The sequence below is a fragment of the Aptenodytes patagonicus genome, chromosome 3, assembly GCF_965638725.1.
Source record: "Aptenodytes patagonicus chromosome 3, bAptPat1.pri.cur, whole genome shotgun sequence".
Taxonomy (NCBI): Eukaryota; Metazoa; Chordata; class Aves; order Sphenisciformes; family Spheniscidae; genus Aptenodytes; species Aptenodytes patagonicus.
This window is the reverse complement of record NC_134951.1, coordinates 28,035,719-28,092,388: the sequence shown is the minus strand read 5'-3', so window position 1 is coordinate 28,092,388 and position 56,670 is coordinate 28,035,719. Positions and strand designations below refer to the sequence as shown.

Here is a 56,670-nt window from a genome sequence, read left to right as displayed (position 1 = left end):
AATGTATAGCAGATCAAATTAGTTAAAGCTTTGTAATTTCTGCCTGAACACTTAAGTCTATGAGGCGATGCAGTCTGTCAAAACTGGAACACAGTGTGCATATAGAATCACCACAGCAGGTGATTATACCAGAAACAGTGGCTGTTCTGAAGTTAGGGCATAAGTAACTGATAGGAATTTATTTTGGAATTACCTGTAGCTGAGGCTGGATTCAGCAGATATGATACTCCACCTGACCCTGGAGAAAAGCAGGGAGTGCTGTCAGAGATACCAGAAATGAGTCAGTTCCTACAACAAGAAAATTAGAATGCATATTGCAACAACAGAGAGGGAACAAGGAAAACAATAATCATAGCAACATACCAAATTCCTGTTCTGAAGCAGATGGACATGAAAGACAACTCATTTAGCAATTAGACATTCTTTAAATCACAAAGGGGAAAATTACAGAATTGCAAGGAAGAGAAAAGCACCACGTTCAATAGCAAGTGTCAATCCATGAGATGAGATTTTGCATGCATGTGATGTTCATGCCAGGCAGAACAATGAAGTAAAATGTATTTGCACCAGATGCAAAGACAAGATGGGAAATTGAACGTCAGATCAAGAGACGACATGAGTGAATGCACTAGGCTATGAAGACTAGCAAAATAAGAAAGCAGAATGGCCATAAACTAAAGCCATTTTTAGATTACATTATAATACTGCCACTAAGATATTGTAATTTTTAAGCATAAGGCCCACAAAAAGCATTCCAACTAAAATTTTAGGTAATCCACAGAAGCCAGTGATTTCAACTAAAGCATGTGAATTCACAATCTTAGTGAAAAAAACAGGAAAGATCATTTATACAGTCAGCAAGATGCACAAGTTAAATCAAAATTTTATCCAGACCTGAGTCCACCACAGCATCCCAATATTAATGCTGTTATAATATTACCATGATGATTTTGCGTTTGTGGGCTAGCTGCCATGAATTTTACCCCAGGAAATAAATAGGATGTCTAGAACATCACATGCTTTGCAAAGTGTCTGATATGTTAAGAGAAAAAATTAGAGATCAATAAAGTGAATAGAAAGCTAGATTTCACTGCCAAAGCATTAGAGCTCACAGCTTTAATAAAGAGCTACCGAGAAATAAAGTGAAACATCAATTTGCATACACTCAAGCACCCCAAACAGATGATTAAAAAGAGCTCAGGCCCCAAAGCTTTCAGTTGGAGCTATGTTCTTTGTGTGGCAGAGAAAGATATGTTCCTAGCTTTCAATGCTAAACCACTGCCATGGCGACAAAAAAAAGTCTTAATAAGTTTTTCATACTATCCTGTTCAATAGTAAGTCATACAACTACCAGGCTATCCGCTGAGAACGCCGCTTGGGAGCTAACCCAAAAGTGGACAAATATCAGTTTCCTCAAGAAGAGGGACTGAGAGGCCTGGCAGAGATGTTTACTATATGTGATACAAGTGTGTGGACATGAAGTTCATGTGGCAGACCCTTTTCATGCTCACAACCGCATCCGTCTGCTGGAAAGTGACAGGGAAGTAAATAGAAAATGAAAAACGAGAATATTGCAACCGACTGAAGTATCATTCAACTGACACAGAGGAAAAACTGAGATGATTACAAGCTGTTGAGTTAGAGCAGTTCAAGAAATTACCATCCCATCAGCAGAATTTTCATGTCCACTTAGTAAGGTGGTACGGTGGTCTGTGTGTGCATCTCTGTTCTGTGCAATACAGGCAGAAAATACACAGTACCTCCAAAGTGGTCTGACAAAGCCACCCTGAGAGTCTGTACCGAGTAGTGACCTAACCCCATGAGGGCAAGAGTGATGCAAACTACATATTTGTAGTCTGACAAAAAATAGTCCAAGACATTCATCAGTGTTTGAGCTCTGAGGTGAATTCCGGGCTAATCTGTCTGGTTTATAATCTATGCTGTGGACGTGTCTGTTTTATATGAGGTGACCATCAGAGAACCCTGCACAATATGTCATTTCAGACAGCACTTCTACAAAGAGGATGTCTGGACAGGGATGGGAAATTAAACTTTTAAATAAAAAGTGTTAAATGAATGTGACTGAAGCAGCAAAGCTAGAAGAACTACTCTACCTACAACTGACTTCTTATCCAGAGCAGTCTGGAATTCAGAAATATTGAATAAAAATATGAGATCATCAGCCTGTTCTGATATCAAGGGCATTAACAAGACCAGTTTCAAGTAAAGAATTAAAGAGAAACAAAGGACAAAGAAAACCAGTCAAGGATTTCAAAATACTTCCATTTCAAAATGCGTCCATCTTTCTTTCAAAGAGCCAGACCACAGGGGAGAAGCTTTCACTTTTGGATACTGAACGGTGAAAACAGCATAAGCATTTCAAATGATGTTGAATGTAGAGGCAGCCAACTTGAGAATACGTCAGGGCCATCTGGGAACAAAAGCTTGTCTCCAGAAAATGAGCAGCATCCCCAGTGCACTTTTGCACAGGCCACAATTGTCTTCTCATTACAAATGACATGTTAATTTGTAGTGAGTTTATGCTCCACGTCTGGGAGTTTAATCATATTACTTCATCCTGCTGCCACAGTTGATCAAATAGCAAGGCTGAACTGGAAGATAAAATTGTTATTTTTAAGTCTATAGAATGTATTTGAAAAAAGAAAAAGAATTATCAGGCCAATCCAAAGAAATATTCCACAAGGATTATCAGTAGCACCTTGGTATAGAATCATAGAATAGTTTGGGTTGGAAGGGACCTCTAAAGGTCATCTAGTCCAACCCCCCTACTGTGGGCAGGGACATCTTCAACTAGATCAGGTTGCTCAGAGCCCCGTCCAGCCTGACCTTGAATGTTTCCAGGGATGGGGCATCCACCACCTCTCTGGGCAACCTGTTCCAGTGCTTCACCACCCTCATCATAAAAAAAAAATTATATTGTCATCCAAATATGCATGTTTCTTGGTACCTGTGGTGCAGCACCATGAAACGCTGCAGTAATAAAAGGGGGACTGAAGAAGGACGAGAGGCTTGCAAAGGCCAACACCTGCAGTGGCAGAGAGGGAGGAGAGCTCCCATCAGAGCAGTGGGGAGAACCTTTTAGTGTCAAGCTGTGCCCGCAGGGAAAATCATGCACTTGAAGGCAAGGCACAAAGGCAGCCATGGAAGATAGTGAAACGCGTTGTTGGCAGGACAGGTAATTCAGCCCATGTAAAGGGCCACCGACTGCACCTGAGGTCAGTTAAAGGTTGTCATCGCTGAAAGACGACTGATGGGAGCACTGACAAAAGCACCTTCTTCATGTGGCAGTAAAACAGTACAAGAAAGGAGCCTGATCTCGTGACTTCTGTAATACCCTGGATCTGTAATAGCCTACAACCACACGTTCCTGCCACCAGCTACCGTCCTTCGGCAGAGCCTGCCACCTGAACCAAAGACAGCGGCGGGCAACCTCTGCAGCAAGACAGCTGCTTTTCCCCAGGCACTGCTCTGCAGGGTTGCACAGCCTTCTCTGGACCATGAGCCTGAACGCAAGAAGGTTTTTAGGGCTCCAGGGCTTTTTCCAGCCCTTGATCTCTTGTCGTAGATGACTGCTAAAGAACTCCTGACATCCAACTGCAGTTATGGTCTGAAAGACTGCCCTTCCAAATAAGAGCTTGCAGATTATATTGAATTAATTTAACCTGTGGGCTCGCGTAAATTGGTAACACGTAATCTCTTTTAAAAATCCATAATCCTTTTCCTAACAGTGGTCCAACACCAAGTACTTCTAAGGAAAATAGAAGCCTTCCTAATCCTTGCTAGTTAAAAATTGTCATAAATCATGAAATGTGAGACTTAATATATCTTTCTAAATGTATTCTAACATATTTCAGATGTCACACAGGTATAAGTATTAAATAGCATTTCTTCAAATATTATTTCTTTCCTATGTTTTTGATCTCTTTTCAGGCTTGACTAGTGTTCAACCTTTATGACATGCTACAATACTAGTAGTAATGTTATAGCACAAGGGTCTAAAGAAATAAGTGGGGCAAGGCTTGTAGGGAGAGGAAATAGCTTTCATTAGGCCAACTGATACTAATTACATAGTGAATGAAAAATGCATTTCTTTTTGTCTCACTTTTGATTTTGCCAGTTGTTTTCCCTCTGTGCCCCTGGGCTCTTGGGCAGTTAAATAAGGAGAAGCATCCCCTGCTTCCTCTACAACCTTCTGTATTTTAGGTCATTTTTACAGTGCCCTTGCTTATATGTCTCTTTTCTAGAGTGAACAATCCCAGCTTTTATGGATTTCCTGTGCCCTGACCCCTTTCTCTTTCTGGGAAGGACTGGTCTTTTTGCACAGTATCCTAAGTGAAAAATCAGTGATGGTCTGTGAATTGGTAATACCATAGTTTATTGTATGGCTCTTCACTGCAGTCTCTCTGTATTCCAACAGCCTGGTCGCTTTTTGTCTGACACCTTGTGTTTCTGGAACTGCCCATATGGATCACTCAGTCACTTCCATGAGTTAATTGAGAGCAGTTCTGTAAGAGAAATAAATACTTTAAATATTACCCTTCTAAACATGAATTATTTTGTCAGCGTGAAATATAAGTAAGTTCTTCTAAAGGATTAATTCAGATATATTTTTGTAATCTGTGCATTTTTTTCTCCCTGTTTTCTTCACTTCCAGATCATCAACAGATACATTAAACATTGGACCAAAACCAGAACCTTGCTATACCCTGCTGTTTACCTTCTGTATCGATGAGCATTTACAAGGAATAAGAAAACAAAAATAAACCACAGGGCAGGAGAACAACTAGATTACTTTCACTGTTTTTCAAGCACAATGAATTGCACCACATTCCAGCGCCAAACAGAGGCAAACTACTTACATTGTTCCTTCTTAATATAATAATTCCCATTTTTCTTACATGTATTTTTCCAAATCAAAATAATTCAGTGTTGACATCTAAATTTTCACTTTTTATCGAAGAAGAGCAGAACAGTTTGTTCTGGGGAAGGGAAGGGAAGGGAAGGGAAGGGAAGGGAAGGGAAGGGAAGGGAAGGGAGAGGAAAAAGAAAGAAAAAATACTTCAGACCTTATAATTTATAAAGCTGCTACACTTTAGTAATAATTAAAGCTACACAAATAACAATCAGAAATTTAGTATGCCACATCATCCTGTAATTATCGCTCAAAGTTTTTGCTGCTATTTCAGCCTTTGCCTGCAAGTAGCTAAATATGTATGATTCTCTGTAACTTCATTTTTTGTGCGTATTATTATGAAATCATCTGTCTTTCATTAATCTTTAAGGTAATGTTTAATTATTGTTTTATCTCTATCAATATAACATAAAAGAAGAAATATTCCATTTTCTCTAATAAGAACAAAATTAAAAATCAATTTCTAAGCCATCTCATTTGAAAAGTAATTTTAAAAGCAATGAGAGTATCAACTTGAATTATATAATGAATCATTTCATGTTTTAGAGCACACAATAGTCAAGGGTCATTTGTTTAGTAAATTCAACTCGGTTTTCCAATGCAGCTCATATTTTATTTGTCCTGACTTTACTATCTCCATCTTCATTGTAGCACAATATGAAAATATATGAAGACCTGATGTTTCTTACAGCCGTTTGTATTTCTGAGCAGTGGTGTTCCCTTCTCCTCTGGTCTAACATCTCATTTGAACCTGTGATGGGTTAGCTGCCCTCCAAGAACCAGCCTCAGTTCAAATTCCTGAGCGCACTGGTGCTGACTTCCAGGCACCGCTCTGTGGGGTCTTTTTCCATGGGGGATGCTCTGCCATAGCCTTCTTTCTCCCCCACCGCCACAGCCTGAGCCACGAGGTGGGGCAGTGGGGCTCTGACTATGCTGCCAGAGCACTGTACAGCCAAATGCCTCAAGTGCTCTGCAAATATCTGCAAACTTTCGCTTTAGAGGTGATAATATAACATGAGAAATTAAGATCACGGGTATTTTATAAATCGGTAAACTAAGGACATGAAGGCTAAGTCACTTTCCAAGGGCCATGAATATGCAGAGCCAGAAATAACAATAAAATAAATTATGCTTAATAAAGTCTATGAAATAGAATTGCATCAAGTAGATTTTACTTCTCCCACTACTCAGTAGTCTTTAACAAATCCTTAACTGGCATAAATTACAGTGACCTTCCTGAAACCATTGAAGCTTTCCCAGTTTCCAGAAGGAGGAAACTGGCCTGTTCATTTTCTGATTCGCCTTTTCTCTCCTTGACAAAGGAAACAAATCCCAAAAGTTTTTCATGCGTGGGATCCCTGAGGATATGGTATTAAGCTTGGCTGGTACTGAAATTTGGAGTAGGGCAACTGCCTGCTTTACAAGATTTCGGGCAAAAACTGTTGGTTTTAACAAACATACCTTGGTGGGTTTTTTTACTTGAGTCTACTGTTGAGATAGGAAAATGCAGGTAGCCCAACCTCCCTTTCTACACTTCCCTCATGCAATTGGTAAGGTCTCAGAGATGCCAACAATACATGGAATGGCTGAGCACCATTTCATCTGAAATGATGTAGCCGTCCCCTCTTGTTGCTCACCTTTATCATGTGCAGCGTGTGAAATATCTAATGGGTAAGCAGCAACTTGAAGAGCCCTTAGCAGCCGCTGAGCTGTACAATCGAGCCAGAGTCAGATCAGATGTACAAAGAGCCTGCGAGCAGAGTTACATGACAATAAACTTGGTATGAGAGAAGACCGAGCAAAACAAAACAGATGGTAAAGGCATGATTTGCTTGCTGTTAGTGATGCCTCTGTAACATCACAGGCTATCTCTAAGCTATATTTTCCACTGCATTGCCGGCTTGCAAAACTTTTAATGGAACAAGTTTTTCTGGCAGAAGAACACTGATTTTTATCTTTAATGAGCAGCCTCTCTATCATTTCGCTTCAGGAAACAGCTTCCTGGTTGTAAACTGCTTGAGAGTGCTGACAGCCAGTCAACTTCAAAAGCAGCCAGGAGAAACTTTCTTGCTAACTTTGGGAAGGAATTAAAAAATGCTGAAAGGTGCAGATGATGTTGTTATGGAGCAGGAGGACTCTGCTTCCCAACATGGAGAAATGACAAATTGGGATATCAATGACATCAAACTTCCCCAGGTATGTGTCTGTGTCTTAGAAATTTATCCAGTTCTGACCAGTCTTCTCCACTTCGCTGATCTTAAATGCTGTCTCAGTCGTCTATGCCTCATTGACTTTATTCTCTTTGCCACCTTGAGGTATGGGACAGTGTTTTGCTGAAAAGCTAGAAAATATCGAGCAAAATATTGAAGTTTCCGTGCATTTTTCTTAAACATATTATTGAAACATATTATATATGTTTCCTTAAACATATATTGAATGCTGATAGACGAAAAATAGTGATACTGCAGATGCGTTGCCTTTCTAGTCCACTGGTGGATAAGGTGCAGAGAAAGCAGGGGAAAAAATTATCTCCTGCTGTGGCTGCTCAGTTAGAGATGTCCAGGACTTGCTTTTTGCCCTGGATAGTGCTTTATGAGAAGTGAGCACAGCACCCACGACTGCCTTGCAACTCTGGGTGCTCAGCCTCGCTGCAGATCGGGCTCCAGGCAAGCGGGCTGGCTTTCTGCACAGAGGCAACACTCCTTTCACGAGCACCTCGGAAAAGCTTGCTTCATGTGGGCAGAGATTTGCTGAGAGGCAGAATGGTGGGTGATCTTTCCCTTCCTCAGTCCTTTTCTAGTCCTCTTATCTAAAAATCTCATCCATGCTCTCCACTGAAAGCCCACAGCACCCTACGCCCCAATGTCATCTCCCTGTCCCTCACCTTAGCATATTTGTGACAGATTTCTCCTGCTGGGGTCCTTCACCGTCCAGCTCTTTCATCTCCCAACCCTGTCTTCTTACCTGATTCCAGGCTCTTCCCTACTATGTCACTGCTGTTTGCCCAAAGCCTCCATGTCCTAGGCTGCCTCCTCCCCTGCCTTCCACCCCAAGGTCACCTTCACCTGCATTTCAGCCTGGAGGCTTCCTCCACACCCTTCCCTATCCTATCCGATGGCTCCTGGGGGAGCACAGGAGTTTTTCTCTTCTCAGTTGATGTTCTTGCTGCTGTAATGGCCCTTGGTAGTTGGGATCAGCAATTTCAAAGAAATTCCTACTGAGTTTTTGTACCCCTACAATGACCTTTTCCCTCAGTGGGTATGTTAGGTGCTTTACAGCTTACTGCATTTTACTGTGTTAACTGTACCCGCTGAGGTGATGTGTGGTTGGTCCTTTGCCTTTTCTTTGATTGAGTTTTATTTTTATCGTTCCTTACAGTGTTGTCTTTGGGACTTTTTTTCCTTAGTCCATAGCAGCAAAAAAAAAAACCACCTGACCAAGATGTTATTTGTTTTGGACTTCAGAAAAATCACCGTGGAAGTCTTTCATGGCACTTAGGCCAAAATGAACTGAAGTCCAGAACTAAAAACCTACAAATGTGGGCATAGTCTCAGTCTCATTCAGTATTTGCCCTTTTTCCAGCAAGCTGAGCCAGATCAAGCCAAATGATTCAGTGTAACGCTGCTGTGAATAGCCTGAAAGGCAAAGCAGGATCTCTGCCATGAAAGCTAACAGAAGTTAGTCAGGCGGTGACTGCTGCCTGCAAGGAAAGTATCTGCTATTTTACGTCAGGCACCCACCTTTGTCTCCCGGGGAGGTCCCGCACTGAGCTGGACCCATGGGTGAGTGAGAACAACCTCCTTGCCAGGCTTTCCTGATGCTTTGGGGCTCGCGGGGAGCCACAGGGAGCTGTGTTTTTTCTGCCTTTTCTCCACTGCTCCCTCCTGCCAACCAGCATCACCTGCTGGGGTGCTGGAGTCACCCAGGCTGGAGGACACCCAGCAGAGGACCAGGTCTGCTGGGCTCTTGCACAAGCTCTTCTCTTCCCCAGCCTAAAATGTGGCTTGCTTTGGTGTCTCCACAGGACATAAGACAGATAGACTGGTTTCAAGAGTGGCCAGATTCCTACGTAAAACATATCTATAGCTCAGAGGATAAAAATGCTCAGAGGCACCACAGCAGCTGGGCAATGAGAAACACCAACAACCACAACTCTCGCATCTTAAAAAAGTCCTGCCTTGGGGTGGTGGTCTGTGGCAACGACTGCTCAACCTTGGATGGGAGGAAGATCTACCTAAGACCAGCCATATGTGATAAAGCTAGGCAAAAACAACAGCGTGAGTATGAACGTGGCTGTTCATTACATCACAGTTCATAAGTGAACACAACATAAAAGAAATCCAAGTAGAGGATACCCTTTGGATTATCCAACCTTCCCGCTGCATTCCTTATATTCAAAGGCAACTCTTGATTTTGGAACAATGCATTTTACATTTCTTACTGTTGGGGAGAGGAGTTGTTTGCTTGTTTGTTTTCTTTTTTTTAATTTCATTTTTAATCTCTATTTCTGATGGTTAGAGCTTGATTCCCAGCCTTCTCAGGCCCATGAGTGAGGCTACTGAGAAAGCTGTACAGTGCAGGCAGCTTCCTGCTGTGCTGTTCCTGCTGACCCGAGTGTTGGCTTCATTATTGTATGGGCCCAAGAGTAACTCAGGAGGCAAGTCTTGCAGGGAAGAAGTTGCTCATAAACCATGATGCCTGGAAAATAGGCCTCATAGTCATGTCACCAGAGCAAGACAATGCAAATAGAGAATGTGAGCTGCACGCACATTTTTAACGAGACCATTCCAAACAATTGTTGATTGCTCAGTACAGCTAGCACATACTGATTTCTGGATCTTATGAACATTTTGGCTAAAGAAAGGTATTGCTCAAGCACTCACTGAGGTCAGAATGATGTCCTCTAGAAAAATCAGACAAGAACACATATGACATTCCAGACACTGCCAAGTTAAAAACGACTAAAACTGACGATAATAATAAATGATAAAATGATAATAAAGCTATAAGAGAAATATTTTTTGCCAGTTGTATTTAATAATGGAACAGAATAAAGGCAATGATCAGTTTGCTTATATTGATTTTTGCTTGCATTTGAAAGTTTTTTGCATAGTTTTTCTCAGTGTAGTTTCAGAGCCCCAAACCAGAAGTGGCAATCCACCACCAGTGAACCATTGTATCACATGGGATTCATCTGATCGGTGTTGTATAGAAAATATTTCCCACCATCTTTGCTCCAGGGAAATGCTGTCCAAACTGCAGTGGACCCCTGCGGCTCCTTTCCTGCCGAGGCCATGGTGGTTACCCAGTTACCAACTTCTGGAGGCATGAAGGCCAATTCATATTTTTTCAGGTTGGTATAAAATTACCTTACGTTATGCAAATTAAAGACTGCTTTTTAAGATTGATTAAGGACATTTTTTGTTCCAACAAATAAGGGTCATAGAATATGACAAGCTCAAATGACTGTAAGGAGAAAAATTTTCACAATGAGTGGGCAAGGTCCTAGGCAACCTGATCTAACGCTGAAGTTAGTCCTGCCTGAGCAGGAGGTTGAGCTAGACCCCCAAGGGTCCCTTCCAACCTAAATTAGCCTATGCTACTATGGCTTTACAGCATATTATATTTTTCATTTAGGCTGCCATGAAAACCTGTTGATTTTGAAGCACTTTCCCTCAGGTACTTAAGAACCAACGAATCCTCAAAAAGTTAGAAATGCCATGTTATTTCAACCTCTTCTCCAAGGCACCATGCATAAGCATGAGGCTGTCTTAGAACAGGAAATGGTTGTACCCAAGGGACTGTCTGTGGAAAATGCCATCTGTGCATTATATGTAACATATCTGGAAAATAGTGTATGCAAGCATTTAAATAATGGGCACTATTTCTGGAAGCTGTAGTCCTAGTTTAGTACCATAACCACTGAACTGTCTCCTGTTTTCCAGTCTTTCACTTATGTGCAGGTTAAATAAAATTAATTCTCTGTGGAAGGTAATGGAAATTAATGTTCTGATAAACATGTCTAAAGTGTGAGAAGAATGGAAATGACTGCAGGGACACTGTAGCCAGGCTGCAGAAGACCTTGTGGCTTCAACTGGGGCTCTAGTGTGGGGAGTCTTTTGTGCAGATAAACGTGGTGCACTGGTTTTTGATTTCAGAGAATTTCTACCCTATCACACTTCATCTGAGATATGTTTGTTACTTGAGCTCACATTAAATAAGTCTTATTAAATACAAAGTATTAAATCAGGCCATATGTGTGGTTTTGGCCTGTGCTACAAATTCTGCTCCTTTAAGATTAATAACAAGGTTGTTTCTAACTTTAACATATCATAATTCCTTTCTAAAGTCCAAAGGAGCTCATGACCATCCACGTCCAGAAACAAAATCAGAAGCAGAAGCAAGAAGATCAATCCAAAAAGCACAGACAGCTTTTTCTCCATCTTCTCCAAGATTGAAAAGAATCCAGGAGATTGAGGTAACTCTTATTATCAATCAGTGGAATTGTGGGGTCAGTGATCCATGGTTCAAGGCACGGTGGAGGCTATCTGGGCAGGAGCAGGCTTTACATCTCCGCATTCTGCCTCCCTGTGATCAGGCCAAGAAGGAGCAGGGCTGTCCTGAGCATCCTGCTTTGCTCAGCACTGTCATCCACTGCCAGCACCCCCAGTCTGGAGCCTCTTTGGGCCTGGTGGCAGCAGGGGATTACATCTATACTGGTAAACAAAGCAGGGCTGGAGGGCAGGCTGTCACATCACCATACACATGGTCCCTGCCATGATGGATTTGGCCAGTGCTAACTCGTGCTCACAAACAAAATGCCCTGGCACGGATCAGGAGGACAGCATGTGCCAGGGACCATTCCCTGGCAGGATTTTGGACAAGGGTGCATCAGGTTTGGATCCCTTCACTGTACACAGCTGGCTTTGAACCTACCTGTGCCCCTGAGCTGCCCCTGAGCGGGATTCGGCCACCTGCAGACCCTCGAGGGCTGTGAGGGCACCCTCAGGTGCAGGACGCACTGCCCCACCCTTGGAGAGACAGTGGAAGGTCATGTTTTCTCCACATGGACATGTGTCCCGAGGTCCTCCACTGACATGAAGAAGGTGCCGCAGAAAAGCTAAGGCACCCTCCACCTATGCTCGTCCCCACTGGGTTTTGCCAGGGTTGATAAGGGGAAGGTGCATCACCTCTGCGTGGTGTGCCCCGCTTGCTCCCTGGGTCTCCAGGAGGACTTTGAAGGCAGAAAAGTGCTTTGAAGGACTTACAGAAGCACTGACGTTAAAACATCAGCTCTGCTGGGTGTGGAAACACTTGTGAAAGCATCTACAGAGGTCCTGTGGATTGCCATGTGCCTGATGGAAGGAACCAGGTAGAGCAGTGAGGCTGTCTCCAGTGACCTTCCTTGCAAAGGCTGTGTTACACGCAACTGTACACCACCAGTCTTCACATGCAGTTTGTGTTTTGATGTGCTAGAGGTGGTGCATTGTCCGCAGCCTGGTGTTCAGGATAGTAATCAGTGCCCCTTCAGCTACAGACAAAAGGGATAATTGGGCTGGGTGGGGACAGACTTCTTAAATGGACACCATGGAGAAGCAGGGGGATCCAGGAGGCCAAGAAGTAGAGTAAAAGAGTGAACAGAGGAAGTTAAACCCATTCGAATGGAATATGAATTTAGGAGCTGCAGCTATTTCTACTGGAAATACTCAGGAGGACACTAAAAACCAGAGCTCAGGATTGACTCTCATGGAGACACACTGACTTGGGATGGGACAGTCAGAGAGTACAGGACAGACTGCTGGTGGCCTCTTGACACAAGCGCCTGGGAACACAAGCATAAGAAAAAGCAGCTGAGCCACTGTGTAAATCTCTAACAAATACAGAAACTACAATTTTTATATCACTGGTTTAATTCTGTCCCCATGAACACTAAAATGGTCCTCACCTAGGAAATGTTACTGAGCCACGTGGCTTTTTTTTTTGTACCTGAGCCTACTGGTCTTACTGAGGTCAAGGTCCGTCTAGACATGTCTTCGTCTTTCCCTTCCTACAACATCTTCCTGGTGTTTTCACTTTGAATTGTGTGGGAGTAGGAACAGACCAAAGATGTCATAAATATCTAATTGTAGAGCCTGCTCTTCAGCTGGTCTGACTCTGTGCAATGGGAGTGATACCATTTACCCTCAGCTGGCTTTCCAGTTCATGGCTCTCCGGCAGGTTTTTCTTGGGAATAACCCATCATATTTGTGTTCTGCCAAGACCGGCTGTGGTACAACTAACTCAGGAGTCTGATTTGACATGCAGAACCTGTGTTGCTGGATCTGCAAAAAGTCTTCTCAAAAGATTCAATTTTAATGTGCTCAATAAGACCAGGGAGGCGAACTTTAGAAAAATGTGTGAGTCCAAAATAGAGCAAGTGATACATAGGATGTTTTCTCCATGGTGTCAGTGGGTCTTTAGCTGAAGGTGGGCTGGGTCCTACATCAGGTTGTTGGAATTTCTTTTCATGGTGAGTGGAGAACAGCTGAAAGGAGCTTTGCTACTCTGGCAGTCAGCAAAATCACTATAATTAAATGGATGCAAAAGCAGAATTACAAAGAAGAGAGACCTGTAAGTACTCATCAGAAATGATAGCACAGAATAAGTGTTCTGAAAGGAATTAAAGTTTGCAAAATTATAATCCAAAAATTAGGTCAATTAAAGAAGTTGTGAAATATCCAGAACAAAAGACCCAGAAGAGTAATTCTTGTGTGCTGCTCCCTCCCTGAATGAAATTTCTGTTTGTGAGGTAAAAAAATGTAAAGATAGGAAAATTTATCAGTTAGAAATAGAAGTAGAGTCTTGAAAAGCTGAAGCATAATATTATTGTAGTGAAAAGATCACTTCACAATAATCAGTTTAAAAAAATAATACTTAGCTTTTCCAAACTCCATAGAAAAAAAATTAATTCTGTGGTGTCAAATGTATTAGCATAATTTCATTTTCAGGTGCTTCTTCAGTATATGCTGGCAGCGGACCCCGAGGGCTGTGAATGCAAGATCTAACAATTCTTTCAGTGTAAAACATGCTTTGAGCAAAAACTGGTGAAACAAACCCAGACCCGTGATCCAGGAGCCCTGTTTCGTTTGCCCCTAAAGCCCACTGGCACTACCCTACAAGGCTCTGCTACGGCATCTGCTTCGTTACTTGTATTAATTGAATGCATTCGTGAGGGTCTCATACAGGATGGGTTTTATTTCATGCTGCTAGACTACACCTTGTTTTACTAAACCATGCCTTACTTTCCCAAGTCTCTGACAGGTGCAATGCCAACGTGGGAGGCTTTGCCTTTGCTTCTTTCCAAGCCGGACGCTTACATGCTACCTGCTAATTTCGGGGGACATTTAAGCAAAAGCTCCCAGGAACCGACACTGGGCAGCTGCTCTGGGCGGCCGCCATACCCAAGGGCAGCTGGAGAGGACAGGGGCTCCGGAGAGGCGCCGACCTGGAGCAGGAGCCCGGCCCTCGGGAGGACCCACAGTGCTGGGAGGCCTTGCAGCGGCCCTGCTGTCCCCACGGCCAACCCGCCCTGCGCAGCCCCTTCCCCCCAGCACTGCGCCGACCCTGGTACCCAGCACACCCCGCCTGTGACAAAGGGTGGCCATGACCCCTTCAGGCCTAACGCTGGCCCTTTGGGGGATGAATCCTGTGAGGAGAAATCCCCGCTGGCCTACAGCGGCAGCTGCCTCCCTCCGCCGCCCTACCCTGTGCCTCAGGGAGGCCGCTGCCCCACGGCGAGCGGGGCACAACACCAGTGCCAGCTCTTGGCGCCTCTGAGGGGAAGCGAAGGAGACGGGCGTGAGGGAGGGCGACGTCTCAACTACTGCAACGATGACATGTTTTTTAACCTGTACCTGTTACGGTGACCGGGTTTTAATGTCCTCTCTCCCCCCTCCTCTGGCAATGGGCCTAATTTTCCATCCCTTTTGCAACATGGATGTGAAAGTGCTACCACGCCAATTCCCTCTTTAGCTCCTCTTGCAGGCCTCAGGAGGGGCTTTCATACCTGAAGACTTGTCTTTGTTCTTTTTTTTTTTTAACTGTTATATTTTCCCCCACTATTTTATTGATCTAATAAAAGGTATCAGCTCTTCTTACAGAATACCTCACTGCCATTCTGGTTTGGTAGCATTTCAATCCCTCTCTATACTCATTTTTTTCAAGCCTGTGGGACTGTGGAAGGTGCAGATGGATGACCTCAAGGACCACAACTGTCATGTGTGACCTTCTGCACTCTTCCAGCTTCTTCAGGCAGTGATCTAAGTCCCTCCACTGCACCAGCCCTGCGAAGGAATTGTATAGAATCATCACAGAACGGTGTTGCTTGGAGAGGCCCTTCAAAAATCATCTAGTCCAACCCCCCTGCCGTGGGCAGGGACATCCTTCACTAGATAGGTTGCTCAAAGCCCCATCCAACCTTACCTTGAACACTTCCAGGGATGAGGCATCCACAGCTTCTCTGGGCAACCTATTCCAGTGTCTCACCACCCTCATCATAAAAAATTCCTTCATTTAAGTCCAATTTAAACCTACTCTCTTTCAGTGTAAAACCATTGCCCCTTGTCCTATCACTACAGGCCTTGGTAAAAGGTCTTTCTCTGTCTTTCTTATAAGCCCCCTTCACATATTGAAAGGCTGCAATAAGGTATCCCCAAAACCTGCTCTTCTCCAGGCTGAACAACCCCAACTCTCTCAGCCTTTCTTCACAGGAGAGGTGTTCCAGCCCCCGATCATCTTCATGGCCCTCCTCTGGACCCACTCTAGCAGGTCCATGCCTTTCTTCTGCTGGGAACCCCAGAGCTGGACGCAGTACTCCAGGTGGGGTCTCGCCAGAGCAGAGTAGAGGGGGAGAATCACCTCCCTTGACCTGCTGGCCACGCTTCTTTTGATGCAGCCCAGGATTCAATGGACTTTCTGGGCTGCAAGTGCACACTGCCAGCTGACGTCCAATTTTTTCATCCATCAGTATCCCTAAGTCCTTCTCTGCACGGCTGAACCCAGTTTCATATATGTATATATTCAAGGTGCCTTGCTGCTTTTTCCAGCCACTTTTAATTTCTTTCATTGCAGACTGTAATGAATCCTTCAGCATCCTTTCCATACATCACCCCCTTCTCTGACCACTACTGCAAGCTATATTTCAGCAGGAGCTATCAGTTCCCTACATTTGTTTGAAAAAAGTAGGGTGCCAAATATGATTTTTCTTGCATGAATTTAGTGGCCAGCTCAGAGACCTTTGGCAAAGATTCCTTTATCTTTTCCCGTAATTCACATCTGCAAGACTTTCCTGCACGACTAGACTCTACTGCTCTCTGGACCGGGTTTCAGGGGCCACTGGCCCTCACCCCACAGAGGAAGGCACTGACACATGTCCCCGCTGCCACCTCTGCAAGGAAGGGCTGAGGGAGCTGGCTGGAGCCACATTTCATGGCTGGTTCCTTTAACCACCATGAAGGCAGAGAGCCTTGGCTCCACGGGCTGCCCTGCCCTGCCTGCGGAGCAAGCTGTGCCCCAGTGGTCCGAGGCAAAATAAACCTTTTATTGGGATGAGTCTGGGAGGACAGTATTATGAAACAAGTGGCAATAAAAACTTCACAGTACCTCAGACTGTGGTGTGTCTTGTGTCCATCAAACAAGTTCAGTCTTATCATTCATCTTTTTTTTTTTTTTTTGCTTGTTTTCATCTTTTTAGATTCCCTTTTTTTTTAAAAAGACTTTGGAATATATTAGTTACTAGGAAAACCACTCTCATTGCGAAGGGTGGAGTTCAGAGACATTTACAAGACAAGAACAAATTATATTTATAGAGTGTTTCAAAATGTTTATTGCAATTTGTGAAATAGGGGATGTGCAGTGATTTGTTTTATGTGGAAAAAATCTAAATGTAGATCACAAAATGACAGTCCGCTGTTGTATGTGAAGGTCAGTTCACCAAACTTTTATTTAGTCTGTGAGTTACTCCCACGCTAATACCAAACCTTGTGTGTTTTATGATGAGTCTTCGGATCAGTAACTTGGAGAAGGCAATTTTGATGACGGGTAATAACAACCTCCACATCTAAGACAGAAAAAGGGGAATCAATAGGAGCCGTAAGCACTTGTGCTTCAGGAGGTGAGCTGCAGGACGAGGGACAGACAGGTCCCCCAGGGCTGTGTGTCCCATAGCTGAGATTCCTCTGCGACTGCCAAACCGGTCGCACCAGCGAGGGACCGTGCAGGGCATGGACCCTGCCCGCTGCCATTCTGCTCTGTCTCATCTCGCCTCTCCTCTGAATTCCTTACCTCTCTGCTGCACCACTGCCAGCATCGCCTTTCAGCAATGGTACCATACAGATATGTGGCTGGGAGGCTCCTCAGATGTTGATCCCGCACCAAAGTACCATCAGTTCCCTTTACACTCACCAACCCCTTCCTCCATTTTTAAAAACTTTCAGCAAAGGGGATTCGATAACTGATCCCATAACCTGTTCCACAGCTTCATCGTCCCAATCCCAACTGAGCATTTTTTTCCTCATGTCTGATTTTCTTTCCTGGAGATCAACCATTTCTTCAAGTCTTCTGAAGATGGGTAGCATCTAGTTACTGAGTTTCACAGGCTTCCTAAAGGACTATTACTACCAAACCTCCCTAAAAGACAATTACTACCAAACCTGTCTTCCTGCCTGAGAAGCAGGAAGCTTTTTGTTGGTTTGCCTTTAAGTCTGAACCAAAAGGTTTCCAAAATGAAACCTATTCCTGCGAGTGTAGCTCCACTCAGCAGCTACCTGCCATAGCAGGGCCGTGCCTTCTCGCAGCTCCCATGCTTATAATCCTGTGCACCCAGGACTGTCCCGCAGTTTGGGGGGACCCCCAGCCCCCATTCATCGCACCCAGTATGTTTCCGAGAGGAACACATTTCAGGATCGAGGAGGACAGGTTATTCCTTTTTAAAAAGGAGGAAACTGAGACTTCATGATTTTTCTAAGGTTAAACGCAGAAAGGCGTTCCAGACTTACAAGCTGCCAGGGGCAGTTTGACCTTTCCATGTTCTTGCAGTGACTTCTGTGCTGGCAGCAGCTCCCTCCACTTTTGGTACAATCAGCACAGTGGGTCAATATAGTGCCAAATTTATATCCGTTTGGCTCAAAATATGAAGATACCAATCCCAGCTCCAACCTTCGCAACAATGACTTTTTGCAACATATTTGGGATACGTGAAAAGAAATGTATGTATGTCGCTGCTTTAAGCCTCTTTTAACCAGCTTTAAGGTATTGTGCCCAATTGGGCAGTGATAAGAATCAGAGGTGAAAGATGGCACTAGATGCATCATCCTCTGCAATTTTAAGAAAATATACTGAACACTGAGGTTATTCAGGGTAGCTTCATAAAGAAACACCAATTGGTATGTGAGGATCCACCCATAGGTAACTCTGTAACCTTATTCTCTGCTGCAGAAAATGGTTTTCTGCAAGGCACAGCTGCAGTAAAATATTAGGAAGGCAGCAGAGATGCAAGGAGGTCAGGATGTGGATGATTACACAGGCAAAATGTTTTGTTCTGGCTTATCGGTGTTTCAGATGGCTGTAGCTACTGCCAAAGCTTATGCAAATATCCCTACAAGGCATGGATGGTCTACACTCGCTGCTTTCCCAAGATCTTAGCTCTGAAAGCACCGGCCTCAATATTTAAGGCGTAATTCTTTGGGAGTAATCCCTATGCTTGCTCTGAAGCAAATATTTTTATTTATAAGGCCATCAGAGAACCACAGCAATGTTGCTCAGAATGATACATTAGCCAGACTGTATCTTACAGAAACACAGCTTTTATGGGTTTTTTTTTTTACTTATGCAGCATTTAAAGATGAAATCTAGACATATAATCAGAAGGAGCTATCTTAATAATACAAGGCAGCAGCTGGACACCTCAATTTTTTTAGTGTATTTATCCTCAGATTGTCATTGTGAGAAAGGGAAATGCTTCTGTATCAGTCATACCAATGGGGAGATGAGAAGGCAGAACAGGGATTTGACCCACATCTCTCCAGCGGTGGGCACATACCCTGTGTTTCTTCTGGCCTTCCTCTCCCCGGGGCCTCTACCTTTGCATATGAAAAGAATTGCAGGTCAGACTGAGCACAGCCAGATGTTTTCATTTTCAACCCCTTGCACAAAGCCCCTGCCCATTGGCAGACTGAGGCTATAAACTGTTTTATATGAACTGCAAGGTTATGGACCATTTTCTAAAATATGGTCCTAAATGCATTCTCTGTATTTTTAAATGAAACAAGTGTGTCAAACTGCTGGTGGTGGAAAGGACTCCAACTGAGGAAGCTTTAGGGGATACACTCCGAGTAATCATATAAAGCTTTTCTTTCCACGTGGCCTTTGGGAGATTTACTAATCCATGTGTCAGGTACTCCTGGAAATTTTGCTCCGCTTCCCCTCAGTGTAGTCATTTGGGCTTTTTAAGTAATTACAGTCAAGGAGTTAGAATGGGACCATCTAATCTGTTTTACTTTATTGCAAGCAAAATGTAGAAGTGGTCCCTGTGGTGGATCTCAGCAGGGATATGGCCTGTCTGTGCCAGGAACAGGCTTTACATGGCAGGGTAGCGACTGGCGTGGGGACCCAGGGGAGGCAGAGGAGGATGGGAAGGTGGCGCAGTTATTTAAGAAGAAAAAATGAAGGAAGTCTGCTGGTGTCAGAGTAAAAATAGATGCAATCAGTAATCAAAGCAGAGCGTGAATAAGATATTAACATCGCACATCTGAACACCCTAAGCAGTTTGGACCTGGCTCTTGTGCAAGCTATGCAAACTGGTCCTGATTCAATACAGTGCCCCTTCTTGCTGAGGTGCTGCAGTCCCCAGGCACTATGGGGTTTCTGTCTGTCACGAGGTAAACTTCACCAACATTGCTCACCTCCTGGAGCAAGGAGGACTCACCATTGATGCAGGAGAACCGGGTTAGGGAGCACTTAAACAAACCCAACATACATAAGTCCATGGACCCTGATGGGATGCACCCATGAGTGCTGAGGGAGCTGTCAGGTGTCATTGTGAGGCCACTCTTGATAATCTTTGAAAGGTCATGGTGATTGGGAAAGTTTCCTGAAGACTGGAAGAAAGCAATGTCACTCCTGCTTTCAAGGAGAACAAGAAGGAAGACCTGGGGAACTACACGCTGGCCAGCCCCACCTTGAAATCTGTGAAGGTGATGGAGAAAATCCTCCTGGAAACTGTTTGCAAACACATGAAAGACTAAAAAGTGATCGGGAGCAGTCAGCATGGATTTATGAAGGGGAAATTGTGCTTAGCCAACCCGATAGCCTTTTACAATGAGATGAGTGGCTTAGTGGATGAGGGGAAAGCAGTGGATGTTTTTTATTTTGACTTTAGCCAGGCATTCAGCACTGTCTTCCATAATATCCTCACAGACAAGCTGATGAAGTATGGGCTTGCTAAGTAGACAGTGAGGTGGACTGAAACCTCAGCTATTCTGTGATTCTGGGAACATTTAGGATCAGCCGTAGCTGTTCTCATACCAGACAGTTGCAGTCTCCAGATGCTTCTGCTTGAATTAGCTGTGTACCGTGTGGCACATCTGGAAAGTCATCCAAAGGCCTGACATACTAGGAACACCCTGGGGCAGCAGGACACGGCCTTTGTGGCTCTGCAGACAGCAACAGCAGCAATCTGAATGCCACAAGCATCCTTTGCTCTCCTTGTTGGATTATTTGATTTCTGTGAGCAACACAAGATTGCTTGTATGACAAGCAGTTCCTGAGGCACAGTCTCTTCAGAGGACAGGGCAAGCCAGGAAGGTCTTTGGCCAGCTTTTCACTCTGAGCTCATTCCTTCTGTTTCCAGTTAGCAACTGAGGAAGCAAAACTGCTTTGGAGGGCTTATCTCAGACGAGTGTTTTTCATTTCTCAAAACCAGTTACATCAAGATTCAAACTTCACATCATTTGGCAGTTGTGGCGTGGTTTAAGTCTTCTGTTACCAAGGGTTGCCCAATCTATTTGCTCTTCTAAAGACAGATAGTCATAAATAATACAAACCACAGCATGAGACTGTCTTCTTTGCTTGTTGCTTTCTGTGCCTGGTGGAAACTGTTAAGCAAAGGCCAAAGCCATGCAGCAACTGGGCATCCAGCTCCTTTTTGCTTCTAGAGGAGATCAAATGTCTGTGGCACGATCAGGTCCCTCAGCCCTTTGCCCCCAGCAGAATGTCCCCGCCAGGACACGGCAGGAACCAGCTGGTGGGGCCTTCTCCTGCCCCAAACGCCGGGTGAGGAGTGGAGGGGCAATGACATGCTGCTTTCCCCATGTCTGCAGCCTCTCCCCTGGCACCTACGGGCAGCAAGGTGAGCTGGTGGCATCCCAACCTTACACTGGACTTAGGAACCTACAGCAATGAGTAACGGCTGCCACATGAACAGCTGTGACCAACGTAATGTCTGTGGATACTGTAAACGTTGGGTGTCATGAAAAGCTGTTTGCCAAATATCCAGATTTCCTCTGTTCAAGTCACAGCAAAGACAGGAGGAAACCATGATCTTCAGCCCAGCCAGCAATGGCCCTGGGCAGAGCAGGATCCCTGGAGGCAGGGCCCTCCAAGCTGACAGCAAAAGCAGCAACACATTTCAGTGGGGAGAAGGGGTGATTCACATTCATTGCCTCTGGACTTCCCTGATTCCCTGCAGAGAGGAATGAGATTCCCTGTCTGAGAGGCCGGGAATGATAGCACAAGGTGGTACATGTGTAAATGGCGTGACTGAAGACCCACTAACTCTTGCGCTCAGAGGAAAGTCTGGGGGCAGGAGGAGGGCAGGAGAAAAAAGAATGAGTGTCCGGCCTTGGGGTTGGTGAAATATAGGATGAACGAACAGACCCTGGCCGAAGTGAGTTAAAATAAAAAGTAAATTGATGTTGTCTTGCCAGTTTACTCCACTGGAGTCATTGATCCTTATTGGTCTTTGTATGTGCTAAGAAGAAAACTTCAGGCCAGACTGTAATCCTGCCCTGACCTTACCACACTTTTATGCACTAAATCACCCCACCAAGAAGGACTGAACTTCCCAGAGGCCCCACTTACATGCCAAGAGCCACCCCTGGAGAAATGGAAACTCAAAGCTGTTCCTCTTCGTACAGATGGGTTAGGGAAAGCACCAGCCCCATCCAGGCAGGGGGGTGCTGTCTGCATCGGGGGATTGCTTCTCGTTTTCCCTCTCCCACTCGTGCAGCCCGGGGGTGGGTCGGGGGTCCCTTTGCCACAGGGCGCTTGGTGCTTGGAGGCAGTGACCCAGAGGAAAGCCTCAGCAAGCGCAGTAGGTATGGCTGCTCCCTGATGATGGGGGATTCGTGGCAGAGCACAGGATCACCTGCACAGACCATCGTGCCACCGAAATTACTGGGAGTGGTAGATCAGTGCAGTGAAACACACAAAGCTCACCTGAAGAGCATCACCCAGCAGGCTATTGAGCTGCAGGTAACCTGCTCTCCTCTCCTCCTCTTGGCCAACAGGACAACCCACCACTAGGAATGGGCAGAGGAAAGTTTCTCCCTCCAGTTGAAGTGAGGTATGTTCTGGTTTTATTTTTACTTTATAGCTCATTAGTTAATAATAGTTGTACAGCTAATTTAACAGGGGGTTCTGGTGTGACTTGACAAGCTCTAACTTAACTGAAGCATTTGCTGAACATCAAGCATTGCAATGATACTAAAACTCTTGTCATGCACCAGCCTCCTCTCGTGAACTTCCAGAAAATGCTCCCTCAAAGATACTATCTTGTGTACAGCTTAACCCTGCTCTCTCCCAGTGCTTTGAGGACCCCTTCTTTTGGGAGCAGAGGAGATTTGCCTGACTTTGTTAAATTACCATGTTCACTGTTAACTCCTTTACATACAGCACTGCTGCCGAATGTAAGGAAGAAAGGTTTACCTTCAGCTAGATGAAACTATTCTCCATAACCATGATTTGCATGAGAAGCCCGCTCAAAAACGTGTCTGTGGCCTTCCTGGCTGCAGAAGGGAGAGAGTGCTGCTCCACGGCACGCAGCAGCCAGGCTGCAGTGGCTTCGGCTGCTTGGTGAGGCTGCAGACTCTCCATACAGCAGAGATGAGGCGTCTTGCTGTCAACAGGTAGCACTCAGCCTCCCCGCTGGGTTGTCCTTCTGCGTTCCCTGGTCTTGCACGACCCCGTGATAAAGCGTGTGATTTGCTCTTTCCTGTAAAACTAATGCTTTCTCAAAAAGTCCCTCCCAGGCACCAAGGGAGTGCTTCAGTATTTTTAAATGGTCTCTCGGAAGCCCTATTCCAGTAAGAGAAGAAAACCTCATTATGCAGCAAGAAGCTTAAAGTTTTCCTAAGTAGATCCTTTTAACACTGTCAGTGGGTCTCTCTTGGCCACCCACACCCCCTCAGGCAGTGTATGGCTACTCGCCTCCAAGCCTGATCACTCCTTCATCCTGGGAATATGGTGTCCCAAACTCCAGGCAGCCTCCTCCCTCCCTCCTGTCATTGCAGAGTGGATTTACGTTTTTCCACACTTACTCTTGGAGGTTAATTTTACTTAAAAAAACTCGTTCAGAACTTCTACCTACTTGATTAAAACCATGGTCTTACATGGCAGAAATTGTGAAGCTGGGGCTTGGCTTCCTCTGCCACTCTCCCTCGTGAATTCTTTGGGGTCTAATAATGGAACAGTATAAAAAACTATTGAAGTACTATAATTTGTGATGATATAAAACCTGAAAACAGACATCATATGGCAGGCTTTCTCTCCACGGAGATACTAGCAGTGTCTCTTTCCACCCATCGCCTACTTTCATCAAACCCGTCAGAACTTGGTATAATTGAATCTTTGGTCCCTCTGTCAAATTTATTTGGAAACTGGTCAGCGAGTTCAAGTTATTGGTGGAAACTGCTTAATACTTCATTTCGTTAGGGAACTGGCTAAAAATCGACCTGCAGCAGTCATAGGGCTTGGAATCCAGGCAGGCTTTGATGCCAGTTCACTGGAGGGTGAGGACAGCACAGGCATATTTGCTGCTGCAAGGCAGTTGTTATTATCCAGGTAAGCTATATAACATGGTCTTTTTTTGATCAAAATAGTCTCTTTGTCTCCATGATGACTATAACTTTACCAGCAGTTATCCCATCCTAGTCCTGTTGATAAATGCAGATTTACAGCAAGGGAGTAAAAGTCCTGTTTTACCTTATCCTAACCGTGCAGGCTAGCTGCGTGTATTTAGTAGGCACAGACTTGCGGGAACTTGGAACTACACATGATAAGCTCTACCTGCGTAACCACAACGTAACTCTTCCTCTGATTCAGAAACAAAAGTCTTTCTCTCTGTCTGGCTCTTGCCTGTTCAAGGAATCAAGCCTGCTCCCAGGCCTGGGCTTCAGGAAAGCTTCAGAGCAAAATGAGAGAAAGCTTAAGCTCACACACATCTTCGTGCAGGCCAGGATCACTTCTATGTGAAATGTGGGTGGTTTGGGCATAGCTACAGTTAGGATTGCCTGGCCAGGTTCTCCATCATTAACCCCAAATGCCTCATGATGAAGGCATACAGCCAGTGCCAGGGAGAACGGGTCGGCCAGTGTCCTCCCAAGAACAGCCCGGACTCTCGCACAGCAAGAGAGTGAGCCCCACCATTTGGGCTGTCCCCACAACTGCGCGGCTGCTCCGTCCCCAGGGCAAGTAGCGTAGAAGGACGTAGTTGGCGTCACCATGCTTCAGCCCACCCTGCATTTAGCCATACAGACGCTGCCCAAACCAGTAGGCATATTCTACACATTTCTGAAACACAAGAGCTCCTGAAAAACTTGCAGACTCCTACTTTTATCCACACTTTCAACCTTTCATCACTCTAATACCTCGGTATTTTAGTAGTCCTGAAGTACTATAGCAGGGCAAAGAGCACTAAATTGAAGGAGAGCACAGCAACTAGTTCTCTTAGATCTGTTAGAAAACCTTAACTCAGGCTTGACTGTAAAACTAGGGTAACAGTAATCCTTTCTCTGTTCATATGCCGTAAGTTTAAACTTTGTTTAGGTTATAATTGTTCTATAGCAAACCATCTTCCAGGTATGACGAGAAGCAGAAATGCAATTTTAGCATAAGATGATCAGGAATGCTGCTGTGCTGAAGCTCAGTGATCACCAGCTGATCAACAGTGTGCCCCATCGTTATTTTTTTTTATTCTTGTGAACAACAGTAAGCACATGCTGATGATACACTGTATGATTTTGGTCTCATAGAAGACTCTAATTTAGAGTCCTTCAAGAGGAAAGAAGAAAAACTTCATTGACTGTGTTGCACATACCCAAATATTCATCTTATCATCAGATTATTTCTTGTGGTAGTTTTTCAGGTTCTACAGTCTGTGGTGGGTTTTTATGTGAAATGTTTAAAAAGGCACACTTCTTAAAGAGGGAGCAGGTTCCAAACAGAACTGCTGGCAGCTGTTTTGTCGGCTGCTATGAAAGTTAACCCCCCCAATCTTCCCACTTTATTACCACTGGGAAATGCAGCTGACTTTAATATCTGTAAGTTTATTTTTCCCAGACTTTACTTTCCAGATCACCATCTGTCTAGACACTGTCAATTACTAGTATCTGTACGCAAGGTGAGTTTAAGGGTACTCAACCATGTGATTAAATTTCCAGGCAGCACTGAACCAACCCCCTATATTCATGTTTGTCGTTTAAGGCAGATGTCACATTATCCAAAACAAATTAAAGACCTCTTCATTGATTTTTACTGAAACCAAAGTACAGAAGTTGTAGAAGTATCCTGAATTTCAAAGGTCTTCTTGAAGGTTGTATAATATTCCTTGGGTATCCCCCCCACCCCAAAAAAATCAGTGAGGTGTGGGAAGAAGGATTCACCTGAAACAAGTTGTGAGTCAACATTGCTTACTATAAAAAGAAAATGGAAAAGCTTTTGATGAGCAATCAGATTGATGATACCCAGCCCTACATTAATCTGTACAGGGAACGATTTGGCTGTGCTGGAAAAAGAACAATTACATTTAGCTTAAATACAGTTTCCCCTAAGTAGCTCCTAGTGCAGCTGGCCCTTTCTGTACATGCAGGTTGCTGAGCACAGGTCAGCAATCCCCAGCAGGTGCAGAGCCAGCTCTGCGGGTGCTGGTGCAGACGTCAGGTGGCCCAGGACCGAGCATTTTCATTCTGCACATCATGTCAGACACAGTGGCAAAAAGATGAAGCTCTGTCTACGTTTTGATCTCCAGCATTGCTGCTCTTGGAGAAGATGCCACAGCCATTGGGATATATCAGCTAGGAAAAAAACCCCTAAAACCCCTGATACGTATACTTTTAATGAAAGCTGATTGTAACTGATTATTACTTTCATACACGTTTATCAGATTTCCTTTACAATATGAAGAGATTTGTGCCTTTTCCTCTGCACTAAGCCACTGAACCCCATTTGCCATCAGCCCTGAGGTGTCTGCTCCCCCAGTTGTCTTAAAAGCAAAGTCAGCTGTTTGTGTGACCACAGTTTAAGCCAGGAGGCAAGGACACTGGGCTTTAGGGAAAAGAGGAGAAAAACGACCAATATTTTGTACTTTTTTCTTTTCTTCTAATGTGCAACTGAGAGCTGATAAAAATTAACGTCCCTATAAACACATCTTAATTGGCCAACCCAGGTTAATAAGCACTGAAGTGTGAAGTACCAGACCTAAACCCAATTTCTTAGCAGTGTAGGAAGTAGCTTCCTGAACTCCCCTTGCAGTGAGACACCCCTGCAGTATCTTAAAAATATGAGAAAGGATTGCTCCTTTTTGCTTCCCAATGACAGTGGGTGATGCAACGTCAAAGTTTGGGGGAGATCCGCATAGAAGGCAAACACACTTCCAGCTCATGGGTTCACCTCTCTCCTCTGGCTGAGGTACTGCATTCACATCCATGTTTACCAGTTTTATAGGGTTTCTGGGGAGACATTCAGTCTTCCTTATTAAAGCTGTTCTGCAACAAATAGATTCATTATACATACTGCAGGACAGGATGACCAAAACCCCCCAAAAGCATGTCTGCCTGGCCCTGGCTGGGGCCAACCACCTCTCCCTAGCAAGCCTGGACTCTGAACAGAAACGTTCAGAGCAGGGCAGGGACTGAAACGACGACCACTGCTTTGGGAACATATGCTCTCCGAGTGGCAGCGGTTAAGACACTTCTTTTCAGCGCATCATCCTTCGTCATATAAGGATGTTCCCATTTCACATATTGGCTGCTTCAGATCCCATTTGGAGGCCGTCCTCCTGGAGTCTGGGTAGCAAACTCGGGCCTGAAGGCTCCACTCTTGAGATTCTGATACTTAAAATCCCTTTGAAGAACCATCCTTTCTGTTTATTCCCATTCAGTTGTGTTATTGTGGACGTCTTACTAGTGCAGAAACCTAAGAAGCTGGACACCTGGCAGGCTAAACGTAATGCTAAACTATTGCTTACTGCATTTTCTCTATTTTTCCTGGAATGTTCTCAAATTTTAAATAAGCTGTAGGGAAAAATAAATACACTTAGTTTATTAAGTACAAAGGAAAACTTCAAACTGTGGCATGCTACCTAATGGCAGAACAGCAACATTGTGCATTGGTACCAGTAAACACACATCAGGCAGCCGCACCTGGAAGCTTTTGTTTATTACTAAGCTGCAACAACCTGTAGGGGTAGCGCTACATTGGGGGAAAAAAAAATTAAAACAAATGAAAAAAATCAAGCAAGCAAATTCCTTTGCAAAAAAAAGTTTGCCAAGTAAACCAGGCAGAACTTCTGTTTTAGCAACTTTAGCAATCTCTTACCATTATGGAACTGGAATTAATGAAAAGGTATTTACTTTGGGTGTAAATTTAGCATGGAAACATGTAGGGGTCCCAGTGTTTCTACGTATCTTCTCAAGGGAAAATTCATTCATTCAGAAATAAAATGTGTGGAAAAATGTCTACTCATCTTGGCTTTCCACATTAAAGAATAATTTAATTTGGCAGGTTTTACTAGTCTTACTTTTCTTAGCTCTGCATCATATCCAGCTATTTCTCATAGAGCATTCTGAGGCTAAATTAGTAAGTGTGCTACAGACATCTTCAAAAGATGTAGAATACCTGCAGTTGCCAAGGTAGGAAGGCTGTATCAATCCTAATAGATGCAGGAATAGTGTCTTCAGAAGCAGTCATGTTTCATGATTTTTTTCTATTCATGCTCTGAATGTGTTCCATAAAATCACACTATACTGTAATTTTAACACCTGTCTCTTACTGCCTTGAAAGATAGGTACACGTCAGCATGGTGGTCCTGGACCCTTTCAAATGGGCTATGCTACCAGAGCTGAAAGCAGTTTTATCTAAGAGAGAATGCCACTTCTATACATCCCAAAAAGTTCCATTCTATAACAGACTCTAGTTTCTCTTCCAAATCCTTTGTTTCAGCCAACATTATCTAGGACTTGTGGTTTTAAGAACTATTTTAAGGACTCAGGAACTATACTCTGGACAAGACAGAGGTAAGGCAAAGCACCAACTGTTCCTTTTAAGCAAACAATTATGCAAGTCATTTTACTAAGAAAGCTGCTAGTCTTAGCATAAAGGACAAAGCTTGAATCCAAACTGAGTGACTATCAAATGGAAGTCTTTGATTTCTTTACAGGTGCTATCAATACTAAATAACGTAAGTAACATTAATTTCTGAAATCCAAACTGTTTTGCAAATGTATATAAGCTTTTATGTTTTTCTTATCTTGGACAGTAGAAAAGACAAAACTGAAAAGCACCTCAATAGTTCAGCCATTTTAACATCGACAGAAGTTTTCAAATACACTGACACACATTCCAGGGGAATTTTCTTGGATTAAAAAAAAAAAAAAAAATCAAACGGACTCTATTGTTTTCTTTCTTTAAACAAAAAACCTTGTGTAGACACCACCTGTTTTTGAAATTCTGACCAGCTTGGCTCACGGTTACCGAGTGAATCAGGAGCTGAGCTTGGCATTTGGAAAGTGTCTACTGCTGGTCCTTTGCTCAGAGCGCTGAATCACACTGTCTCTACTTCCCTCATCTACAGCCCAGCATTACACACAAAGGTTTAACTGGTGCTAATCTCCAATTAGACTGAATCAAATCAGAGTAACATTTGATCATTTGAGCATCTTCTCTCCACAAAACTGTCCACTCTGCTGTCTTTAATCCAATACATAAAAGAGATCTACAGCTCCAAGAACCATTTTTCTGTCACCTCTTGTAACCCTCCTTCCATTTTTGTAAGTGAACTTGTCTCAACCCATACAATAAAAACTCTTGGGAAAAAGCACTGCACAGGTGTAAGCTTATTCTTTTATTCAAGTTACTAATGTAATTAGTAAAGGACAATTTCCCAGCAGTAAACTAGTTATACCAACTAATGTCTTTATATGCTAATTAAAAGGACAATATAACTAAATTATATTTAGTTATATAACTAAATATATATATATAAATATATATAATATATATAACTAAATTATAAGAACATAGAGCCTCTAGCCTCTAGCCTTGGACTATTGAAAATCACTAGATAGAATGAAGGAAGAGCAACTAGTCACCCATTTCTTTGCTGAAACACGTACTATTTTAATAGCTGCACGTGAACAGACAGTAATAGTATCTGCTGATAAACCATTTCAAAAGACAAAACTAGCTCGACTTTCTTATACCGCTAAATGCAGAGGAACAAGCATATTAATCACAGCTCAGTCTCACAGATAGAAGGCTCACATAATTTTCCTGGTGAAGGAGTATTTCATATAATCTTAAAATAATCATTGCCTGAGACTTCTGTTGAATCAACAACTCAATTTATAACAGGACATTAGCTAGCTTTTCCTTTATGCCCAGAGTATATTTCAAACATGTGGCCAAGGCAAGAAAAAACAAAAGCTCAGAAGCAGCAGGTAAGTCTTGGTATGAAAAGAGCTTTAAATTGAAAGGCTCTTCTACTACATCCAACTTGGTTACTGGACAAAACTATACCTAAACAAATAATCGGTATCATCTTCTGATTCTTGTGACAAAAACTTTTGACATTTCTCAGCAGGCAGAATCAGATCTTTATCTTTCACCCTTAACAAAAGTGTAGGTAACTTACATCTTTCCCTGTTTACAAACTTGGCAATATTTCAAAACATCAAGCTGATATTCTAAGCAATCGTTTTTCCCTTCAGCAATGAGAACACAATACATGCTTTATTAAACATTCTGTTATATGAAGTAATAGTGCAACTGCAGCCTAAGGACATAAACCAAAGAAGGGTTGTGGGCAGGGTCTTATTAGACTAGCTAGAAAAAGCACGAAGTTTCAGATATACGCATCCTTATTCAGAACTCATGTACCTGAAAGCTTCTCTACTTTTCTCAGATAACCTGTAAGTAGTATAATAAAAAGTCATTAAGAGGTTAATTCTACCTGTCAATCTTGCCTAGCATGTAGTTTATGCATGGTGACTCCTAACTAATCATCTTTAACTGTAGAAAATAATGATTTCTTGGCAAAATAAGAAATTGCAAGGGATTGCATGTTCAAAATCATGATTTATTGATGTATTTTTAATCATGTAGCTCCTTGCAAAGATACACTTTATAAATTATGGAACAAGTATAGTTCTTTCCACAGCTTTCACATTTTAGTCCTCAAGTCCAGGTCAGTATTTTGAAACGAGATGTTCAAAGGTAAATTATGCAAAATGGCTTTAAAAAACTACACTAAAAAGCTTCATTTCTTTCAGAATCCAAGATACATATATAATAAGCGGCATTACAGTGTCTGCAGTACACGCCCAAGCGATATATGCAGGAGAAGCAGCGTACAGTACCTGCACCAAACCTCAAGGTACACTTCATGATTAGCAGTACACAGCACCTGAACATCTACAGCAGCCTCAAAATTTATCTTAGTACAACAAATGCTCAAAGGGTTCACAGCATCTGTAGCAAGGTTAGATGAAGGGTTATAACACATTACAATCGCATCCAAGTGAGCCCTGCTTACCTGTGCATTCAGACCTAGCCAGTGCACAAGCAGTACACACCAGCATTTCACCATTGCACTGTGACACTTCCCAAGCAGAGCCACGTACCCTGCAAACTCGTCCTACGGTACAAGAGAACAACTCCCTGACCGTATCCCTCTCCCCTTCATGCCCATCCTGTTGAGAAGGCAGGCTCCACTGAACTTCTATCAAGATCAAATTACATTTATGACCAACTGACATCACTGCATTGTGTGGGGATGTACCTCTGCGGTTAAATTTTATACTTCATGCTTGCTTGCCCTTGGTTGTTTTTTCTTAAGGTTGATGGTGACAAAATGCCAGATCTTAAAGGCAAACAAAATAAGTTTAATTTAAAGAAAACATTTATTTGAAGTTCTTTTAAGTCACACAGTTTAACAGATATAAGACAACTTTCTCCCCTTCACATTTCAAGCCTTCACCAGAGACCACTGTCCCATGGACAGTGAGATTTTCCCATAACAATTCCTTTTGGACAAACCAGTGTCCAGGCAGATGAAGACTCACATTTTAAGCAGACTGATTTATAAAATCTGTTTAAAAACCCAAACAAACCACAAAACAAACAACAAAACTGTGTTATCAAATTCTTGTCACAAAGTAAAGGTGTTTAATATTCATAAGCTTGATCTCAAAACCAAACCCCAGCCATTCGTAATCAAATAGAACATACTGCCTTCAAAAAATTCCCCAGAATTTTAAAATGTTCCAAATATATACACATTTATAACTTAAGTGCTCATTAGCTACAACCTTTTATTCATGCAAGAGTTCTGAAGGGAAAAACTGTTTCTTAGAGCGGCTTTTCTGAAAATGCAGTAAAACTCTTCACTCGTGCAAAGAACAAAGGGGTGTACATTTTGTCAATGTCGAAAGTAGTAACAGCTGTCTCACCAGTCGATCTGCAAAGAGTATTGTAAAAGTTAAATTAGACACAAGTTGCTGTTTAAGTCCCTCAATAATGCAATCATGTTCCACAGTACAGTGTGTGCACCAAACTACAGCGGGAATGTAAGCGTCTTTTGTACTGCCTCGTTCTGAAAGCATTTGAATGTTGGCTGAATCACACTACGTAGAATACACTTCTATTTTAATATCCAAGAAGCCACTTTCCCCTTCCATTCTTATTATCAGCTCCAACACTTGAAACAGCGCAGGATGTCACTCAAGTCACCATATTAATACTGAAGTAAAAAATCCCCTTTCATTTGTTTCACATAGAACCCGGAATTCAGAATACAGAGTGACAGCAAAAATTTGTATGTTCACAAAACTTTAAAAAGAAGAAACCCAAGTATTTCTGAACATCAGTGACAAAAAGCATATGCCCTCCTAGCTGTGTTTTATACTCATCTTTATTCTAGTTTCAAAAGGACACCACCATACTGAGAGGTACAGCAGAACCTGAGCAGTACACAAACTTCATGCTGAAAAGAATGCCTGTGATATTGCCACTTCTTCATAAATTAGGTATGAAAATATTAAGTTTTATAAAAGCAATTGTTCTGTTTATGGAAGTTACCTATACTCCCAACCACCAGTACTTTACTTCCTAGATTTTATATACTTACAGCTCAATAGCTGAGCTATGTCCCTATAAAAACACTGAATACAGAGATTAAGACAACTGGAAGACAAGGCCTGAATCCACCCTAAATGCCAACACCAAACATCTGGACAGCCAACTTGCCAGTAATTTAGTCTCTCAGGTGCAAGAACAGCAGCCATGGCTCTTGCCTGGTTAGTGATCAGAACAGCTGATCACATGCCCATATTTTGCACTGCTGGATTATATCGTTTGTAAGCTATACAGTTCTTACATGACGGGTGCAGACATTTCTAGCTTGCAGATCCACAGAGGAAAAGAAATATACCTTAAAGATTATATGTTTTCCACATCCTGATTCAGTTCTGAAATCATTCAAACACTGTGCATAAATCCTTTAAATGGCTAAAATACTGCAGTTCTACTACTTAGGAAACTTCCCATACCATTACAAAAAGTTACTAAAATCTTGGGATTTCTTAAAGTAAAAGTTCATTACGATATATCAAATTGGGACCAGTTACTGTTTTCAGGACATTTTGTTAAAGCCTCGTTAAGTCTCACGGTCTTTACATCTTCTGTACTTAGTACTGGACATATTAATGTCACCTGTGTTTCGATGGTTAAGTATCCTTCTTTGATCTTATTCCCCATGCACTTACTTGTAAGTTATGTGACAAGAATGATGTATCCAAACAAGTTTGTTGAACCTCTGGCGCCCACTGGAGCACAACTGTAGTCCTACATGAAAACTGTGATCTGTTTCTTGTGCAGGAACACGGCGGAAATACCTGTATTTGTGGTAGTCAATTGGTTTCTGCACAAAAAGAAAAGAAGTTTCACGACCTACAAAGAACACATTGTGCAACTAGTTATCCTGAAGCCTAAGTAACTGTGAGGACAGATTGTTAAACTCTTCACACTTAAAAGCAAGCACTGGTATTCCTTGAAAATACATCAATTTAGATGTTAGTTATGGAAGAAGTTTCCACAGAAAGTAAGAAAAGCGTGGAGAACACCACCCAAACTATGCAAACTCACTGTAAAGTAATGTAACACTTCTAATACGTCACAGGTTTCTCTTTGTTAATCAGACACTTTGCTAATCAGAAAATTTTGTGATGTAAATAAGTTGACCAAATCATTCACAGTTCAATTAATGAATACTGCTTATTTAGTTTTATTTAATGCTGTGGAACATAACTGCACACAGTCAAAACTCATCTCAGAAAATGACCTCTTCATCCTTCCCTCCTGTTTGTTAACAATGTTTGTTATCAAACTACCTAATAGCACCACAAATGGCAATTAAGCCTAAGGGGGAGAACCCTTGCTCAAATGTGAACCAGGTATTTATCTCTCTTAATAAAAAGATTATTACAGATTTGGGGAAAAAATAAGATAAATCACCATGCTTATTTATATTTTATTTTTAAACCATTTAAAAAATGAAATTCATTTTTTAATCCTCTGGTGTATTGCAAATCTTCAGGTGACTTAAAATATTCAGTCTGAGAAAAAACTTACTAAAAAGCCCCTCCTTAAACTATTTTTCCTCTATTCTATTTTGCTACCTACCTCTTCCTTTTTCTTCATTATTACAGCAAATACTTTGGTTTGATTGTCTGTTTCCTGGGAAAGGCGATAATGGCCAAGCAAGATTGCGTCCGTTCTGGAAGGTTAAGAGGAGAGTGTCAAGGACATAAAAATATTCTCTGTCTCAAAAGAGTGATGTACTTATAATACAAATATCAGCAATGAAAAGAAGACTGGCTGCATATCATCATCAAGGAAACTATTTTTTATTTCTATTTAGTAAAGTACCAGGCTCATTAATGATATGAAATGATGAAAACATTTTGGAAGGTTGCTTTTAATTTTCCCAGATAGGACAGTAAAGATCAGTTAGTCAGTTCTACCTAGCCTACTGCTAAATACTTTCAGACTTCTGGTGAATAGCTCAAACCTGTTCTGAAGTTGCAAACGATTTTCTGTGTTTTTAACAAGTTTGTGCAAGCATCAAAAAGAAATCAAGCAATAATTTAGTCATATCCCACTAAAATCTTCACTTTCCTTCAAACAGTGAAGGAAGTGTGAGAAGGCAGTCAGTAACAAAATAGTATCTTTAAAAGGATTCTAAAACCACCAAGCTAATAGCATGTATTCTTTCATCTACTTCCTTTAAAAGTTTAAAAATCACATTACCTGCAAAGGAAATCTAATTACAATATCAGGACCTTAAAATGAAAGACATCTTCGCATAAAGACCAAAATTTTTTGTAGTTCTCAGAAGAGAACTATAAACATCTATAACACAATATAAATAAAATTGTATTTTTACTCGCTTTGCTAAGCCAGGATATAGAATCCAACACGAAAGTAAATAGAAATTGCCATGTAAAAGCAAGATGAAAACTGTAGAGCCAAATATTTTATTTCAGTAACCTTGTATTTTTAGTCCGTAAGCGAGGAACTATAGATTGAGGATCTTCGGGAGTTGTTAGCATCATAACTTGACCATCTGGAAAGAATCTCAAATACCTGCAAAAATATAATTACAGAATACAAACCTAGAAAACATATCCTTTTTCTGTTGTGGGTTTTTTTAAATCACAGGATGTTTCCCAGAAGGATACAGAACTTAGTAAGTAATAGGATTTGAAAACACAGAAAAAAGAGATCAGAAATCAAAAGAGAATTTTGAAGATCAAGTTATGAAGAGTTATGAAAAAGGGCAGAAGTTCAGGAGTTTTGTCACCTTTAATCAAAGCAAGAAGGCTACTCTGGAATCAAAACTGACCTCAAGTAGGCTTCTCCATTCCTAGCATCGATTGAGACAAACGCAACAAAATCTTAATTACAGTATCAGTACAGAATGGACAATGACATATGAACTTTTTCAGGTTCTGGGATCTGATCAATTTTTACAGTACTCAGATACTGTGCTGATGTTTGTGAGACTATAGAAATAGCCATGAGATTCATTGATTTCTAGTAACAGTTTCCAGCCTTGGAAGGGACCGCAGAATGGAACAATAAATGCTGGGAACAGCAAGATGAAGAACAGCAGAAAAACAGTCTGAGGAAACAAATGGCAAGGTATTTACAGCAAGTTGAGGAAGCCCAGCCTCTTGATTATTTACAATTGGTTACAAATAAGTTAAGAGACAATTCTCGCATAATCACTTGTTTTCCCTTTGCCGAAAACAGTTATTATATCAGAAATGCAAAGCAGAACTGATTCAGGGAAAGAAATCTGTGGACGAGTATTACTGTTGTTACTGTTTAAGTTTTATCCACATGAAATGGTGTAACTGAGGATGAAACGTGTTTCTAAGCCCATCTCTAATTACCATAATAAATTCTATTTCTCAAGACCTATTCCCCAAAAATATACATAGCTTTACACACTGTAGTAGTTCCCTTGAGTTTTACAGAATGATTAATGTTTGTGATATCAAGGGCTGGATTTAAAGAACTTAAGAGAGAGAAACATTTCACTCACTCATTGTACTACAGTTCTACCTGTAATATTCCACTTGGTGCCACGCTCTATAGAAACCATCAAGAGATTGTTCTCCTTGACGTATGTATTTTGTCTTGCTGATATATACACCTACAGGAAAGGAGGATATAAGTATACAAACAAAAACTAAGTACATAAAATATTTAAGATGAAAAAACCAATAATCTAAAACTTTTGAGTTTACTTTTGTTACTTAAATACGTGAAAGTTTTTATTTTCATCCCTTGCACTCTTCCCTTCTCTTTACAGATATTCTACAGATTCAAAAGCCCAAATTCAGATTAGGTCTAACAACAATGTCATAAACATCAAACCCACCTGATCACTTCTGTCACGGTTACATGCAGTAAAAAACCCAAAACTGTTTCCAAAAGTACACCTTACCATCAAATCGAGTGCGAGGCCTTTCCAAAAACATGTCCCTCCAAGAAGCATATGGAACAAGTTTATTGCAGCTCCTGCCCCATATTTTCAAACAGACTTGATGCCAGATTTCAGGATCTCTAGTAAAAATGAGAAAAAAGCAAACCCCATAAACTTTTCTGCAAACCTTGTTTAGCTTTTATATATCGAAGTAACATGCTCCATTATTTAGTTTGGATGCAACTGAAAGAAACTTTAGTGAACAACAACAGCTCATAATTTAAAATCATCGACTAATTTACTTAATCTTGGAGCGTTTGAAAGCCACTTCCTCCTCCCAGTGAAATTCAAGAACACAATGCCATTTTCAGCCAAGTACAGAACAACAACATTGCAGCAGCCTGGCACTTCTCTGTGTGGCCATATGAGGATGGCAACACAACAGACATTATTTTGGAGACCTTGCAACTCTGACTTTCAAACGAGGTAGAGCAAGTAAGACTTTCAGCAACATTTTTTATTACAGCGAAGTCATCTACCTAACATACCATTTAGTGGTGTATTCAAAAGCTGATTAGCACTGTGAGGAGCATAACATGAGAAGAAAAAGCAGGACATAGTCCTACATGTACGATTTAGAAGCCTAAAACTAAAAAAAAAAAAAAAAAAAAAAAAAAAGCCACCTTTCCAACACAGGCAATTTTGCTCTATGGATTTATTATCCACCTCTACATACTGTTTACATATGCTTGAGTGTAAAAAAGCTCTTTTTTCTTCCTTAGAGCAGAGAAAAACTTCACTCTACATAACTTATCTACAATACCTGGCACAAATGTAAAATCCTCGACAAACAAGAGATAATTGCTCTAATGATCTTAGGTCCAAGTCACTCGAAACCACCCATCGGAAAATGTACATTAGTACTTCCATAGGCAACACTGCAAAGAGAAAAGAAATCCTTGTTAGATGGTAACCTGTAAATCAACAGGTTATCTGTAATTCCAGGTTTGACCATTACTGAAGTTCTGACTTCCCATAAAAAATCCTACTTTTTCCCATTGTAGCCAGATGCCAGGGAACAAAAAAATTATCTTTAATTAAAAAAGTCACTATACATTAGAAAAAAGTCACGTAACGAAAGAACAAAAATCAAGAGCTGAAAGTGCATTATGGTAAGATGACAGGATAAAACATAGTTTTAGACTACAAATATCCGCAACTGTAAGGTGTTATACCAAAAATTCCACATATACATTGTACATCCACAGTGCCTGCAAAGCAGTCTGGAGAAGAGGAGGCTGAGGGGAGACCTCATCGCGCTCTAAGACTACCTGAAAGGAGGTTGTAGCGAGGTGGGTGTTGGTCTCTTCTCCCAGGAACTAGCGATAGGATGAGAGGAAATGGCCTCAAGTTGTGCCAGGGGAGGTTTAGGATGTGAGGATGTGAGGAAAAACGTCTTTACTGAAAGAGTGGTTAAAGATTGGAAGAGGCTGCCCAGGGAAGTGGTTGAGTCCCCATCCCTGGAGGTATTTAAAAGACGTGTAGATGAGGCACTTAGGGACATGGTTTAGTGGGCGTGGTGGTGTTGGGTCGACGGTTGGACTCGATGATCTTAGAGGTCTCTTCCAACCTTAATGATTCTACGATTCTATGATTCTTCAAACTGACCTAGTGTGTAACATTACCTCAAAGCATACTGCTTTTGCATGACAAGCTAAATAAGCTCAGGTCAGGTTCAGTATTGGATAGGAGGTCCTAAGAATAAACTATGCACTATGAATTGATATGATATCTCTCTATATTTTGTGGTACAGGTCCAGTGATTGAAAATGGTATCACACAGCATTGTTGTGTTGAAAGATGTTTTCTAATGTCATACAAGATAATGACAGAATCCTCATCAAAGCACTAAAAGATCATATGATAATTTTCCTAGCTTTAAAATTTCAGCGAGAAAGCACTGTATAATTCTTTATAATAACTTTCTGCCTATATAATAATAGCCCTATATAATTCTTTATAATAACTTTCTGCCTCCCTAAGTTTTCTCTGTTGTTTCTGTTGGGTATAATCTTATTTACTAATCTTATACCATCAGGAATTACAAGTCATTTATTTTCAACTACTGCTGCTTTACAGAGCCTATGGCTTGAACTGTATATACCACATACAGTGGTATGTACACATACACCACATACACTTAAGACTTGATCATTTCACTCAGTATAAGTGCTTTGAGATCAAATGGAGAAAATAGCTGAGCAGCACAAAGGTACATTAAACAGTAACTAGCTGTAAATACCATGGTAGAGACTGCAATTTAATAGAATTCTGATTTTTAGCGAAAAAACATGCTTCTTAAAAAACTGTGTCGATGCACTCCCACAAATCCAACAAGACTGTTTTCCCTATAAAATCTGATGAAACTTAAGTTTCACATTTCGGAATACTAACATGATAAAAAGTACACACACCTCACTGGGCACCAGTTTCTGTATTCATTTAACACACATCTCGTTTCATGAATCTCACTTAATTCTATGTTTTAATTATTGAGAAGTCATAAATTTGCTATATTGCCTGTATTTGCAACCATTGAATTAATGTTCCAGTATAAACAAAAGTTGTGCAGATTACTGCTACAAGGTACAAAACAGTCTCTGGCAACTTATGAGCTCTTCAGTATGTGAACTCTTAGTGTCTTGGAGAATGCGAGATACAAAGGCTTAAAAATCTCTTACTAGTGCTAACAGGTATACATCTTCCATTCTGATAGTCATCAGTCAGCCAAAGCCTTTGATTATCTACATTATCATCCATGTTTCTAAGTTTCTAGTAAACTAGGGATTGTTAAGACACTTTGCTTCAGATACTGGGCACACTCTGTAGGAAAAATATTACAGTATTTCTGGTGAAGAATGCTATCTTGGTCCTAAGCTTTACTTGTGTAAAAGAAAAAAAAAAACTACCATGAAAAATTGCTCATATACTAGCGAGGGAAAGTAAACATATTCAGTATGTCTGTTACATAGCAGAGGTCTGATCCTGTCCTGTACTAAGGGTTAACCACTATTCTAAGATTATGAACGTCAATAAAATGTAAAATGGAACACAAGAAATCAATTCAGCCAAATCCGCTGCTTCACATTGTTGCAGTTTTCCTTGGGCTGCCGAGGTCTGCGACTATTGTACTACTGTGATGACCCAGGCGGATCCCTTCCAGCCTACTAATTTCTGAAGTGTAGAATGATCATCATGATTTTAACAGTTTTCATTCCGCTATAAAAGAGTCGGTAAACAAGACACTGTAACACAGGACTGGCAGGAAGGCAGAAAATAAAACTAGAAAGATACTAAGATTGCTGCTCAAAAGAGACATCTCCTGAGATCATTTTATAGTAATGTCTACAACATCTTGACTTTACTGGCAAAAAAAAAAGATACTTTCCCAAGTGTACAATGCCACAGTTGTTAAAAAAAAAAAAAAAAGCCTGTTTTCTTTATGTTTTGACTTGAACAGCTTGCTACATTTATTTTATTTTCCTTCCATGAGCAGAACAGAGGAGATCAGGCCAAGATTTCCAAGAGCAACTGATAATTCTGGATGCAAAACACACACGCTTTAGAGGCGTCTGATTATAAGAGAGTTCATAGCTTATATACACTCTCTACAATTTAGATCTCATAAGGAAGTCTCAGGATGACTGTCCTAGAACTGAAGCACTGAAAATCATTAACCTTCAAAAGCCTTTCTAGCTCTGTTATATAGTCTTGCTGAACCTAAAAACATATTTGTTGTAAAAATCTGATACACAATCAGAAAAAAACAGGAAATGCAAAGATGCATATTCTTCACAGAACAATTGTCTCTTATTCGCACTTAAGAACTGCAATAAATATTTGCAAACCAAAACAAAAAACCCCACATTTCACTTTTTCAAACGTTAACTGGAAGGAAAACTGGAATACACTTACTTCAGCAAGTCTGTTCATAGAAGTTGCTACCTTTAAGTATGACTCTGATCCTGAAAAATTCTTAGTAGTAGTACTACGTGGAACAGCTTATGCGATAAAGATAAAATCATGTAGGAGAAAAAGATCTGTTTAGCTAGTTGATGATCTTTTTTCCTTTGCATCTAACTATAAAAGTAAATAGATACTGTGTCCATTTCTTTAAAGGTGGCTTTAGAATGAAGGACACAAATGTTTTAATAGAGTGAACCATCTCTATAAATTCTATAAATTAACTCATACCTGAGATATGGGTCTGGCTGACATCAACCTCAGGCTGACAAAGTTTGACTGAAGATTCCTGAAGAGTTAACTGCTGCTGGAAATCCGACAGGAGATCAGCCATTTTGTCATCCTCTTTGTTATCCTCCACACTAGAAAAGGGGGAATGCCAACACTGTGATATTGGACAAAACATACCAACAGATGTCCTTATCTTGGCACCAATACACTATCTTACCCTCAGTCAGTATAGTCGTTTCCTGTATGTTTTTAAAGCAATCTCATTTCATCATACGATAAAACAACTACAGCATATCAAGTTCATTTAGATTTTGCTGGAATCCAGCTGACAGTAACAACTTTTTTTTTCATTTAATTCCAATTCCAGTTTCTTTTTGGATTTGAGAGTTCACTGTTCACTGTTTTTAGTGAAGTCACTGAAGAATTGCTTGACCCCATGAAAAGACAAATCTCACCTTTTACTTTGTCTAAGACAAGCCGTATGCAGGAAATAAATTATCATTGATGGAAAGCTGTATTTTGTAATCCTTGTCACAATGTAAGATACTGAAAACAATTAAGGATTTTTTTTTTATTCTTGCGTTATTCACTGAAGAGTGATCCTCAGTGGGTTTATTCATAAATAATGAAGGAAAACCTTTATTTAGGAAAACTGCTTTTTACCAATTCTGTAAATAGGCAGACATAAAAAATTTCAGGAGCAAGAATAAGGTAGCAGAACAGAAACAATATGCTTGCTACTCATCAGTAAACTTGAAGGATTACTAAGTGATGAAAGAACATTACCACATTAAAAAAAAAAAATCTACATTTAAGTTTATCTCATAATATGACCCTTTAATAGGTGCCTGCTTGTTTGCACCAAGTATCCACAAACTACACAACTCTCCTTGATCTCATCACAAAACACTTTCTTTCCCCTGACGTAGTATACAAGCTAGCTAAGAGATCTTGAAGCTTAAGATCTAAACAAGCTTAGTAGAACGAGCTGAGAATATAAGCAAGCAACTAGTAGACCTATCAATGGGTTTTAAAGTATTATAGAGAAGACAATTATGTTTGGGCCTGTCATAACTAAGACTATAGTAAGATGTTGCACTGAACATACCTTCCTTTATTTTGATGAATATTATGGCCAGTCCCAGTACCTACAGATCACACTGTAAATTGTTTTTTCAAACATAATTGTGTAATTTGTTTTTTCTCACCAGGATTGTATGAAACACCTACAACAGTAATTCAGAAAACAAAAACACTACAACTAGAATCTCTTGAAAAAACACACTTCTACAAATACTGCTTTTAAACAACAATTAAGAGTACTGGCTGTTTTTCCCTCAGTGTCATGTAGTGCTGGGGACACTGCAGCAACGTTTACAAAACTGAATAAAAAATCACAGAATCACAGAATCATTTAGGTTGGAAAAGACCCTTAAGATCATCAAGTCCAACCGTTAACCTAGCACTGCCAAGTCCACCACTAAACCATGTCCCTAAGCGCCTCATCTACATGTCTTTTAAATACCTCCAGGGATGGGGACTCAACCACTTCCCTGGGCAGCCTGGTCCAACGTTTAACCACTCTTTCAGTAAAGACATTTTTCCTCACATCCAATCTAAACCTCCCCTGGCACAACTTGAGGCCATTTCCTCTTGTCCTATCGCTAGTTCCTGGGAGAAGAGATCGACACCCACCTCGCTACAACCTCCTTTCAGGTAGTTGTAGAGAGCGATAAGGTCTCCCCTCAGCCTCCTTTTCTCCAGGCTAAACAACCCCAGTTCCCTCAGCCGCTCCTCATAAGACTTGTGCTCTAGACCCCTCACCAACTTCGTTGTCCTTCTCTGGACACACTCCAGCACCTCAATGTCCTTCTTGTAGTGAGGGGCCCAAAACTGAACACAGTATTCAAGGTGCGGCCTCACCAGGGCCGAGTACAGGGGCACCATCACTTCCCTACTCCTGCTGGCCACACTAGTTCTGATACAGGCCAGGATGCCATTGGCCTTCTTGGCCGCCTGGGCACACTGCCAGCTCACATTCAGCCAGCTGTCAACCAGCACCCCCAGGTCCTTTTCCACCAGGCAGCTTTCCAGCCACTCTTCCCCAAGCCTGTAGCGCTGCATGGGGTTGTTGTGACCCAAGTGCAGGACCCGGCACTTGGCCTTGTTGAACCTCATAGTTGGCCTCAGCCCATCGATCCAGCCTGTCCAGATCCCTCTGTAGAGGTTTCCTGTGCTCAAGCAGATCAACTCTCCCACCCAACTTGGTGTCAGAGGGGCTTAATGAAGGGAGTAGAGAAAATGATGCTAAAATAAGAAAATAATCCTAAGAAAATCAAGATTTTTACATGACTGTAGTTTATCATCCAGTATTTTTCCTAGTGCATAAATGCACAGCAAAGATTTCATGCTAGCAATGCATTCAGAAACTAAAGTAACAGATGTAAATAAAGCACTTAGCTCATCTTACTCTTTTTTATGTTGAGTCAACTACTGCACTGAAGCTGTACTGCCCTGGGGCAACAAGACTGAGCTCGTAATACCACACGGACATGGTTGTACTTTCCTCTTTTATTCTCAGTTTTAAAAAAATCTTGATTTCTCGTAACTATCAGCAGCATCTATGGCTGCTACCAGTAAGCAGTGAATTGGGAATCTCTGTTTCATAAGCTTGTGTTCACTACGCTATCTGAGCTATAAAAGAAGTTTCGGCCCTAACCTGAATCCTGTCCTCAAACCTAAGTCTTGGGCTCAAGTTAGGCCAACCTTAAGCCGCTACACATCTGTTGTATTGAGGCTAGGGGTATTCTAATGCTTGTAATGATGAAAGACTAGACTACTCAGACTACAGTCTATCAGCTTCTAAATGTACTGCTTTACTTATTGGAAATGGTCCCATTTGGCTGTGTTAGTCAGCACGAGAACAGTAGTATATTCCCTTGCTTAATTACGATGCTTATTCCATGGTACAAAGCTTTTACTAATTGATCTTTTTGCCATCTACAATTTTGTAGATGATCCTAAATGTGTAACTCAAATTTGAAAATCAGAAATCAAAAGTAATAAAGTGACTGATGCTTTTTTCTTTTTTTAAGTAACAACGTAACTATTTGTAATCCTTCCACTTGAATTTAACTAGCTCCAAACAAGCCTGTTACCTTCTTTGAACTACAGTATAGAAAAGTCCTTCTTGGACTAATGAATCCGTAAACTTTCTATGAAGCAGTCTATTCAAATGAAAGTAGACAAGCTTTCCAAATGTTAAGAGACTTACAACTGTGTATCACAGTAGAGCATTCATATGCTTTAGAAAGAAAATTTCAGGTTTCAGTATTCCTATGCACTTAATTAGTAAATTTTCATACTTACCACCTCTTTCCAACTCCATCACCATCTGGGGACCGTGTATAGGTGATCTTAAACTCTATGTCAGGTACAAGCTGCATGGCTAGACGATAGAACTTGATGGCTGAAAATAAAGGTTTAATGTTTAAACATGTCTTATGCCTATACTAGCTTATCAAAGCAAAGATTTTTTTCAGAGAGATGGCTTCAGCTAAAAGCACTAAAAAGGTGGAAAATGTCTTTGCCTAGTAAATCTTATTTAGTCTAAACTGATTAGGTTTAAATTCAATACAGAAGAGAGGCACATTAAGCACCTATTTTCAAACTAAAAACTTCATGTACTCTTTCAGAATAAAGAGCTCTCTCAGATGTGTTTCAGCTTTTACAGATTTACCTTAACTCCTATGAATTCAATTATGAAGTACAAAATTTTACATTAAAACATTACAAAGTCCTGATTTCGTTTGTTGCCCAGCACTTACAAAGCTTTCTCAACAAGCCATAAAGATTTTAGGCATTATATTCATAAGTAACCATCAGGAACATAAAAGAGAATTTGAAAAATGATGCAGGTACCTTAAATCCCTGGTATAGTACAGATAGTCATTCAGACATACACAACATTATAAGGGTGAGAAAGATCAACAAAATATTGTTGTAATTTTAAAACTTCAACAACAGACACAAAACAAGTAAATTTTACTGTGGCAGAACCCTGGGAACTACAGAAGGCACAGAAGCAAGCTACCCAAAACACTGAGGGTGAGGAACCGGACTGGAGAAAAGCAGCCTTTTCAAAAGGCTATGCAGCAAGCACAAGACTACATGGCATGAAGGAAAACCTGACAGATCCAGTTTCTTCTAGCACGCAGACAAAGTACTTCTGCCTTTAACATTCCAAAGATGATACAAACACTGAGTAGAGAAATAGGCCCAGTTCCCTGTGGGAACGAACTGTTATTTAAGCTGCAAAATGTCCTTCTTCTGAGTTAACTCTGTGGATCTTTCTTAATTTAAGTGGATTCATTGTATGTACATTCAGTCTGTTATAATACAGGTATTAAGATCATATATGTATTCATATGTCTCTTTGTATTCCCACATGGCGATACCAAGATCAGAGGGCAACTCTCCCTCAGTTTGGACCCTTAAAAACAAAACCCAAAATAAAACATCGTGACCTATTTCCTTGAGTTCATGTCAGGGCCGGTGACTGACAAGTAGTATCCTTTGGATGACGAGGATGAGGAATACCAGCAGCCAGCTAAACAGAGATCAGTCTCAACTTTAGCATTTAATCTTGCAGCAAGGCCTGTACTGTGCCTAAATATGAACAAGCTGCTGCACATAACCGTCTCTCAAGTGTAAGGTATCAGCAGATTTCAGAAGCAGGCTGAAATGGCACTTGGATTCTGGTGACCGGGGCCAGGTCAGCAGGTAAAAGTGTCGTCTGAAAACAGATGTCCCAACATGAGCTCAGTAATATATCTGTGTCTACTGTAGGACTTGTCTCTAAGGTCTCATATAGATATATGTGTAGAAACAGTTTAGTTTTGTTTCTTTAAGTCTCAAATCAAATTCAACTGAGAAAGAATGGATTCATATCCATCCAATCCAGATGCCTAAAACACCTTTGTGAATGCAACTCTGTTAGATGTTACTATTTCTCTGCTGCTATGTTTAACATACAAGGAGCGCACTCAAGCAGATGAAGCTATAGCTTTCATTTTATATACACAATGCTTAAACAGACTGCTTTCCTCGCATTTTTTTTTTTATTTACTTGGAAACTGTTGGTATGAAAGAACCTTCACAATCTACTGCATGATTTCCTAAATGGTAGATTACATATCAGATTTAGTTCTGACATCTTTTTTTTACCGTGCATTTAATTCTACACCCAACACACAAAATACCTTAGCCCAAAGTAATTTTGTCCCGTAAAAACACATAATAAATTCGAAACTGAACCAACTAATTTTATTACCTACTGGGGACTCATACTTCTCTCAGTTCATTTGAGATCTGGAACAACAACCAGAAATCCCTTGCAAGGGAAGGAAGACTCCCATGGTGGAGAGGAAATTTTGTATTCAACAGGTGGCCGAGTTCAGGAACTTCCAGAGTACTCTCAGTTTTGCATGTCTTGACGTATTTTGCACCTGCACTTTAGTGGCCAAAACTACTGGATGAGCAGGATGGCACATATGTTGTGTGTTCCTTTTTTTTTCATGAAAGAAATAGAAAACTGGTATCTCCACTACTGACCTATAGGACCTGAAGTTAGGACGGGCTTCTTACTCTATATATTCTGAAAACTAAATATGAGGAAGAAAACTTTGAATTTCCATTTTTACTAGTGCTGATAGCAAGAGTGCAAGCAAGCTAAGCATCTTAAATATTTATGGCAAACCTCATAAAATAAGACTACCAGATTTAAACATTCACTTCAGGAATTCTTAAAGGAGCTATCTTGGCATGCTGTGTAAAATAAAAAAACAAAAACAAAAACCAACCAACCAACAAAATATCCCATGGGTTAAGTAGTTCTGTTCAAAGTGGAATGAAAAAAACTGTGAGCACAGGAAATACAGTATATTGCCTTGATTAACTACTATGCTTATTTCATGTTACAGAAGTCATAAAGCAGCATGCTCTATGAGAAGCAATCCAGTGCTTCATTAAATTGCTAGATTTCAAAATACTGTCTTTTTGTCTGAAAGCTAGAAATACTTTCCTTGATCTCCCTTTAGCTTCACCTCAACCTTGAAACTGTGATATGATGGTTCCTTTTACAGCAAGTTATAGAATCATAGAATCATTAAGGTTGGAAAAGACCTCTAAGATCATCGAGTCCAACCGTCAACCCAACACCACCATGCCCACTAAACCATGTCCCTAAGTGCCGCATCTACATGTCTTTCAAATACCTCCAGGGATGGGGACTCAACCACTTCCCTGGGCAGCCTCTTCCAATGATTAACCACTCTTTCAGTAAAGAAGTTTTTCCTCACGTCCAATCTAAACCTCCCCTGGCACAACTTGAGGCCATTTCCTCTTGTCCTATCGCTATTTACTTGGGAGAAGAGACCAACACCCACCTCGCTACAACCTCCTTTCAGGTAGTTGTAGAGAGCGATGAGGTCTCCCCTCAGCCTCCTCTTCTCCAGGCTAAACAACCCCAGTTCCCTCAGCCGCTCCTCATAAGACTTGCTCTCCAGACCCTTCACCAGCCTTGTTGCCCTTCTCTGGACACACTCTAACACCTCAATGTCCTTCTTGTAGTGAGGGGCCCAAAACTGAACACAGTATTCGAGGTGCGGCCTCACCAGGGCCGAGTACAGGGGCACAATCACTTCCCTACTCCTGCTGGCCACACTCTTTCTGATACAGGCCAGGATGCCATTGGCCTTCTTGGCCACCTGGGCACACTGCCGGCTCATGTTCAGCCGGCTGTCAACCAGCACCCCCAGGTCCTTTTCCGACAGGCAGCTTTCCAGCCACTCTTCCCCAAGCCGGTAGCGCTGCATGGGGTTGTTGTGGCCAAAGTGCAGGACTTGGCCTCGTTGAATCTCATACAGTTGGCCTCGGCCCATCGATCCAGCCTGTCCAGGTCCCTCTGCAGAGCCTTCCTACCCTTGAGCAGATCAACACTCCCACCCAACTTGGTGTCGTCTGCAAACTTACTGAGGGTGCACTCGATCCCCTCATCCAGATCATTGATAAAGATATTGAACAAAACCGGCCCCAGTACTGAGCTCTGGGGAACACCGCTCGTGACTGGCCGCCAACTGGATTGAACTCCATTCACCACAACGCTCTGGGCCCGGCCGTCCAGCCAGTTTTTGACCCAGCGCAGAGTACACCTGTCTAAGCCGTGAGCCGCCAGCTTCTCTAGGAGAATGCTGTGGGAAATAAGTGTCAAAGGCCTTACTGAAGTCCAGGTAGACCACATCCACAGCCTTTCCCTCATCCACTAGGCGGGTCACCTGGTCATAGAAGGAGATCAGGTTGGTCAAGCAGGACCTGCCTCTCATGAACTCGTGCTGGCTGGGCCTGATCCCCTGGTTGTCCCGCTCATGCCTTGTGAGTGCCCTCAAGATGAACCGCTCCGTAACCTTCCCCAGCACCGAGGTCAGGCTGACAGGCCTGTAGTTCCCCGGATCCTCCTTTTGTTTGCTTATCCAAATAACTGAGCTCTCAAATTGCTATTAGCCTGCAGTTTAAGTTCACTGGCGTCATGCAGTCTTGCACATAAATCAGAGAGTGTTAAGATTCCTCTGCAATAAGGGTGTTCATTGTAGACTTCCATATTACCTTCGTAAAGAGCCCCATTTTGTTCTTCTTCCACTGCCTTCAGGAAAAGTTCTTTTGCCTGCACAATAAATTACACAGAACACTTCTTAATTTCTCAACAAATACAAGTGCATTGTCACTTGACTTAGAATTATTTTTCATCTTACCTACTGTACCCTATGAAGAGGATGAATAAAATAATTCCATAAACAGAGCGAGAAGACATATTCATGTGCTACAAGCCATATCTGAAATTCCCAATCAACAAACTATCCACATTCCTGCTGCTCACCCCTTACCTACAGTCTTTCAGAAAGCAGACTGGGAAGGCGACACAAAGCCAAGCATAAAAACTAGAAAAATCAGTGTAGGATTATGGAAAGACATTAGTATGGAGACAACAGGTTAATCACCTCTGTTGTTTCTCTAGATTTAATTCAGCATTAGCTGTTAGGATAGTTATACTGCAATACTAACACACACCAAAAAAATCCCAAAATTATACATGTATTTTTTTTACCTTTTCCTCTTTTGCTATCTCCTGTTTCCCTCTGGCATCTACAGACTTTACTCCAGGTCCTCTTGAAGATGCTCTGCATGGCAGAGGTTCCAACCCACTTGAACTCATACCTGGGGCAAGCTCAAACATCCACTGAGCTCTGAACATCTGGAGCTCTGCCTAAAAAATCCCATTAATTCTGATTTAGTATCACATATTCAGAGAGTACATCTTCTGAGGAGAAATTATAAAGTACAAACACAAAAAAGAATTTCAAAATTATGCTTTACACTTCCAAGTCTTAAATGGTTTCAGTGAGTTTAGACAGAGAGAGTTAGCAACTGTTTTATAGTAAATTTAAAAAAAAAGTGCACGAGTACTTGCTCAATCTCATTCATAAGTGCTTTTCTCTGGACTGTTCATGTCAGAAGAAAAACTGATGTTTCAAGAAGTCGTTGTTAGTACTATGGTTGTGACCTAAGACTCCATAGAAAAGAGTTCTTTCTAGACATGATGTTTGTTCTTGTTTATGCAGAGTTACCTTAAGCAAGAAGCCAATTAGCTCTTGAAATTAAAATTTAGAAAACCTAATTTTTTGTACACAGGCATACTAAGCTTTATGACAATCAAGGCTGTCATTTATATAATATACAAATAAGACCTTACACGCCTTTCTCTTTTAAAAAGAAAGGACTATGCTCTGTGAAACAAAACAACTTATAATTCTTGCCATGCATTTTTTTCAGCATCTTTGAAGTTACACTTTACATGTCTCTTGCAATCACCACGACTTCTGGGGAGCAACTACAGAGAACTCTAGTATCGTAAGAGAACACACTTTACTATTAGACTGTTTTTATGAACTTTCTGCTCCAGAAGAGAGTGACAACTTAAACTGGAATTTGATCCATACAGAAACTGCTGTCTGATTTCTACAATTCTTCAAAGAAATTCCAAATCTGCCACAAACTTTCTACACAGATAACTGAAGACTGAATTTGACACTTGGAACACAATGCAAAATTTATCTTTCACTTTTGGAGGGGCAGACAGATTAAGCATTTGTCAGATCAACAAATGTGTGGTAACTAAATAAGCATAAGTAATGCAGTTTAAATCACAGCAGTATGAAGTTTGTAAAAAATCCCTAGCATGAGAGACATACCTGAAGATTTGCTTCACTGGATCTTTCATTGTCATCGGTTCTTACCAAATCAGAGTGACAATCTTCTTCAGCTTCTGCCTAGTAGAGAGCAGTCAGCTGTGATTATAGAGTCTGCGTAAGTCCCTACAGCACATTCACAACGCACAACTGTCATGGACACACATTAAAAAAAATTTAAGCATACTCCCCTTTTCCCCATCCTACCTACCTACCCCACATATCCATCTTAATTGATGATAAAAATTAATCTTGAAATTACTGGTATTGTTTGCACTTCCCTATTAACCCAATGAAGTTGGGTTTTGCATTTCAGTCACATCAATCCAACACAGATTAGTTATGTATCACTTGAAGGCTTACATGCATCAGTACACTGCCACAATACCTGAATAAATACACTCAGTGTCTAAATCAAAGCATAGAACCAAAGCTTCAGTATTAAATAGTAGTGTGCTTTACACAAGAAAATAAAATTTTATCACTATCTTCTCATTGTAGAGATAGCCAGCAGTTCTGATTTGTTTAATATTTACAAAAGCACAAAAAGACTAGAGCTTTGAGTAACAATACTTTATGAAAATTATGGGACAATACAGGCCATCTCAAAAACTACATGTGAAACTAAACAAGAAATGTATTGTAAAAGAAAATAAAAAGCTAGCATGAGAGCTTGACAGCTGGTTTTATTTACAGTACTGCTGTGAGACAGGTTAAATAAACAAGACCTTAAATAAGACCTTTAACTAAATTTAACAGGGCTCTACATAGGAGTTAGACAGCTAGTTTAAGAGCAAAACTTTAAAAGAAGCAAATAAATTCTCATCGTGAAATATACTGAGATTTATGGAATCTACACTAAAAGAAAGAAAAACTAATTCTGAGCATTAGTGACAAGCCACTGCAATGACAACTGCAGCAGGATGCCAGCAAGGAAAAAAAAAAACAACCTCAACAAAGACTAAGACACTTGTTTAAAGTTCTTTCTGCAGCTGAAGCATCCTAGTTTTTCTACCATTCTGTGCTGAAATTCACATCCACAGTTCTGTAAGTACATAATGCAAAGTGCGATTATAAGAAGGTAAACCTGGCATTAAGATTACCACAACTACTTACAGAAGTTTCATTTCCCACTCCTTCCTATTGTAGATAGTGCTCAAAGACTTCAAGTGACATTCTGTCAGTGAGATTCTGCCAAGTTCTTGTAAAGAAATCTCTACCTCCTGCACAATCAAAGTGCAGAAATCAAAGCATTCTTGTATTCAGAAAATTTATAAAATTTTTACAGCATCTGGAAGTTCATGATCAAACTACAGAATACTGGCAAACCTGATGGGAAGGCAATGTTTAATCTCTTTGTCTTGGTGACAAGCACCTCCCTGGCGTTCAGCTGTAGCACTTGTCTCCGGTTCCCCAAACGACCACAAACTTACTGGCTTGTCATCTGTAAACGTGTTTTCACTGATGTCTCAGTCAATTTATCTTTTACAATTGATAACGCAAACAGTGTTGGTTGGTTAAAGTAAACAGATATTGCATCTGTTTCTACACTCTGATTTTAAAGCTGTACATTTTTAATTTCTCAATGGAGAAAACAGGAAAGCCAGAACGCTCCAAAGCACTAGCAGCATTAAATCTGAGCAAGGAGTAAATAACTTAGAAATGTCATGGGTTTTGATTCCAGAATCTGATTGCAGGCAGTTAACGTCCTACGAGTTACAGCAGTCCTATCACGTTATTTTAGCACCCAGGGATTACGTCTACGCTGGCCAAACAGAGATAGCCTAGGAACAAACTAGCACTGCAATGGATGTCTGTAAGAGCATTATTATGGCACTGGGCTGACACAAATAAGGCCTACCTCTGCCTGTGCAGAGTGCAAGGCTTCTGGTTTGCAGCTGAATTATGTCCAGTCAGCTCTCAGTCTGGGCAGAATAAGCCCGGTTTTATCTGCAAAATGCAGAAACTAGGAATTTCTGAACTAAATTAACACACTATCTTCTTGTGCATAAAGGCACGCCCATTAAAACCTTTAACTCACGAAGTCTGTAAATAAACTAATTTAAGAGTAAGAGTTAAAATTATTTAGAAGGTTGTGAAGCTGGCTGAAGTTTATCTCATGCTCAAAAACTTTTTGTTTCAGTAATCTGTTCAAGAGTCTTGATTTTCCTCCCCTCGTCTCTGTCCAACTGCCCTATTTCTCCTTCATCTCTCGGTCACCGTCAGTCGTGGTTCTGGACCAACTGCTTCCAAAATGTCATTCAATGCTCTTTAAAACTTAAATGTGCTCTCAATCCAGAAAAAAATACACCATACTATGAGAACCAAGTCCACAGCCTAAAAGCTGTCAAAAAACATCATGAAGTTGATTATAACCACAGTTTTGACTTTCGTCATTACCTCCTCTATACTGAGTGCATGTGTGATCTGAAGTCTCTCGCATCAAAGGTTTGTCTTCTGGCAGCAGTGACAGTATAAGTGACCATCCCTCTAAATTTACCAGTAAAGCAATTCATTCACATTGCTACTGCATGGCTAACTGGACTGGAAAACTGATCTCTATTAACAACCTTTCCACTATTCATTTGATCTGCTGAAACCCTATGGTTTTGCTAGAACAAATGAGTAAACACAGGTATTGCTGAAACAAGGATATCTTCACTAGCAGACAGCTGATGAGACCACACCTAAAGCAGGTTGTAACTTGTAAAAATTGGCTCCATGCCCCGATTCTGACAATACTTAAACTGTAGTTATAGTTTCTGAAGTTCACAGAACATTGTACTGTAGCCGCTACTTAGTGGATAAATCTAGCCTGTTCATCTTTAAGCTGTTGGCCTTCCTCCTGCTACAACTCAGCTGTCATACGGAACAGCGACTTTATCCTGCTTGAAAGTGAGACACCCTTAGTGTGTACTGATCAGCTCAAATAATTTTCCATGAGAAAAGTGGTAGCCAGTCAAGCCACCAAAAGGTCAACATGTCAAAAGTAAACACCTGAATTAGACTGCGACCTGTAAACAGAAGTCAGCTGAGTAGATTTGATTCCGATTTGTTTGCAAAGCTTTAAAATCATTTGCTAAATGCAGAACTAGTTTATTTGCTCAGCTTAGTTTTAATTGTTTTGCAATCAATAATTGCACGCTGATTTCGTCAGAGCATAACAATCACTTACTAAACCATCTGTAATGTCAATTCCTTTAATAGTTCAGATCTTTGTTTCAGCAAAATAAAGCCAAGATCAGAAACAGTTCAAAGCTGACTGTCACCAGTTGAACAGGGCTACATGTGAACTGTACAGAACTTCGGGAGAAGCAAGCACAACATAGCGAAACAGTGACCAACAGCTAACGTTCTTCTTGGTTTTGTAAGAAAATGAGGAAGTCGCTCAATTATTCTGTCAATGTGGTAGAAGCTACACTGTGTTCAAAAATAAGAGTTTTAATCACGGTGGTAAGGTGTTTTAAGAGCTCCTGAATGATATAAATGGTTTAACATTGAATGATCAAGTTCTCATCATGGATACTTGAATCCATATTGAGGTGCAGTCAGAAAAGCAATACTGAACCAAACAATAGTCCTGATATATTAAATCACAAACTCAAATAAGTAGAGTGCCTAGCCCGCGGAGTCGTTTAAACTACCGAGTGACTTTATGCCATCTGTTTTCTGAGGGAAAAAAGACAAAGGTAGGACACGCTCATCTGTAATGACACAGTTATTTGTTCAGGTGTTTCTACGGATAGCTAGACCGGTCCTGAATCAAGCAGCCCCGCTTAGCAGCCCAAAATCCTCTGCGGAAAGCGGCCGCGTCTCCTTGCGGCGCAGTTACGCGGGGTGGGATCACGGCCAGGATCGCGGCACGCTTCCCACAGGCATCACCCGCTGCCCGGCGGCCGCGGGCAGGCGGACAGGGCAGGGCCGTTTGGCAGCAGTACGGCTCGGGGGGCCGCTCCTCCCGCCCCCCGGGCACGCACCCTTGCCGCTGCCACCGCCCCCCCGGCCCCCCCGCCCCGGGCGGGGGGGGCGGGGCCGCGCCGCCCTCCGCCCGCACCTGCCATGGCAGCCGGGCCCCCCCCCGCCACCGCCTCCCCGCGGGGCGCCCGGTGCCTCGCCCCCACCCGCACCCCGCCCCGCCTGAGGCCGCACTGTAGCGGGGAGCAGGGCACGGCCGGCCCGGGCCTGCTCACCATGCTGCCAACGCTCGGGCGGCGTTGTCCCGTCCCGGGGGTCTCTGCCCCCCCTGCTCGGTCCGTGCGTCCTCCCCGCGGGGGGAAATTAGCAGAGTTCTCGGTCGGAGAAGCGCACCACGCAGCGGGAGTAACTGCGGGCCCTGCGTACGGCAGCCATCTTCCCGGCGAGTGAGGGGCAGGCGGGCCGGGAGCAGCGGAGACACACGACCAGACAAACCCGCAAGGTCAGAGCGCCGCCTGACGCACGGGCCGCTCTGAGGCGCGGGCGCCGGCCGCGCGGACTACCCGTCCCAGCGCGCACCGCAGCCCCGCAGCGGCTCTCTCGCCTGCGGCATTGCGGCGCGCTGCCTGCTGGGAAACGTAGTCCCCGGGCTACACTCCCGTGAGCTGCGGCCGCGCCGTCTGGGAAGCGGCGCTTTCCCAGGCCAATCCCGCCCGGCGGCGGAGCAGAGGCTGCTGGGAAGTGTAGTCCCCTCCCCCCGGGCGGCGATCCCGGCAGACGGCGCCAACGCCCCGGGGCACCGCGCGGGGTCGCTGCTCCGCCCGGCCTTCGCCGCCGCTGCGCTTGAGGCCCGGCCCAGCACGCTGCCGCCGCCGCTCCGGTGCGGGAGCTGAGGGAAGGCGGCGATGTCCGGGGCCTCCGGGGCGGCCCGCCGCCCCCTCGGCGCGGCCCCTCAGCCGGGTGTCGGCAGGAGCAGGGCTCAGTGTGGGAGCCGCCATTTCCACTGTGGCTGCGGTCAAACCGGGGCCCTCGTTACCGATAAATTAAATACCGGGTAACAAAGGAGCGGTTAGTACTGCGGCTATATAGATAATAACGTTGCTGAGGTCATGTGAATCTCAAGGCCCCCTGCCCTTTGCCCATACAGTTCCATGAACAGAGTTACAACGTGCTGTCGGTACACCTCATCAGGTTTTCTGAAACAGGACTAAACCCATTTTTTTTAATCTGTATTACAATCTTTTTTTGTTCCAGAAGAAAACCACGTGTATGGGTCTTTACGTATGACCTCTGAACCCTTACCCATACCTACAGCCCTGAATGTCTTCAGGAGCAAAAGGAGGCGTGCGTGTGTTCTGGAGCCGGGCAGGTGAGAGCTCACGCTTGGGCAGCAGGAGCAGGCAGCAGGGAAGGTGGCTGCAGCCAGAGGGGATGCGAGGGGTGTGGGAGCCGGGTGCCAGCAGCAGGTTTCTGATCCAGGTGACTGTAGAGCCACTCTGCGGAGAGGAGAGTGTGAGAGGCGAGGGGGCCGCCTCCCAGACCGGGTGCCAATCCCTGGCTGGGCAGTTGGAGGTGGTGGGGGGCTGCAGGGTGATTGGGGTGGGAGGGCTGGGGAAGCCTCTGGGTACCGGCACGCTGGCGGACCCTGCGTGAATAGTTGAGATGACGGCAGCGCAGCTGAGGTTTTCAGATGGGGTGATCATGAATACAACCGGTTATCTTCAATGCCGCTTCTCGTTTGGGGTTGGAGTCAAAGCTGCCGGGCTTTTCTCCTGCCTGGGTGTGCCACCTCTTTTGGGAATGAAGAAGCCCTGCCTCTAGCAACAGAAAAACAGGGTACTACGGCTGTCACTGGGCTGGGTCCTAATACGTGTTTATGCACGTGAGATGTAATAGGGACGGCTTAAAGCAGAAATCTCTTTTGAGTAAGTGCGTGCTGCTCCTTCACTGCTGGCTTCACAGGGAGTCATGCATGTCCGTTGGAGGGAATTTAACTCTTTTTATTATTATTCTTTTTTCAGTCTAAGAAATGTAAAGACTAGCCTCTATTTAGAGGGGGGTGGGGGCTGGGCATCCAGAGCTTTTTTAACGAATGTCGTGTCGAATAAGTGTATTTCACTGCAGGATTCACTGGTGTAAAATCCTCCCCAAGGGGAGGAGCTGTGTGCGCCATGCTCCTGAATCACAACGCCAGCTCACCCTGTCTTGCAAACCCCGGGAAATAACTCAATGCTTTACTCTTAAAACCTAAATGAAGAAGTGCAAAAAGAAGCTAAGACTTACTGAATCATTATTACAGTCAGATCTGATGATCAATTGCTTGAGGCCAATTTTTTTGTTCCCCATTTCCGTTTTTCTGTCCCCCCGTCCCTCCCATGTCTTACCCTGACCCTGCCAGAGCCAGGGAGAGCTTCTAGTGCTCAGGTGAGGAAGGCTCAGGCCCTCCAGCAGTGCTTAAAATGATGATACTCTTGCCCTTTGTTCACCATTTGGTATTTCTGCCTTCCTGTTTTGTTATTTAAACTCCTCTTGGGGACGTGAGAGAGGCCAGTCATCGGGGGATTTTTATTATTTTTTTTCATTACGGTAAAAGCCAGCTCAGCCATAATCCCTTCTCTGGCGGCGGTGGTGCCGCGCCGCCGGGGGGTCACACCGAGCCGCTCCACCGCCTCTTGCCTCTTCCCCCGACAGCCGCCCGCTTTTGGGGGGCCCCCTAAACCCCTCCTCGCGGCTGAGGCCGCGCCGGC

General features: G+C 42.3%; 2 protein-coding genes and 1 long non-coding RNA gene across 5 annotated transcripts; 2 read left to right on the top strand and 1 right to left on the bottom strand.

The window, feature by feature from the left end:
- The first annotated feature begins 7,027 nt into the window (after positions 1 to 7,027).
- Positions 7,028 to 14,838, top strand: GCM1 (glial cells missing transcription factor 1). The gene is made up of 6 exons (XM_076335440.1): positions 7,028 to 7,129; positions 8,958 to 9,210; positions 10,174 to 10,286; positions 11,283 to 11,411; positions 14,224 to 14,481; positions 14,548 to 14,838. Exons 1-6 carry the CDS (start codon positions 7,028 to 7,030, stop codon positions 14,836 to 14,838), a joined length of 1,146 nt encoding a protein of 381 aa, XP_076191555.1.
- Positions 14,839 to 30,518: 15,680 nt separating this feature from the next.
- FBXO9 (F-box protein 9) lies at positions 30,519 to 54,273 on the bottom strand. 2 transcript variants are annotated; one of them, XM_076332931.1, is made up of 13 exons: positions 54,199 to 54,273; positions 50,012 to 50,089; positions 48,868 to 49,026; positions 48,369 to 48,426; positions 44,076 to 44,175; positions 40,707 to 40,837; positions 37,276 to 37,390; positions 36,474 to 36,592; positions 36,089 to 36,179; positions 35,009 to 35,104; positions 34,142 to 34,235; positions 33,226 to 33,380; positions 30,519 to 31,919 (listed from the first exon to the last, which is right to left on the bottom strand). In XM_076332931.1, the coding sequence occupies exons 1-13, from the start codon at positions 54,199 to 54,201 to the stop codon at positions 31,811 to 31,813; spliced, it is 1,308 nt and encodes a 435-aa protein (XP_076189046.1). In that variant the 5' UTR covers positions 54,202 to 54,273; the 3' UTR covers positions 30,519 to 31,810. The 2 variants fall into 2 exon arrangements, with proteins under 2 accessions (XP_076189046.1, XP_076189047.1); XM_076332932.1 differs by having other exon boundaries at positions 50,012 to 50,085; positions 54,199 to 54,251.
- Positions 54,274 to 54,391: 118 nt separating this feature from the next.
- Positions 54,392 to 56,231, top strand: LOC143157843 (uncharacterized). 2 transcript variants are annotated; one of them, XR_012994858.1, is made up of 3 exons: positions 54,392 to 54,425; positions 55,178 to 55,292; positions 56,048 to 56,231. It is a non-coding gene; the product is annotated as an uncharacterized LOC143157843 (long non-coding RNA). The 2 variants fall into 2 exon arrangements; XR_012994859.1 differs by lacking the exon at positions 54,392 to 54,425 and adding an exon at positions 54,888 to 54,991.
- The last annotated feature ends 439 nt before the right edge of the window (positions 56,232 to 56,670 follow it).

What these genes read in the sequence shown, in the direction of transcription:
- FBXO9 (XM_076332931.1), bottom strand. An exon ending in GGATTTTACATTTGTGCCAG is followed by an intron (nt 36,593 to 37,275) that starts GTATTGTAGATA and finishes CATTTTTACTAG; the next exon opens with AGATCCTGAAATCTGGCATC. An exon ending in TCTTGTCACATAACTTACAA is followed by an intron (nt 31,920 to 33,225) that starts GTAAGTGCATGG and finishes TACTCTTTGCAG; the next exon opens with ATCGACTGGTGAGACAGCTG.
- GCM1 (XM_076335440.1), top strand. Translation starts at nt 7,028, where the DNA reads ATGCTGAAAGGTGCAGATGATGTTGTTATGGAGCAGGAGGACTCTGCT. An exon ending in ATGACATCAAACTTCCCCAG is followed by an intron (nt 7,130 to 8,957) that starts GTATGTGTCTGT and finishes GTGTCTCCACAG; the next exon opens with GACATAAGACAGATAGACTG. An exon ending in AGCTAGGCAAAAACAACAGC is followed by an intron (nt 9,211 to 10,173) that starts GTGAGTATGAAC and finishes TCTTTGCTCCAG; the next exon opens with GGAAATGCTGTCCAAACTGC.